General features: G+C 55.8%; 2 protein-coding genes across 3 annotated transcripts; both read left to right on the top strand.

Annotated features, from left to right (window-relative positions):
• The first annotated feature begins 14,869 nt into the window (after positions 1 to 14,869).
• On the top strand, positions 14,870 to 19,941 carry RPL38 (ribosomal protein L38). Its single transcript, XM_058703578.1, has 5 exons — positions 14,870 to 14,965; positions 15,164 to 15,202; positions 15,378 to 15,438; positions 18,821 to 18,943; positions 19,685 to 19,941. Exons 2-5 carry the CDS (start codon positions 15,200 to 15,202, stop codon positions 19,708 to 19,710), a joined length of 213 nt encoding a protein of 70 aa, XP_058559561.1. The 5' UTR covers positions 14,870 to 14,965; positions 15,164 to 15,199; the 3' UTR covers positions 19,711 to 19,941.
• Positions 19,942 to 25,163: 5,222 nt separating this feature from the next.
• TTYH2 (tweety family member 2) lies at positions 25,164 to 63,393 on the top strand. 2 transcript variants are annotated; one of them, XM_058702602.1, is made up of 15 exons: positions 25,192 to 25,323; positions 31,614 to 31,927; positions 32,200 to 32,372; positions 36,954 to 37,065; positions 41,941 to 42,161; positions 46,950 to 47,045; positions 47,615 to 47,687; positions 52,049 to 52,118; positions 52,374 to 52,429; positions 52,724 to 52,816; positions 53,109 to 53,201; positions 54,973 to 55,115; positions 55,799 to 55,984; positions 56,506 to 56,584; positions 61,441 to 63,393. In XM_058702602.1, the coding sequence occupies exons 2-15, from the start codon at positions 31,922 to 31,924 to the stop codon at positions 61,519 to 61,521; spliced, it is 1,482 nt and encodes a 493-aa protein (XP_058558585.1). In that variant the 5' UTR covers positions 25,192 to 25,323; positions 31,614 to 31,921; the 3' UTR covers positions 61,522 to 63,393. The 2 variants fall into 2 exon arrangements, with proteins under 2 accessions (XP_058558584.1, XP_058558585.1); XM_058702601.1 differs by lacking the exon at positions 31,614 to 31,927 and having other exon boundaries at positions 25,164 to 25,323.
• Positions 63,394 to 68,975: the final 5,582 nt, after the last annotated feature.

Raw genomic sequence — 68,975 nt, 5'->3', positions numbered from 1 at the left:
TTTTTCACCTTTGTACCACCGCGCCCAAGCTAGTGAGCACCTCGAGAGCTGGTCATATGCACGAAGGAAAGAAACGCTGAGGTCCTGCAACAGCCAGTTAGACGTTCTAGAAGCCAGAGATTCTTAGGCCTCTCGGGAGCTACAGAGGGTCAGTCAGTCAGCCTGGAAGTCATCTTTTCCTGCTGAAAACTGGAGAAAAGAGCAATGAAAAGCAAAAAACCATAAAGCCAGGGGCTCCCCGTGTTCCCAGGTTACAGAATGGCAGGGTCTCCCTGGGGCTGAGATTTGTGGTTCCTGGTTAAATGCCGGCGTTTAATGGGCTTGCTAGGGAAAAATATTTTTTAGTGAGCAGTAAATGTCTCCCTGGTGCCTGGTGGCAGTAATTACATCCATGGGACAATCTCTCCTTAACATGCTCTTAGCCGGCAGGTAGTGGGGGGGCTCTGGACTGAGGGACCGGGTCTGGAAGCCGTGCCAGAGGGCTCCTCCCTGAGGAAGTGGAGGGAGACCCAGGTCGGCCCACACAGGGACCAAGGGAGGATGGCGGTGGCCTGGGGAACCAGAGCTTGGGGCAGCCAGGGTGGGGGTGTGCTTAGGTGTGTGAATGCTTCCAGTTAGATTATTTAGTCATTCAACAAACCTTAACTAAGTAGCTGATAGCACAAGTTATGTGCCAGGCACAGTGCTAAGTAAACACTTTATAGGCATTATTTAATTTAATATGAAAAAATACTTTAGGGGCACCTGGGCGGCTCCGTCGGTTAAGCACCAACTTCGGCTCAGGTCACGATCTCATGGTTCATGAGTTCGAGCTCCGCGTCGGGCTCTGTGCTGACGGCTCAGAGCCTGGAGCCTGCTTCGGATTCTGTGTCTCCCTCTTTCTCTCAAAAATAAACATTAAAAATTTTTAAAAAAGATTTTTTTTTACATTGATTCATTTTTGAGAGAGAGAGAGGGACAGAACGTGAGCAGGGGAGGGGCAGAGAGAAAGACACAGAATCCGAAGCAGGCTCCAGGCTCCAAGCGGTCAGCACAGAGCCCGACGTGGGGCTCGAACCCACAAACTGCAAGATCATAACCTGAGCCAAAGTCGGACGCTCAACCAACTAAGCCACCCAGGCACCCAACATTAAAAATTTTTTTTTAAAGAAAAAATATTTTACAACTATATGCAGCAAATATCATTACTATCACCCCCTTACAAAGGAAGGAGCTGTCTCAGAGGAATTAAAGATTCCAGATGAAAGATACAGAAGACAGAGAGATAAGTAAGACAGTCTCTCCCTGGATGAGGTTAACATCGAGGGCAGGGTGGGCCAGACTGAACAGAAACCAGATTTTTCTACTCTTTTTATTGAATTACAAAGTACACGCATAAGACGCACAGATCCTAAGTGCAGAGCATGACACGTTTTCACCAAAGAGACAGCTCTATGAACCCACAGGAGCCCAGAAGCCCCCTCTTGACCTTTCTGTCACTACCTTCTCCAAAGGTCACCAGTGTCTGAACCTTTGTCATCATGTATTAGTATTCCCTGAACAATTAGATTTTGTAGGGGATGATGAATGGTGTGGAAACCATACATATATATATATATATACACACACACACACACACACACACACACACACACACACTCTGGAGGGACACAGCACACAGCGTATGGCACAGGGAAGATTCCAGAGGAGGTGATGTCTGAACCAAGTCTTGAAAAAGGGTGTGCGTGTGACCACCCACTCCTGTTGGCTCCAAATCTCTTACCTCCGGTTACTGATCTCCTTTCTGTTCCACAAAAAGAGAGGAGTTCGAAAAGGACTTGAGGGTGTCTCAACCCCCACACTACCTACTGACAATTTGAGCCAGATCCCTCGTGATGGGAGCTGTCCTGCGCGCTGTATGCTTGCTGCTTAGCACCATCCCTGGTTCTATCCTGGTTCTACTACACGCAAGTAGAAAGAAACCCTCCTCCCAAATCGGGATGCCCAGAATGTCTACAGTCCTTGCCCAGTGCTCCCGGAGGAAGGGGACAGAGCCAGCCACTCCTCGTTGAGAACACATGGGTGAGGACAGGGAGATCTGTCCAGTGGCCAGCAGGAGCTGGGAATAAGGGACCTAGTGTGAGCTCTCAGGATTGTGCCTGGATGGCTGCAAGGAGATAAAGAAGCTTAGCTTAGCTCAGGGGGTCCCAGCACTGGTCTGCATCTCCCAGCAACCACAGGGCACCCAGGAATTCGCAGGGGGTCAGCCCTGGAAGCAAATGTCCCAGAGCTGGCAGTGAGCCAAAGGCAGGATTTTCTCCCTGCTCCAGGGAGATAAGAAGAAGCCGGCCACTCCGAGCAGCCTTCCCGCTGCTGGGATCGGATTTCAATTACAGCGATTAGCACCGTTTATTTAGACTCCACATACAATCTACTGTGCATACAATCTACTGCACTTTACGGGGAGTTTAAAGACAGCAAGGAGGGGCATGGGGGGGAAGGGAGACTATTCAGCCCAAATTGAAAAAGTCCTTCTGTAATTACGAGATTGGAGAATATCCGTGGAGGAGATCAATAACGGGAACTCTAAGTGGCACTGTTTGCCGAGATTACGGTTTGTGAATCGCTCCTTCTTGGATTTTAATTTTCTCTCTCATTGTCACGTTGCCATGAGCAGTGATTCCAGCCTCGTCTCCCAGCTTGGGAGAGGCGGGCCATGGAGCTGAAGCAAAGCAGGGTCCATCCAGGCGTATCTGACCCTCTGTATGAATTTTTTATGGTTGTTTTACAAAATTACCACAAATTTAGTGGCTTAGAACAACACACAGGCATTATCTCACAGTTTCCGTGGGTCAGCAATCTGATCATTGTTTGGCTTGGGGGCTCACCAGGCTGCACTCGAGGTGTTGGCTGGGACTGGGGTCCCCTCTGAGGCTGAGTCCTCTATTCAGACACATGGAGTTCTTGGCACAATTCATTTCCTTACAGCTGTAGAAGCCTGTCAGCTTGCTTCCTCAAAAGTAGCAAGAAAAGTCTCTGATTTTCAGTCATCTGATTAGGTCAGGTCCACCCAGGATAATCTCCGTTTTCATAAACCTAAAGTTAGCTGTTTAGAGACCTTAATTACATCTGCAAAATACCTTGACCTTTGCCATATTCTATGGGTTAGAAGCAAGTTCTAGGTCCTAGCCACACTCTAGGAAAGAGGATTATACAACGGTGCAGGTCAATAGAGTCATTTTAGAATTCTGCCATCCACCCCACACCCCCCAGCAGAGCCAGGAGACAATTCCCAGAACAAGGCCATGGGACCACGTCCCGTCCTGAGCCAGCCTCACATCTACAGGCCACCCCCCCCTCCAGTCCCAGCCTGAAGGACTGCCCCACAAACAACCCAGCAGCCAGCTGTGACCGACTGAGAGCCTTCCCACATGGGAGAGGAAGTGGAGAAAACAACCAGCGATCTGACACAATCTGACTCCCTGTCCAGTGCTCTTTGCTCCAGACCAGAGTTATACTCACTGGTCTCTGGTCTTCTCCATGTCCCAAGCCCTGGCAAGGATTCTTGGCTGCCTTGACCCAGCTGGCCTTGGCCAGCTACTTCCTTCTTCCCAGGATGCTGAGCACAGGGTCGTGACACAAGCAGGTCTTCCAGGCTGGAGGAGGGGAGGAGCCCAGGATTCAGGAGCCCGGTCACCATTCTAACAATTACCATGCCATACTATTCCTCACATGCCTCCATCCTCCTTCAAGGTCTAGACTTAGATGTCACCCTGGATTCATGCTCAGTGCTAGCTTCCGTGGTCTGTGTTGTGCTGGTTTGCTCTTTATCTTTATGTTGGAATATCTTTTTCACAGTGGTGCACATATTACTTAGGATTAGATTCAGTCGATCGTTGAAACCTAAAATAACAGGAAAAAGGGTTGGAAGTTAATTTCTCTTTCCCATTGCAATCTGGAGGTTAGCAGCCCAGGGCTGGTCTAGAAGCTCTGTTCTGCACAGTCTTCAAAAGACTCGCCCTTCTTCTGACATGTTGCTCCAAGCTGGCTGGCTCCCGAGTCTAAGAAGGCTGCCCCAGCTCCAGCCATCACCTCCATAGTTCAACCAACAGGAAGGAGGAACAGAAGGAGAGAGGCAGGGAAAAAGCATGGCTCCTCCCTTTACACCACTTCTCCACATACCCCATTGGCTACGAGGTAGTCACATGGCCACAGATAACTACAAAGAGTGGTGCAATGTGTTGTTTTTATTCTGGATAGGCCTATATGATGGAAGAAGGGGATGTGGATGTGGGGATCTCTGGAAATCTCTGTTCTAATGTCTCTGTCTTGTGTATGTAACTTAAGGGATGGGATATTTCGTTTGCATCCAAATCCTTCCCCACCCTTTCAATAGCCTGGCCATGATTCTGTATCCATTGATCAATTCATCAAACACATTATTCATGCATTCTTTCCCTTGCTCCTCTATCTACTCCTGTATTCACTGTTCCATCCATTCGTTCATCTGTCAAGAAGCTCTCTCCACACGGCTTGCACGGTGCCGGGCACGTGGTCAATATTCAGGATATGGAGAGGATAACGCACACCGTTGCATTCAGGTTGCTTACAAACCAGCAGGGAAAGCAACCAAGAAAATGTAGCATTTTAGCATCTTGACATAGGTGCTATGAGAATGGGCAAAGGTTGCCATGCGGACACCGTGGGCCCTGACCCACACGGAACTGCGTGAAAGGTTTCCAGGGGGAGGTTAGGTGACCTCCCATCTGAGTCTCGGGAAAACAGGGGAAGCAAAGGAGCATGAAGGGTGTTCCAGAAGGCGGTAGCATAGAGCAAAGCTGGCCCCTGTCCAAGGTGCTGACCACAGGCCCAGCCGGGAACCCCGTTTGGAGGTGAGGTCAAGCCACAACTCCCCCACTCTGGACCAGCACTCCGGGTGGGCAGGTGGGAAGGCAGTGGGGAGGCACTTAGCTACACACTCATTTTCGTAATGACCTTCCCGTCTCCCCTCTCTGTCTCGCCTGTCAGTCTGTGACCATTAAATTCCTCATTAGCAAACGAGATTTGGATGGGCTCATTAAGATGAGGGATGGCCCCAAGGTGCGGCCGGCTGGGGGTGACTTAAAGCTCCTCTTTATTAGAAAATAATGCACCTCACATTCTGTGCACCCCTTCCCAGGCCTCATACCGGGCTCAGACTCCCTGGGGTTATTCGGGGGACCAGTTTAAAGAGAGGCACCCCATATAGCTGCTGATTCACACACACCCACGGTCACCCAATCAGGGCCTGGGCCTCTGCCACTTCATCCGGAAGTTCAGACTCCCGAATGTGGCATTCAGAACCCTTCCTGACTGTGTATCCATCCACCTCTCCTGTCCTCCCACATGTCCCCTGCATTTAGGCAATGGCACAGGACCTGACATGGCCCCTGCTGGAACCAGCTTGTGAAAGCAGCTTGCTGTATATTGAGACGTCGACATCACACAGACAGCTCAAAACTGGCCACGGCGGGAGTATTTACACCACAGGAATCGGCAAATGCTACAAATTAAGAGTGCTGTTGTCATCGTTAGAAAGCCAGGTTTTAAACATTTGCCAGCATACCCCTGTCAGAAAGTCGCTGGGCTTGTCTTGAGTCCCTCCCCATCTTTGCATGCCCTGTCCCCTCTGCTGGGGTCTCCTCCTCTCCCCAGGAAGCTTCCTGACTCTCTTCTTTGTCTGCTGAGATCCCAGGCACTTGCTGAGGCCCCCAGGAAGGCGGCCAGTCCTCTCTTCTCTGTTCCTGCAGTAAAGGCATCACATGTCCCCACCAGGACCTCTACCTTAAAGATCATTCAGTTTCCGGGGCTCTGGAGTAGCTCAGTCAGGTAAGCGGTCGACTTCAGTTCAGGTCACGATCTTGAGGTTCGTGAGTTCGAGCCCCGCGTGGGGCTCTGTGCTGACAGCTCGGAGCCTGGCGCCTGCTTCGGATTCTGTGTCTCCCTCGCTCTCTGCCCCTCCCCCACTCACACTCTGTCTCTCTCGCTTTCTCAAAAATAAACATTTAAAAGAAATTTTTTTTAAGGATCATTCAGTTGCCAAAAATGGAAACGTGGGGAGGAGACCTCACAGTTCACCGGGGAAGAAAGTTCTGCTGCTCTTATGGGCACCAGCACCCAACAGCCGCTCTTCCTCCTGGGGCCACCCCGTCTCTGACTTCTGCTCACACACATATGCACGGCTTCCCCCCAAAGAAGTGCCCTTTGCAGACTCATTTGCACGAAATCCCAGATCAATCCATCACCAACTAGAGCCTCTAGGTTCCTGTCCCAAAGCCAGAAGTGTCCCAGTTTAGCCCAATCATCTGAGGCCACGGGCACAGTCATGCGGTCATGGGGAGCAGGGCACAGCCACCCTCACCTCCTCAGCAGGAGCTGTAGGGCTTGCTCTGAGAAGGGCAAAGGGCAGAGAGGCCATCTCCCAGGCTGGGGGGCTAGGACCGTGAGGACAAAAAACACGTCTGTGCCTCTCTAGACCCCCAGTCCCAGTGCAGACGAGGTGCTCGGTAAATATTTGCAGGTTAAATGAATTGTCTCACAGTTTTGGCCTGTCTTCAGCCACCTGTGGCCCAGGTGGTCCCTGGACAGGGAGGCAAAAGGCTTTCAACGAGAGAACATTCCGTGCCCAAGAAATGAGGCAACCCCTGGCTCTCTAATTACCAACTATGTGACCTTGGGCAAGTAGCCTAACCTCTCTGTGCTTCATCAGTAAAAGGGAGGTTGGAATCCTGCCTCACTGAGCACTGTTGTAAGGATTCCAGGAGATGATCTTCATGGACCAGCTGGGATGGCACCTGACACACAGTGGGCAGTCAACACAGAGGTAACATCTGTCACCTGGTCTACTGAAGCCACGGTGAGTGTTCCTCACAGCTCTCCCACCAGGCTTCTTCTCCAGGTCTGATGTGACTCTAGTCAACCACACACACGCTGAGGCTCTTCCAATCCCACCCAGGCCTCTGCTCTTAGGAGACTAAATCCAAGAGTTGGACCACATCGACCACAGACTGTGGCCATTCCAACCCTTTCCTTGGAGGTCTGGGCTGAAGACTTCAACCGCTGTGATGAACAAACCAACTGCACCTGTCTTGCTCCATTAATAGATCAGCCTATCGGGCAGGGGCCGAGAAATTCTAAACAGGAAGGTAGGAGAGAAGTGGCCAGGGGCCGGGGCATGACCAGCCAGCATCCAGCCTGCCCTCCACCTCCACCCCACCTTCTGTTGCCTCCCGTCCCTCAGCCCCTGAGGCTGCCTCTTTCCAGAGGCCACAGGCTACATCTAAGGGGAGTAGTGACAGAAGGAAGGAACAGCCATGTCCCCTCCGCGGGTAAGCACCAGGTGAGGTGGGGGGAGAAGAGAGGAAGCAGTCATCACAGAAGGTATAGACTATGAACAGCAGCCACACCCCCTGTGGGAAGCCCCCTTCCTGGAGTCTCAGCCAGGCAGGAGGTTAGTCGGGGCCCCTTCTGCCTCTATCCTTCCTCCTCTAAAAATGCTGTAATCCAGGCCACAGGAAGTGGTGTGGCTGCAGGGAGCCTCTGGGGAGATGACCGTGGCAAAGGTCTCTCACCACGGGGACCCCTGCCAGTCCTCAGGCATGCCACTTGCCCGAGCCCTTGGGACCTTGGGATCGAGTATAGGTTTGTACAGATTGGTTTTCCCAGCTCACACACGGCAGAGAAGGATCCAGGAAGGAGACGGGAATAGTGATCCAGTTCCCACCCCAACTGTGGGGCTGCTGGCCTGCAGCAGTCCTCGCGTCCCCTTCCCCCAACTCTAGCTCCCTCTGGGGGACTCTCACGTGCTCAAAGGCAGGCACCTGCACACGTGCAGCTGGTGCTCAGACACGAGCTGCCCGCAGGCCCCTGGAGCCCCTGCTTCCAGCCGCGCTGCAGCCTTGAGCGTTCTCTGTAATCTTGGGAGGCATTGCAGCTCCCGTAATTGCTTTTGGAAACGCGGTCACCAGTTTAATTGGTAGTACTTGTCCTGGGTGATGTAACACCATGAAGCTTCGGGCCTGTCTCTCTGGAAGCGCAGGCGACTTGCGTGGCTGTGTGTGCGTGCTGGTGCACGCACGTGCAAGATGCGGGCGGGCGGGCTCACACGCACAGGATGATCGCCAGCCGGAGCCTGTCTGCGCCGGTCGACAGGCACATTATCCTGGAGACCTGGCCTGGCTTTGGGGGGTCAGGGAATGTAGGGGCTGTTTGGATGGTGAACAGGATAGAAGAGAGCCATCTGAGCCCTGGGGGACCTCTGCCTTGCGACCACAAAAGAGACAGACAGTGACAAGGCCACATGAGGTCATAAGGCCACCCCAGGGTGGAGCGGGGTCCTCTGTGGGAAGGAGTAGCGGGCGGAGTATCCTCCACTGTCTCTGAGTCCATACCTCCACCCTGCTCCGTGCCCCAAGGGAGACCGCCATGGACCTGTTGGGGTGCCCTGGTGGGAGACTGGAGACAGGGAGGCAAGGAGGGCCAGGGGGAGGACAGACGCTGAGCTCAAGAGACTGTCTCCAGCTCTCCCTGAGAGGTTGCTGTGGCTGAAGCTTCAGCTGGAGGGCTGAGCCTGTCAGTCATGCAGCCCCTCCCTCCGCACAGCCCCCTCCCTCCTGGCTCCCTCCCGGTTCCCTGCACCTGCCCACACCTTCGAAACCCGTTCTTTTACTAAAATTATCCTCCAATCGCCCGTTCTTGCTGTGCCTGTTCCCTGTCAGGACCTAGAAGGATGCAAGATGGAAGGATTGGAGGGTGAGGCCGAGGTTGGGCGTGGGGGGGACAGCAGTGGTGGGAAGCGAGTGGTTCTTTCCCAGAGCCAGCACCCTCCCCAGACTGGGGGCTGGCTCTGGCTTTCTTTTCCGTCAGCCCTCCCTGGAAAGGTGGGTCCTGGGGGGGGCGGGAGGACGTGCGGTGGGTGGCCGGGGACAGGCAAAGGCGGTGGGTGCTTGGCCCACTAGCTCATGTCCTTTCAGGAGCCTCCACAGCAGCTGGCCAGCTCCGGGAAGGACGTGGGGACATCCTCCGGCTCCCCCACAGGCTTGCCATCCAGGGGCTAGAAGGATGGGCTGAAGCAGGGACAGAGAAGGGAGGTGGACACAGGCGGGGGGTGCTAAGAGGAAGCCAGAGCTTCTTGGGAGGGAGCAGTTAAGGAGCAAAGAGCTGCCCCCTGCCCCTGCCCCTGCAGCTCCTGCCACGCCACCCCCAACGCACAGGACCCCCACGCGCACACACCCCGGGTTACGAGGGCATCACCGGGGTCATTCCGCCTCCCCCACCCCCCTCCCCCGTCCCTGTCTCCATTAATACCTCTAACCCAAGAGGCCTGCCCGCGATCCCTCCCGAGGGACTCCCACCTGGCAGAGGGGACCCCAGACCCAGGACCCCACTGCCGAGGGAAGGGTCTGCTGTCACTCTCACCCAGGATGCTCCCTGGGCCTCAGGATTTATGGACTTTCATTTTCCCAGATCCTCAGTCGCATCCCTTCCTTCCCTCTGGTCCGCCAGGGTGTTTATCTCCCACCCCTTCAGCCCCCTCTCCCCCTCCCCTGGTTTTTAATTTGGAGCATCCGTCTGGAGCATTCTGGGATGGGGACGTCTGCAGTGTGAGCACGCTGAACTGCTGACAGCTCTATCGATTTTCTCTCTCCCGCTGCATAATGCAAGATATATACAAGCTGATAGGCTGGCCCCTGTCCCTTACTTTGAAGGGACTGCGCCCTTTCTCTTTCTCACTCCAACGTCCCCTCACCCCTGCACACGTTGATATATAGGAGCGGTGCTTGTCTTTTACACTCTAGATGGATTCCCCTCCGCCCGATATTATTTTCCTCACTGGTGGACGACGTCCAATCCATCCTTTTTACGGTAGCAGATTGGACACCGTGCAAGCAGTTCACGGACTGAGAGGGGCCGGTGGAGGGAGGCAGGGGCGGTGAGGAGGTGTCATCGGCTGGTGCTCCCACCGGAGAAGCCCAGGCAGGTGCCCTCTGCCTGCCCGCCACCCACCCCCCCCAGCGCTGGGGAGGGAGGACCCCGCCACTCGGGCTGATCAGCTCTTCTCCAGGTTGTGGCTGTGCATATCCACCCACAATTCCCACCCTGGACTCGCATTCAATTAACAGTTACAGGGCCAGCTGCTGGGCTAAGCATTTTCCGCTCCTCGTTCGTCGTATCTTCTGGTTTCTCATAAGCAGGGCAACCGCAAGACGGTTGCACAGCCTACGCACAATTGGCACAGTGGCCCAGAAGCCTTGGAAGGAGCAAATAATATCCCTGTTTGATAGAGACAGGCTCAGAGATGCCACTGAGACTCAACGTCTCCCAGCCAGACATGGGCTCTGCCCTGAGATTGTCATTCTCCAGAAACAGTTTTCTTCCCATCCTATGTCACAGTGTCTCCTCCAGGAAGACCTCTCAGATTGCTGCCACCCAGTCTGACTGCTTTTTCCTTCCAGCCCCCCTGGAACACATTTGCCTTGAGGGTTTGCACATTCTGGCAGGCTGCTCCCAGGGTGCTGGGTGGGTTTTCTCCCTTGTGAATCGGGCATCATGGTTACTTCCTCCTGGAGGATTTTCCTTGGGCCCACCCGGCCTCCCCAGCCTGGATTAGTCCCCTGCGGTCCCCATCCGGTCCCACAGTGAGAGGCACTACTTACTGTACACACAGCCCTAATGCATCACTGACTCCCCTGCTAGTCTGGGAGTTCCTTGAGATGGGGACAGAGATTGAAAGGATCTGGTGTCTGTGTTGTCACAGCTGTGCGGGGTGGGGGCGCTGGCACAAAACCGGAGTGGCACAGACTTGTCCTGAAAGGTGTTGCTGGGGCAGAGAAAGCACCCGACGCGGTGCCTGGTTAACGGCGGCCTCTCTAAAAACGGCTGGAGTCCATTTACTCCATCAACGAGCTCTCTGGGCAGGTGGTTGTTCGCCCTCTTACAGGCCCTTGCAGGTGCAGTTGGGGGACGGGGGCTTTTCTCCCACCCCACCCTCCCCCACACCAGGGCTGCTGAGGGTCTGGCATCCGGCGGGTAAGGGGCGGGGGGCTGCTAATCACCCTACGACGTTCAGAGCGACTCCTGCCCTGGAAGCTCCTGCCCCAGTCCCAAAGGTCGGAGGTCGGTAGTGCCCAGTTGGAGAAACCCCATTCCAGCCTGACCAGTCATGCTTTGTGGCTTCTAACTCAGGGGCCCTGAGGTTCTCTCCAGCTGGGGAGGGCAGCCTGGAGGAGGGGAGTCACCCATATTCCTTTAGTCTCACCGTCCTGGGTCCCCCCCAAAAAGCACCGGCCCCAACACCGGCCCTGGACTCTTTCCCTCCCTCCCATCCTTTTTCCAGGGAACCCCGTTCAGCCAGAAACACGGCAGACTCTCCCCTCCTGAAAACACGCAGGGTTTATCTTATTTTTAATTTTTAAAATTTATTTTTCTTTTGAGAGAGACAGAGACAGCATGAGCGAGGAAGGAGCAGGGAGAGGGAGAAGGAGAGGTGGGGAGAGAGAGAGAGAAAGAGAGAGGGGGGGGGAGAGAGAGGGAATCCGCACTGTCAGGGCAGAGCCTGATGCAGGACTCGAACCCATGAACCCTGAGATCATGACCTGAGCTGAAAACCAAGAGTCGGATGCTTAACCGACTGCACCCCTGGGCGCCCCCTGCAGCGTTTAATAAACAACTTCCTTCCGAGGTGGCTTGAAGGCCAAAGGTGCAGGCCACACGCACAGGCCTCTCGGAGACTTAAATGAGATAGCACATCCGGAAGCACCTGTGCCTTCAGGGACAAATACCACACTTGTCCCTTCATACCCGTCCTGGGAGCCCAGATTTCAGAAGGCGGCAAGGGGCTGTTCCCTCATGTTCCATTTCCAGTCATGGCCTTGGCACGCCCACTGGCGGTTGTGACACTACACCCACGGGCAGGGGGTGGCTTCCAGACCTCCTGGAGTGAGTGGGGATAACAGGAATTCAGCTGTCATTTCAGTTATCCCAGGAAGCTTTGCAGCAGCCCCATGAGGAAAGAGAGAGGTAGGTGACCCCCCACACATCGCATTTGAAGCAAGTAAGTGAAGGAGGCAAGCCTGGAACTGGCCACAGGCCATTGTGCCCTGATGCCTACGGTGGGCAACCCCAGGGTGCCAGGCAGACCCACAGAGCAGCTTGGGGTGCCACTCCTCTACCCCTGCCCCCCTCATGTAGACCATGAGCTCCCCCATTGGAGGGGGCCCCGCAAAGGCCCGAGTGGAAGCCTGGTTGGCCATCTCACCACTTGGCATCACCCTTTGTTCTCTGGACGTGAACCCCACCAGCCTTTCCCTGCTGACACACTGACTTCCTGCCCCTTCCAGTGGGTCCAGATCACCCATTCCCTGCAGGTCTAAAAGGATCTGGAGCCCGAGGTGTGGCTTTCCAGAGGGAGAGGACGGAAGGCTGTCTGGCTCCCCAAGGGTGCAGGGGAGACTGAAATGAGACCACCGGAGGGCTTGCCTCCCCCCAGCACCCCCTCCAACCTCTTCTCCCCACCCCCACCCCCAGACAGTACCTGCCACACTGAACTATTTCCAGAAACCAAGCTACGCCGGACCATGGAAGCCTAGCTCTCACGTCTGGGGGTCTTTATCTCCTGCAGGGCCTGTGCTGTGTGGGTCTCAGCACCACCAGGGAGGATTCTGTCAAGTGTGGCACTGGCCCCCCACTCAGAGATGCAGACTTTGCTGTCCCACGACCATCTGGGGTCATCTGCCCGTGAAGCATGACGAACGTGCCTCTAGGCTCCTGGCCTCACCTTCCAGAAGCTGCTGTTTATTTTCCTAGTTGTGCCCGTTGGGGAGCTGGAGGGAACTTTGGGTACTTGAGCCAATCTGCCTTCGTGCTTTGTAACTACACCTCTATGTTCTCTTATTATACAGTTCACAAGGGCGAGCACCTGTCTCTCTGGGATCGCCGCCCAAAGGGAGGTGCAGCCCCTCCCCTGTCCCCTGTCCCCTGCCCCTGTCCTGTAGGTCCTGTAGTGGAGAGAAACACCAGGCATTCACACAAGAAATATCTTGTAGACCTACTATGCGCCGATTGCTGCTTTGTCCTAATTAATTCCTCCCTCCCTCCCTTCCTTCATTCGCACTCCATTTAGTGAGTGGTCTCGGATGACAGAATCCTCCCTGGTGGTGCCAACACCCATACAACACGGGAAATTCCACAAGGGGCCCAGGGCGGACCCAGCGGGAGGTGAAGCTCACAGTCGGAGACCCCTGTGAGGTCAGCAGGGGCCACCCACCGTGCACGTATATACTGAATCTTGAGACTTATCAAATGATGCCAAGCCCCACTCTGGTCTTCAAAGAAAAGACGGCGCAAATGTCTCGAAAGGTTAACGCTGTCACACAGTCTATCAGGAGTGTGTCTGCTGTGCCAGTGACAAGTGACAGGGGTCAGAGGTGAAGAGTCCTGCCGGGCAGTTGGTTGGGCTGAAAAACCGGTTGCTTGTGGCTGATCGCTGGGGGACAAAAGACCAGAAAGTCACCAGCCTGGGATGGAGGAGGGCTGGCAAAGTCAGGCTGAGGCATTCGGGGGTGTTTTTCTCAGGTCAGAGCTGAGGCTCCCATGATTCCCAGGCTGGACCCCAACCTTCAGACCATCTAAAATGAGGCTCCTGCCAATTAAGGTGTCCTACTATTAATACCCAGATGCCTCTGTATACACATAGTTTGGCTTCTTTTAAAATGCTCCCTAGCACAGTTGGAGCCCTTTGTGATTTCCCTGGGGCAAGGACTGTCGGTTTATCCTTCCCTGTGTTCCCTGGGAAGATGCTCAAGCTGGGCTTGTCTAACAGAAGGCAGGGAGGGAGGGACGGTCGGACGGATGGAGGAGAGTAAGTTCAAAGTACAGTTCACGGCGAAGTACTCCTTCGCTTCAGGTGGGTTGCTCTATAATAACGAGCACGCTGCAATCACATCCTGTCGTGCGGTTGTTAAATTGGGGGGAAACAAAATATAATCAAATGTAGACATTTGTAGAGAGGTTGAAAATAGACGACAAGCGGAGGATAAAAATAAAATCGATACCCTCAGGCTTCCCATAGCCTGCCTGAAAAGACGTTGTGTGAGAGCTGAGGGTAAAGGCCTGCGGAGAAAACGAGGTCAGGCATGGGCTGGAGGCTGGGAGGAACCAAAGGAGCAAAGGAAACGCTGCCTGCCCAGAGCTGCCCGCCCGTTTCAGGGGCACCGCCTCCGAAAGCAGCGGCCAGGAGTCTGGGCTTGGGATCTGACCACCGTGGGTTCGAGTCCTGGCTTCACCTCTCTCCAAAAGGACAAACCTTCATTCGCCCCGTGGGAAAAACTGGGGTAACGACGAGAGCCACCTGTCACAGGTGCGCCTGGGGATCAGAGGCTTAGCACAGGGGATGCCCCATGTTATGCTCCATCAATGTCAGCTACTGGAAGTATTAATTTACCCTTATTGCACACCAGTTCTTAAAGGAATTGGAAGCAGCATGACGGATTAGACGTCCACAGACAAGGCGATCAGACAGAAATGTGAGAAACCCCTAGAAAGTTCTAAAATGCACATTAAGAGGATCCCTTTATTTAAACAGGAAAATCTCTGAGTAGATGCCCAACGCACAGATCGAATGAAAGTAGTAGATAATAAGTGTTCGGTCTTTCAACCGGATCTAAAAGAAAGCCTAACAAAGCCTGGGTGGGGGACTGGGGATGGGGAAGGTAAAGAGAGTGAAGGGAGGAGGGAGGCGGCCCACTTTATTCCTCGATCTGCACTATTAATATAGGCCAGAAGGGGGCAGAGATGCTGCAACGGGAAGGACAAACGCCTAAGTAATTCTTGACCCTTTGCAGACACCGTACCCAGTTTCCTTCGGGGGAGGGTTTAACTGCCAGGAAACGGAAGTCTCGCTCTTTTCCGTCCTCCCTTCTTGCCGCTCGCCGCGAGTGTCTCTTGGGCGGTAAGTGGGGCTCTGGCGGGTAATCCGGGGTAATCCACGACCGGGGGAGAGCTGAGGAACCCGGGTGTGGATCGAGGGTGCGGGGGAGGAGGATGGAGTGCGACGGGGTCGGCATTTCGGGGTGGGGGTGGGGGAGAGGAGCGGGGGTCGTCGCGCCTCCCCGCGCCCCGTTGACGCTAACGCTTGTCTTCTCCGCAGCTGCCTGCCGCGCGCTCGCCTGCGCCCCTCGTAACCATGGTGAGTACGGCCCCTGCCGGGACCTTCCCGGGGAGGCGGCGGGGCCCCCGGGGCGGGAGGGCGGGCGGGGGCGCCTGAGCAGGGGTCTCCGATCCCCGCCAGGGACTGGTGGCGATGATTAAGTCACAGCCAGAAAAAGCGTGTCTGTGCAGCTCATTGCCCGTTTGTGTTGCAGCCTCGCAAGATTGAAGAAATCAAGGACTTTCTGCTCACGGCCAGGCGAAAGGATGCCAAGTGTAAGTGGTCTCCCTGACCGGGCGCGAGGAGCGAGCGGTGGCGGGCGGGCGCGCGGGGTGGCCCCTACCCCGAGCGCCGTCCCCCGGCGTGTCCCCGGGGAGGCTGTTCCCGCGAGTGCCCGGCCGCCGGGGAGCGGCGGTTCTGGCGTGCTTCCCGGAAGGAAGACCTCGTTGGGCAGCGCGTTCCCTGCTCTGCCTGATGGTGAACGCTTTCAGAGCCGTGCTTAGTTCAGAACAAGGTGTGCGTTCCGAGCAGAAGCCTTGCTGGGTGGAGGTCGGGAAAGGCGGGTCTCCGGACCCTGACTCCAGCGCAGCACTTTGGGCTGGGGGCCCGCGGCGGTCAGGGTCCTGGCCCCGCGTCCAGGGAACCGCACGAAGTCGTCGGACTTGGTTTCCCGGCGTGTAAATCAGGGAAAGGAAGCGGTGCGTCCGAAAGCTACAACAGCAAGCTTCGGATTGGTGAGGTCGCGGCCCCGGTGCCCAGTTCTCGGCGTTCGCACCACGCGTGGGAGGGAGTTCCGTTCTCGCTTTGTTGTCGCGGCGGGAGGTTTGGGGGCTTGTGCTTAACGCGGGGTAGATGTTGAGTTCGTACCTTGGAGGGAGGGTGCTTTATATTTAGAGCAAGCGAAGGAGAGAGAGAATCTTAAGCAGGCTCCACGCTGAGCACAGAGCCCAACCCGGGGCTCAATCTCATGACCCTGGGATCATGACTTGAGCCTTTGGTGGCCGCTCAGGAGCCCCCTTGGGGTTTTTTATTTTTGGGGGGGTTTATTTGTTTTTTAGCCCAGAGTCGTCCTCTTCCTGCTACATCAAATACTCCTTAAAGCTTCCTTTTCCACTCAGACGTGTCATTAAGAGAACATGAGATGCTCTGAACGTGGCCTGGCGTCCTGCTGACCTATTGACGTGGTTCAGGACCTGGTTGTCCTGTCTGGTGCTCTGTCCTTGGACGGATGAAAGTGCACGTGGGTTCACAGGGTTGGGGGAGGGGGGTCCCATCTGTGTCCTTGTTGCCTTTGCGCCTCTGGTACTTCTTGAGATGGTGGCCGTCTGTGGGAACAAGTAGCATCTGGTAGGGATGTCTGTCCGGTGGTTCTGGGGACCGCAGGTGACCGCGTGTGTGTTGTGTACTGTCGTGCTTAGAGAGGTTGTCTTGACAGTTTCGTTCGGACCAGGGGTGGTCGCACTGCCTGCCTGAGTCATATCCCAGCTCTGTCGGTAAGTGGCTGTCCTCAGCAGAGTAGACACAGCACCCCCCTTTCCTTCAGTTGAAGATGGGACAATAGCATCTGTCCCGCGGGATTGGTGCAAGGATCACATCAGAGGGTCCTTTAGAGACCTCAGTATGTTGAAGAAACGGCCCCAAATCCGTCAGATTGGTTTGCGTTTTAATTTGGGAGCGTGGTTTTCCTGTGGCCTGTGAGGTCGGGGTTGCACCCCTGCAGACATAATAGGGTGTTCAGTGTCGGTTCAGTAAATTTTTTAAAAACTGAATTTATAAATATGTGTAATATAAAGCCTTTTTTTACTTTTTAAAGGTTATTTAGTTACTTGGAGAGCAAGCTTACGCACGAGTGGGGGCGGGGCAGAGAGAGACAATCCCAAGCAGGCTCTGAGCTGTCTGTGCAGAGCCTGATGCAGGGCTCGATGTCAAGAACCGTGAGATCATGGCCTGAGCCCAAATCAAGAGTCAGACACTCAACCGAACGAGCCAGCCAGGCGCTCCCATAAAACCTGCTTTTAAGTGTGCAGTTCGCTGGCCCAGAGAACGTGCTCGCTGCATCTTCAGAACTCTTGATCTTGTAAGACTGAAACTACGCTCCTGAAACAGTAACTCCCCGTCCTCTCCCTCCAGTCGCCGGCAGCCACCATTCTGCCTGCTTCGTGGACTGTTCTAGATCCTTCCTGTAGGTGAAATCAGCGGTGCTTGTCCTCTTGTGACTGGCTTGCTTCGCGCAGCGTAGGGTCTTCGTGGCTCATCCACGTCGTCGCGTTTGTCAGAATTGCCTTTTTAAGGCTGAATACTCGTCGTATGGACGTGCCCCGTTTGGTTTCTTCGTCCGTCAGTGGGCATTCGGTGTCTCCTCTGGTTGTTTTGAATGCTGTTGCCTGGGACACTGGCATAAAGTCTCCTGTTTCTGCTCTTGGTCCTTCGGGGTGCAGGACCGTGCCCAGGACGGAACTGCCGCACGCTCTGACGATGTTGAGTAAACGTGTCTTCTTTAAGAGATCCACGGGTCTTCCCCGCAAACGTTGAGCCTGATGTGTAGACATAACAGCAGCTGCTAGGGGCAGTGCGGTGCCTTCGCTTTAACAGGAACGTTAAGGTAGCAAAATAGGTTGGTTTGAATGAATACCCAGTTTTCTGGATTTACTAAAACATAAGCTGAGGCGGCCCCTGCCTTGGGCGGGCTGAAGGGCTTCTTCCTGTGCCATGTCTGTCTTCTCCGGCAGTTACTGGCAGAGACGGAGTTGTGGGTTGTGAGTCCGAGTTAATCTTGCGCTGCTTCTGCGGGGGCTGAGTGCTTGTGTCGGGTCAGGTACGGGGCTGAGATGCCAGAGCCGTGTGCATTCCCCAGCCAGCGGATTCTTGATTGATACTGATCATCCGCTGATACGATAATAACGAAATCTGGGGAGAGTCTGGGCTGTTTCTAAAGTTACGGTGGGGAGTTTCGATGGGCACATGAAATGGCCGTAACATACGGGGGAGCGAGTGGCCTCCAGAGCAGACCACGCCATCCACAGACCACAAAACTTAGACCTTGCAGCGCTGAGTTTGAGTTACACCTGGGACTCTTTGTTGTCTGTGCTGTGGTCCTGGGAGAGAATTTGGCAGTAGGAAAGAGGCCGGAAAAGGAGTTTCATGAATTTAAGAAAAGCTTTAGCATATAACTCACTGTGTAGGTGATGGGATCCTGAAGCAAGCAGTTCCCATTGGCCCAGGGGATGTCCTCTCTGGAAGGGAACTGAAGGGAAATGTAGTGGTTTTTGTTTTGAGAGAGAAAGAGAGAGCGCTCCTGGGTACAAGAGGGAGGGACAGAATCCCAAGCAGCCTCCCCGCTTAGTGCAGAGCCCACAGGGTTCAATCTCGTGAACCTGAGATCATGAGAGCCAGAGTCAAGAGCTGGGACGCTTAACCGGCTGAGCCACCCAGGCGCCCCGGGAAATACAGGTTTCTGACAACTTTTTAAATACTGAAGTCTTAGAGGACCTCTTGTTTTCTCTTTCAGCAGAGGCACGGTACAGGGAAGAGAGCACAGCCCTGTCCGTGGTTGCAGTCCAGAGTGCCCCTTTCTGCATAAATACAAAGCAGGTGCGCTGCCTGACATCTCTTTTCTGTGACACAGTTTTTAATTGCTCATTCTGGTCTGTTTGGTAGCCGTCAAGATCAAGAAAAATAAGGATAATGTGAAGTTTAAAGTCCGATGCAGCAGGTACCTTTACACTTTGGTCATCACAGACAAAGAGAAGGCAGAGAAACTGAAGCAGTCCCTGCCCCCAGGTGAGTGAGTTTGGAATCGGTGGGGGGGTAAGACCAGAAATGTGGAAGCTGCACGTGTCTCCATCTTGTTCCTTGAGTTGTCCCCAGATTTAGGAAGGTGCACGTGTGGCTTGTCCTAAGTATCTGCTTTTGCTGTTGGTCGTGCAAGGAGTGAATAGTCGTGGTCCCCAGCGTCCATCCCATACCAGGAATCGTTTCCTTGGCCAGAGGGCAGTTTGTTTCGTTCCCGTTCGTGCTTTGCTAATGCAGTGTGGGGCACTCGTCCGTTCTCCCCACAGCCCTGCAAGGTGGCTACTTTACTGTACCAGCGGTGCAGGTTGGGAAACTAAATGCTATAGGCTGTGAGCATAGGTTGGACGGGGCCCTTCCTGCTGGTGGGAGGACCGAGGGCCATGGGGGACACGGCCCGGAGCACAGTGCTCCCAGAGTCTGCCTCTTGACCGTGAGAAGTTAACCGATAGGGCCTCCCTCCCTTTGTAAGCACCTCTTGAGACTTGTTCATGGAGGCTGTGAGAAGAGGAGTGTGTTTTGTTTATTATTACTATTACTATTATTATTATTATTATTATTATTACCATCGTCGTCAAACACTATTATTTTAAGCAAAACCACCTCAGTATGCTTAATTTCTGAGTTTTGTTAACCCTCTTTAGTTTTAAGTACAAAATCCAGACAAGCAAGAGTAACTCAAAATACAATGTATGTTTTGGGTGGCTCACTTCTGTATCTCTTTTCTCCTAGGTTTGGCAGTAAAGGAGCTGAAATGAACCCGGCACACTGATTGGAACTGTATTAAAGTTTTAAAAATTCCTAAAACGTCCTTTGTCTTTGAGGGCAGGAAGGGAAATACTTACTTGGTCACGGCTCTTGGTGGGAACAGGCGGGGGGGTCCCGGTTGCTACCTACTTGGTGTCCCTCATCTTTGGCCGTGATCCCAGTGGATGAATAGAACCATCCTCTTTTTAGCCTAAGTTTGAAAATGAATAGATGGAAATAGACGGAAGAGCCAGGTATTTGTGGAAGTAAGCCAGCGTGCCCTCGTGGGATTTAGAAGTCATTTAGGTAAAGTGAGCTTCCTGATAACGAAAATGGTAGTTACAAGGTGGAGTTGATTAGCCGTCTTAGAAGTGCGGAGCCGGCCCATCTTCCGAGCAGGGCTGCGTTCAGATCCACTGTGTGCTGTGGAAGGTCTCCCTCGACGCAGGGTAGGCATGAGGCTTTTCATCAGCCTGAAACACTTGTTTCCTAAGTGCTCCCGCTCAGGGTAAAGTGGAGCGGAAAGGAAGAACGTTGCGGGTGTAATGAGATCGTTGCCGCGAACAGAGGAATGTGAGTCTACGAAATGGGCCAAGCTTTCCAGGGAAGGGGGAACAGGAAACAAGATCCTGGGACTGAAAGACAGTCTGATAAACCCAGCTGACGGTTAGGGGGGAGGAGCCGGGGTTCCTGCCGCAGAGATCTGACCCTGGGCCTTACGGCATTGGGGTGCACATCAAGTTCACCGGGGTGGGGGGGTGTGAGTGGGGCCCACTGCTCAGACAGGCCCGTAAGGGTATTCCCAGCATGAGCAGTGCAGGCCCCAGCCAGCCTAGGCTCCTTGGGGATTAACTCCCAAGTTCTACCACTTGCCAATTAGCGCGATCTTGAGAAATCACCTCACTGAGCACCGTGGGCTGGTAACCAGTCCCGGGGAACTGCAAGCCTGTCTGCTCACTGCACCTTGATCTCACAGTCACCCTGGACAAGTCCAGCAGGGATAGGACCGTGCTTTCAGAGAAGAGACCGGGAGATGGCTTTGACAGGCGGTGGCGGTGTCCCGTGGTCAGCAGGTGTCTCCCTGTGCCGCTGCAGGGCAGTGAGCCTCCGAGGATCCCCTCCCCTCTCAGGCCAGTGGGGTTGGGCAGGTGCTGTAGGATGCACATATTTCAAGCAGAAAAAACATGGAGGCCGACCAGCAAAGTGCCTCCACACGAGGTCCCTGGTACGAGTTGTGTGGGCTCCCGTGTGCAAGGCCCATGCAGGGCTGGGTGGGGTTTGCCAGACCGCCTTTCCCAGCGTTGCCTGAGTTTCCATATCGTTAAGGCAAATAACTATTGACCCTTCCGTGGTTTATTGTAAGGGGAAAGGAGCGAATAGTAAAAGGTTTTGGAACCCTATCTGGCACCTGGCCATTTTGAGATGAATGAGGGCCATATCAGGATAGGCCACGAGGTGGCGACACGCTACAGCAAATGAGCGGTCTCCAGTGCCTAGTGTCTCGAGCTGGTTGACAAGATCAAATCCATTCCCAAGCAGCTAAGTGCCTGAATTCATTAGTTGATTTTTTTTTTCCTTTTCCCTATAGAAATTCTAAAGCCTTAAGGGAGTTATTGAGTCTAGTCGTGAGCGGCACGGGTTTCTTCCAGGAGGGGTCCACAGGCGCTCAGTGATCATTGACCAACCCAGAATGGAGCACCTTCCGTGGCTTCCAGTCTTCTCCATTCTTCGGGTGTTCGAGATTCCCAAGAAGAGGGCGGGCTTGCCACTTGGGCTCCCTTTGTCCCAGCACATTGTCCAGAGACCAGCCCCAGCTCCTAGGAGACAAGCCCCGTGGGCATTTGTCTGGCCTCGGAGTCTAGAGGCACCCTTTCCTGCCGTGGATCTCCTGCCGTGGATCACTGTCTTTTGCCTCAGAGCCATTTGGGGCACTTTTTCTAAATTCGCCATGATGGCCAAGGCCAACTGCAGAGATGATTATTTGGCTGGTTTGAGGCCTAGGTGTGTTCCAAGCCCTCGGGTGGCCAGGGTCACCTGCTGCATCGCTGAGGTCAGCTTGTAGGCTCGGGTGAGCCCATTCGTGTGGCACAGCAGGTGAACGGCCAGGTGCGGGCCACGGCTGCCGGTTTGGAATGGGCGCTGGGCACGGGGGCTGTTCTCAACGTCAACTCCATGAAGAGTTCCTGTTCCTGTTCTGCTGTTTTGCTTCACAGGCTGGCCTGCCTAGGTCAGCAGGCCACTGGAGAAAAAGCTAGAACGATGGCAGTTGATCACTGTCTAGCTGGGTGCAGACTGGCCCAGCAGGTTTGGGTGTTCCACGCTGCACCCAAGTGGCTGCAGGGATGGCCCTGAGGGCGAGCTTTTGTGGTTTGTCAGGTGTGTGCAGGCCCGCCCCTTGCCCCGCCCCCTCCCTCTCGGGGGCCCAAGCCTCTGCTCTGGCAGGACAGTCCTGTACCGGGTTCAAGGTCAATTCCCCCAAGGTAGGAGGGGCCACCTCCCAGAAGGCAGACCCCTCCCACCTGAGGTCTCTGGCTTCTCCCCTAAGGCATTTAGAGTTCGCTGCTGTGATCCAATCTTCTGGAGAAATGCCAAATCCTCAAGCCTCCGAGGTGTTCCCGAGGCAGGGTCAGCAGCTAGAGCCTTCTGTGCTATTGACCGAGAGGAATGGGAGGGCAACCATGCACGTGGCACGGGGTGGAGTGAGTTCCAAGGCCACATCCTCTTGTCTGCACCTGCCCTGGGCCCTGGGAAATCGCTCCAAGTACATTTTCCTCTGCAAGCAGCTGTGGCCACGTCAGAGACCAGAATCCATGTGTGAAATGGCCCTTGCGTATCTCTCCCCATCTTTTTTTTTTTTTTTTAAATAAAGGTATTTATTATTTTTTTTAATGTTTATTTTTGAGACAGAGACAGAGCATGAACGGGGGAGGGGCAGAGAGAGGGAGAAACAGAGACACAGAATCGGAAGCAGGCTCCAGGCTCTGAGCTGCCAGCACAGAGCCCGACGCGGGGCTCGAGCTCATGGACTGTGAGATCATGACCTGAGCTGAAGTCGGATGCTGCACCGACTGAGCCACCCAGGTGCCCCTAAAGGTATTTATTTTAAAGTAAAGCTTATTGAGGTGTAATTTACAGTGAAATTCACTTTTTTAGTGTACAAGTATGAATTTTGACAAACGTTTATAGTGGCATAACCATCACTGCAATCCATATTTCCATCACCTGGAAACGTTCCCTCTTACCCACTCTCCCGCCCTGGTGGGGCAATCAGCCCTGATCTGTTCTCTGTCCCTGCAGTTCCCCAGTCTCTCCTTGCCACCCGCCCGCCTCAGAGGACTCTGGGATTGTCCCCTTCCACACCCTTACACCGGATATTGGCTCAGAACCCTCCCCCAGAACACCCCAAGTTAACAAGTCCCCCCTTCCCAACACCAGACTCTTGAGAGCACTGATCACTGAGTGGGGTGAAGGCCACCTCTCCTCCCCTAGCAAACTCGAGACCCCATGCAGAGAGGAACACGGGTGTTTCATCCATCACCGTATCCGCTAGAACAGAGAAGGGGCTCAAAGTTTGTTAAATTCATGAAAACCCCTATGAGAAAGGTGTGGTCCGCGGCCTCCTGTGGCCCCCTGGGCGCGTCCTCTTTGGGCATGCGTAGATGAGATGGCCACAGCCAGGCTCCGGAGACCATCCCCTGACTACAGACCCGCATGCCCTCTCTGGCCCCTGGCCCTTTGATAGGGGTCATGGTAGGGACGTCGGTGGTCCACCAACCTCTAGCAGCCACGCTTTCAGGGCACCCAGCTCCCCAGCCAGAAACTCAGGAGTCTCTCGAGTCCCCTTCTTCACCCCTGTCTCTGGCCCCCTTACGACCACCCACAAGACCGTGTCCCAGCCCGACCCGTCCGTAACTCCTCCACTCCCACTGAAACCCCGGCGGCCCTCCACCCTGACCTCATCCTCGCCTCAAGCCTCACCTCTCCTCCCCCGCCCCTGGCGTCCTGCGGTCACACCACACTGTTTGCAGTTCCAGAACCGACCTTCTCACACCTGGCCCTCTGTGAGTGCTCAGCATTCTCAGGGCCAGGCGACCACGAGAGGCTTCACCGGATCTCCGACTACCACCAACCCCGTCTGTGTCTGCTGACTCTGCTCCCCTTTGCTTTCCCCCGCAGCCCCCTCTAAGACGGCGGTCTGCAGATTTCTGTGTGCGCCATTAGCAGCCACACCCTGGAGCGCAGTGCCCTCGGCCAAGGGTTTCCATCGGCCCTGTTCAGTGCCTGTGGTGCATGGCACATAGTAGGTGCTCAGTAAATACATGCTGTTGACGGTCTTGTGTCCTCCCGCCTCCCCCTCCCCCCCCCAGATGTCCAGCCCTTCCCTCCCTCCTGGTCAGCTCGAGGATCCCTTCCTCCAGGACCTCCTTCCGCCTGCCCCAAAGAATCAAGCTGCTCTTCCCAGGCCCCAGTGTTTCCAAAGCCGCATCAAGTCAGTTGTTTGGGCAGATGGCTGGGGGCTCCCAGGACAGAGCCACATCTCAGTCCGCGTGGTTTACGAAACCGATGCTCCATAAATGATGGGGAGTGAATTTAGAACTAGTGACCCAGGGGCAGACTGTTGTTACCCGAGGCCCCAGTCTGTCAGCTTACTTAACTCTCCTCTGGAAGCCCTAGGAATGGCTGTCTCGACTCTCGGGCCGGGACGCACTGCTCTCAGTACTCCCTGACGCTCCACATCCTGGTTTGATAATAAGTGATGAGAACCCAGGGACCTGGAGACTGCTGTTAAGAAACAGGAGCGGTGGGGCGCCTGGGTGGCTCAGGCGGTTAAGCGGCCGACTTCGGCTCAGGTCATGATCTGCGGTCCGTGAGTTCCAGCCCCGCGTCGGGCTCTGTGCTGACAGCTCGGAGCCTGGAGCCTGTTTCCGATTCTGTGTCTCCCTCTCTCTGACCCTCCCCCGTTCATGCTCTGTCTCTCTCTGTCTCAAAAATAAATAAATGTTAAAAAAAAATTAAAAATAATAATAATAAATAAATAAATAAATAAATAAATAAATAAATAAATAAAAAGAAACAGGAGCGGGGCGGCCGGGTGGCTCTGTCGGTTGAGCGTGGGACTCTTGATTTCAATTCAGGTCATGATTGTAGAGTGTGTGCTAGCAGCTTGGAGCCTGCTTGGGATTCTCTCTCTCCCCCTCTCTGTCTCCCCCCGCCCCCCTCCAAATAAATAAATTTAAAAAAACAACAGGAGTGCTTGGGTGATGTTTTCACTTCTCCTTCCACCTCTTTGGCGCTCAGGGCCAGGACAGAATCCACAGAAGGAAAAGGCTGCTGACTGCAGGGCCGACCCCCTGCAGCCCGAGGGCGCGCCCAGGGCGAGGGTCGAGCCCGGGAGGAGCTAGGCGGGGCGGGGCCTGCACTGGGGCGGGGCCGGGGCGGGGCGTCCCGGGCGGGGTAGCGGCGGCCGCAGCAGGCGGGCGCACTCTGGTCGAGCCATGCTGGCCGCGCGCGTGGAGTACGTCGCGCCCTGGTGGGTGGCGTGGCTGCACAGCGTCCCGCACCTGGGCCTGCGCCTGCAGCCGGTGGACAGCACATTCAACCCCCGCGATGAGAGTTACCGGGAGGTGAGTTCGCGCCGCCGGGTCACGGCCGGCGCCCCAAGCCCCCGCGGCACCCCTTCCCCCTCCCGGCCCGCCGCGCTCCATACGCCTCTCCGACCCGCCCCCACTCTCCCCCCGCAGCCTCGTCACCCCTCTCCCTTTCTCCCCCGGGACGCTTGGCCACGGCCTTCCCGTCTGGGAACCTCGTGGGCCGGGGAAACTGGAAAGATGGGAGTTATGCCCGGGATGGGATACGGGGAGGAAGGGCGCGGCGGCTGCGCGCGGGGGAAGGGGCCGAGCGCGGGGGAGCGGGTATTTGTGGCGGTACCCCGGCAGCTCCTGAGCGAGCTCGGGATGCCAGAGGCGCCTCGGGCTTTTCTTCCGTCTGCGGTTCCAAGACGGGCGCTCTCTTTCCGGGTGTGTGTGGCCTGGGAGAAGTTTGGGCAGAAACTGGTCTCCCCGAGTTCAGCTCCGCAGCGCCCTTCCCTCCCCAGCCCTGCCTGCGGGGCGGGAGTCGCTGCCGACACCTCTGCCTGGGCCCCTCTTGGACGTCTGCAGGGCTGGGGGAGGCGGCTGAGTGGGCAGCTGGGGGTGATTTCCCTCCAAGGCCCTGGATTTCTGGGGTCTTGGCTTCGTGGCCGGCCACTCCCCTCATCCTCTCATTCTGACCTTTCTCCGCTCGGCCGGCCCTCCCCTCTGCCGTTTCTGTACTGCCCTAGGGGGAGGGGCTCCCCAGACCTCCAGGCCCTGGCGGAGCTGCACATTTCTCCCAGCCTTCTGGGTCTGGCCAAGGCCGCCCCGGCCTCCCGTGGCCCAGCTGAGTCAATTCACTGTTGGGTCAAAGATTCCGGCTGAAAAGCCCAGGACGGGACCCGTCTTGGGACTTTGACCCCTGGTGGCCTTTGCCTGCAGAGTGTCAGGTTCTCAGGCGTGATCTGCCAGTGTGGGGCAGGTCGGGGCAGAGCGGGGCCTCTGCTGGGTCTAGAGAGGCTGAGCGGGAGGCTGAGCCTGGAGTCAGCTGTTCGCCTGTTCCCCCACCAGGCCTTTCTCCTGCAGGGCCCCGGGGATCCTGATCTGGCAGGGTGTGCAGTGCCCCAGTGGTGACAGGAGTCTAATAATAACCCCTAGTGTCCCTGTCGCCCTCAGGCCCCGGGCACCTGGGGCCTGCCCTTCCAGAAAGAGGAGGCTATCAGGACCCCTTCCTGCTAAGACAGTTGGGCGGGTTAGCCAGGCTCCCTCCTAATATGTGTTTGCCCCTCCCTCTCCCGGAGCCCAGCCTGTGGAAGTCAGCCTTCCCTGAGAATGTGGCCGCCTGGGGATAGCTCCAGGGAATCTTCCGCTCCCAATGAATGCATGAAAAGAGGCGGATATGATTCCTGAGACAGCTGTGTTGTTGTGTGTGTGTGTGTGTGTGTGTGTGTGTGTGTGTGTGTGTTCGTTGCTGTGTCCCAAATCCTGCGCCCAGATCCTGCACCCAGGGTCTCCAACCATAATTTTCTTCTCTCCACGGGAAGAAATCTAAACTGGCTGGGACAAGAAGCCCTGGGGGCAGGGGTAGGGTACTCTCCCTCCCCCTCCCCCGCTACAACCCCATAGACAGCGCCTGTCCAGCCAGCATCTGTGGCTGGCAGGGCCTGAACCTCCCCGACCCCACCGAGTCCCATGGGCAGGTGGCCGCTGAGCCAGCGGGACCCACTCACAGCCCCCTGCCCCTCTTGTCCCAGGGTTTAGACCCTGGCACACCGAACTGGGCATCAAATGACTCCCAGTGATGAGCGGCCCTCCTGGCCCTTCTCCTGAGGGCACCGAGTGCGATGTGGGTGTGAGGGGCCAGGATGGGAAGTGTGGCTTGGGGTGTTATTTTAGGTGGCTCATACTTGGCTGAGTTCCTCAGTTGTCTGACCATGGGTCTCTCCTGGAAGTCCCTTTCCTCCCAAGTGCCAGGTCAGTTAACACCACGGATCGGGCATCTTCTGCTGTCAGTCATCGGAGTGCTCCACAAACTAGATTGGGGCCAGGGCTGTGCTGGGCGCGGGGTCACGTGATTGCCAAGGCCGCCAGGGCTTCTGGGCCAGGGCTTCTGGGTGTCAGGCTACCGCAGCTGAGTAGGTGGGGCTGGGGCTCTGCCATCCAGCTGTCTGGGTTGGAATCCCAGTTTTATCACTTACCGTGTGTCATAGCAGGTGTCTGTCCGTCTCTGAGCCTCCCTTCCCTCATCTGCAAGTACCGAATGAGACGTTGCCTGAGACACACTTAGTACATAGAGGGACGTAGTGGGACCCAGCGATACAAATCATTAGATGGGCTGGGGGCTCAGTAACGTGTCCAAGGGCAATACTTCTCTCGGGCGACAGGGCACTGCATCCGGCTGTGTCTCTTTTCCAGAACAAGAAACTTGGGTTCCTTCCTTCAGCTGTGCCTTCACCATCCCACCCCCACCCCCCCAGTGCAGGGAGACCAGATGAATTGTCTTAGTAAAGTTCCAGATGCCATGCAAATGTTCGCGGTGGCCACGGTCAACATGCAAGAGCCACACGTGTGCTTCCTGTTCCACCTTTCCTTTCCCTGCTTCTGTAGACCGGGTGTCCTTTCCAGATGTGCATGGTGAGGTGGAGGAGAGGTTTTCAACTTTTTGCATTTAGATGGAGAGGTTTGCAACGTTTTGCATTTAGACGTGGATTTCCACGTGTTAATTTTGGATGGTGCTTCAGTTCCTAGGCTCCCCAGAGAGTCCCAAGTGTGTGACCTCAGGCCAGGGGTGGGGACAGCGTGGGGGCCGGACCCAGAACTACAGGGCTCCCCCCACCCCCTTCCTTGGGGGCAGCTCTCAGGAGGAAAGGCCCGGCTCCCGGGGAGCCAAAGTTGGAATGAGGAAGCCCCATTCATTCAGTCTGAACACTGAGTCATGGTCATGGGACGATCACGCTGCGCCCCCCTCCCCTGCTGGTGGTGGGGGGGCTTAACCCTTCCCTCCAGTGCTGCAGCTCCCCTCCCTCTGGCCTCACCCTCTGCCCCCGGGGCTCCCTCACTTTCTAGCTGTCTCCTGACCTCTTGGGGTGAGGGGGACCCAGGCTGTCGCCCCTTCCCCTGCCTAGTACAGAAGCCCCTCGTGGTCCGCGTTCCCAGAGTACAGATCAGTCAGTGCCGCCCCACCTTGGGTCCTGGGTTCGTGCTCTGGGTTTCTCATTACAGAGTGACAAACCAGAACTAATTGAAGTCACTTTGTTGGGGGGAGAGGCGGGAGCCCCGAGCCCTGATGTGGAGCTGCTGTGGGCTGGTGTTGGGCAGAGTGGGGAGGTGGGAGCTGCCGGGCACTGTGGAGGTGGGACTGATGTGGGAAACTACTTTCCAGGCTCTGTGAGAGCAGGGGACTTGTGAGCAGAGCTCCCAGGTCCCTTTGGAAGGGAGGTTTGCTCTCCCCCACCCCCACTGCCACCGCACATAGGGACTTGCAGTGTTAATTAGGGGCAGGAACATAATTGTCTATCCCAGGGTGGCAGGTGACACCCAGGCGGCTGTGGGGTTCTGCTGGTTAGGCCTCCGCTCCTTCCTCCAGCAACTCCTTCCTCCTCTTCTCCCTTCCCCAACTTCCTCCTTTCCTTCCCTGCCCTCCCCGCCGTCGCGCCCTATCCCCCCAGCACCCAGAGAGACGTCTGGAGGTGAACTGCTAACCAAAGGGCCCCCCTGCATTTGGGTTTCCCAGGCCTGGCCTCTCCCCAGGCTGGGCTGCATCACTGGGAACCCACTTGAGGCAGCTGCCCAGCTTGGGAGGCCCTGCCCCCGGAACTGGGCTCACAGGGGGCAGGGGGCTCTGAGAGCATGACCTAGGGGAGCCAGCACACAGACTAAGGGCAGCAGCTGGCTGTGGTTTGCAGAGACCGCTTAGAGGTCCTCCCTTGCTGGGTGGGGACGCATGGCAGAGTGGTGGCTTTGCCTGTGTAGGGAGAGGTTGGGAAGGGGGCCGGCCAGGAGGCCAGCTAGAAGTCAAGGGTAGCTGGGAGGAGGTCTGGATGTGAACCGCTCTCTGAGGTATACAAAAGGTCTGTCGGGGTTCAGGTTGCTTTTTTTTTTTTTTTTTTCCCGTTAGGAACAACTTAAAGGAAAGTGCACACTCTTAAGTGTGCACCTCAATACGTGTGTGTGATACCATCCTGAGAGAATATTCCCACCTCCCCAGGGCTCCCTCACACTCCTTCCCAGTCCATACCCTCCCAAAGGGAATTACTGTTCCCACCTGTCACTATAGATAGGTACGCTTCTCTAGGGCGCCTGGGTGGCTCAGTTGGTTGAGCATCTGACTCTTGATTCTGGCTCAGGTCAGGACCCCAGGGTCGCGGGATCGAGCCCCAGGCTGAGTGTGGAGCCTGCTTGAGATTCTCCCTCTCCTTCTCCCAGCCCCCGCCCTTCCCTCTCTCTCCCTCTGCCATTTCCCTGCTTGCTCACACACAGGCACATGCCCTTTTTCTCTCTCTAAAAAAAAAAAAAAAATAATAAAAGCACAGGTGGGTTTCTTTGACGTTGAACTTTATGTCTGCCGTTTTGCCTGGCCTGTCTCCCCCACCGCTGTGCCCGTGAGATCACCGTTCGGCCGTGTGTGTAGCTGCAGCTTTCTTCCCATGGCCGCGTAGTATTCCAGTGTATGACTATAGCACGTCGCACATGTATCTGTTTTCTTGTTGGTGGACGTTTGCATTGTTTCCACCCTTGGGCTGTTACCACTGCAGTGAACGTTCATGTCCGTATCCTGTGGGGACACAAGCCCTCCTTTCTGTAAAGCAAATATCCTGGAGCGGAATTGCTGGGTTGTGGGCATATGCTCGTTGTGCAGCGGTTTGCAGATTGGTCAGGGGATCCCTGGGTTTTAGCAGAGGGGCCTCGGGGGCCTGCGAGAGGGTGGCCAGGACAAAGCGTGGCTTTTCGGCCCACTCCTCAGTGAGAGGAGGCCCTGAATAGCGGGGCTCCGCTAAGCAAGCATGTTTGAAGCAAACGTTAAGCTGCTGGAAGAGGTTTGAGAAAAGTCTGTCGGCGCTCATCAGTGCTCCCAGACTTGAGCGGGATACAGATCTCCTGGGACCATCCCTGGATGCCGTTCTGACTCACTAGGGTGCAGAACGAGGCTTGAGACCCTGCATTTCTAACAAGATTCTGCATTCTAAGAGAGGCCCATGTTGAGCGGGTCAGTGAACTTCACTTTGAGTAGTGAGCCCCTAACATCCAGTCTTCCTTGGCCCCCTTCACCTTGGCCCGGGGCTGCAGGACCCTCCAGTGAGGACAAATGGGCTGGGGGCAGGAAGGGGGCCGCTCCTTTCTACTGTCTCACCTGGGTGGGGGCCTCCCGGATCAGTCACAGGACAGGCGGTGCCCGGCCACACCTTGAGGACTGCAGGGACCCTTCTGCAGGGGTGATGTGTTCAGAGCCACTGGGCCTTCCCAGCTGCCTGCAGGTGGGCTTACCGTCCACGCTGCTGAGGGAGGGAGGCGAGCGGAGAGGCGAGTTCCTGCAACAGCAGTGATGTATTTTTCCCAGGTGGAGGTGAAACCACACCACGCCCTCCACCATCCCCATTCCCAAATGAGCCATTGCCGCTGCCCGCTTCTGGACTGTCCCCACCACGCTGGCCGTTTGTCCCTAGGCTCAGAAGCCTGCAGGTGCAGGCGACGGGCTGAGCGGGTGGAGTCAGGGTCCCCGAGACCTCGCAGGGCCAAGCAGCCAAGCAGAGAAAGACAGGGCGGACCCAGCAGGTGCCTCACTTCTCTGAGCCCCCGCTCCCCTCCCCCCTCGCCCCGCCGAAAATGGCCCCCAGCCTGAGGACAGCAGAGCCCAGCCTCTGTGTTTCAGGGTTGTCTCCTATGGGTACATGGCCCTGCTCAAGTCTGGTCTCCCACCTTAGACCAGGAGGTCCTGGGCTCCCAGCCCAACAGTCCCAGCCCGGACTAGAGGGCAGGGGACTCCAGACCAGGAACCCCCCCACCCCCCGCCCCGGGGGCACGTGGGGAGCAGGGTGAGGCTGTCAGCTCAGGAGCCTGACTTACAGCCAGGTCTGGCCCTGGCTGGCGGCCACCAATCCTGGGGCCATCTGGTGTCCATCTGGCTGAAGCAAGAGACTGGAGGGCAAGGAAGGGAGTGCCTCCGGGCCGCCTGACAGACGGCAGCTCTCTTTGCAGGACCCCGAGGAGCTCGGCTGGCCTGAGACAGGCTTCAGAATCTTGGGCTTTCCTGCTGCCCTTGGCACCTGGCGGACATCTATCCCTTTACGGATTTAGTGAAAGGGACCCCCTGGGTGCATGTTCTGACCTCTCTCCTCCCCCTCCAGCACAGCCCTGGCTTCTGGTTTCTCTGGAGGGACCCCGGCATCTAGAACAAGGCTCAGAGGAAGCAGATGTACCAGGTGTCCCTTCCTGGCCCTGGCCCAGGTTCCGCTTGGCTTCTGAGACATCCTGCCCAAGCCCTGTGTCCTCCAGGAGACCACGGCCCTCGGACCCCCCGGGGGTGTCCCCCTCCTTGTCTGTCCCCCAGCCACGCAGCTCAGCACCCGCAGCCCCCACTGCCAGCTGGCGGTTCCTGCCTTGTCTCTTGGACATCTCAGGGCTGCTCATCAGGCAGGGCTTGGTCCCTATCTCCATGCAGGTGCATAAGCCACCAACCTCAGCCCAGCTCCTTCTCCCTCACATCCGCCCCCGCACCCCCCCGCCCAACCCCGGTGCCAGGCCCCGTGTGGACAGGGCGAGACCCTCAACTGTGGGAGGAGGGAGGAAGGGCAGAGGAGAGGATGGGTGACCAACCACGTGCAGTCACGGCTCCTACACTCACAGCCCGAGTGGGAGCTCAGGGCCCCGGGGCAGGGCGCCTTCCGGACCTGCCCTGGGACCAAGTGCTGACCCCAGGCATCTCCCCTATAGTCACTGATGTTCCTGGGGCTGGTGGCCGCCGTCTGCCTGGGCCTGAACCTCATCTTCCTCGCGGCGTACGTGGTCTGTGCATGCTGCTGCAGGCGGGACGAGGCCATACAGACCAAGCGGCGCAACTCCTGCTGTGTCACCTGGACGGCGGTGGTGGCCGGCCTCGTCTGCTGGTGAGTGTCCCTGTGCACTGGGTGCCGCCTTGCAGACCATGTACCCTCTCCCTCCACCACCAGCCCCTCACCAAACCCCAAGGGGTTCGTCCGCTGTCTGGCCACATCCTCCCGACCGAGTTCCAGGTACCTTGATGGCAGAGCCCTTCACAGGGTGAAGGCGTTTCTTGCGAAGCAGAGGGAATTGGATTCGTGGGGTGGTGATGGGGGTCTCCCTAGTGCGCCTCTGTCCTGGTGCAGTCCTGTGCGGCCTGGCCGGGCACGTGCCTGCCCCCATCGGCAGCTCCTGGAGCAGTTTGCCGGACGGCATTCCCGGACGGAGGGGGTGTCTGCTGTTTGCATCGCAGTACCCTCCCGGCTGGTCTGCGAGCTCAGAGAAAATTTGGCTGCAGTCTCCATCAATTCCATCTTCTCAAGAGATCAATAGCTCTTAGTGCCTTCAGACGGCGCATGAGGGTTTCTAACTCCGTGCCAGAGCCCGCACCCCCCGGGCGGTGTCCACACACATGCTGGGTCTGTTTTCGGGAGTTGCTTGTATGTTTCTTGTTTTCGTATCTACAGAGGTTTTTCCAAAAGCCTCGGATCCACCCTGAGATGCTCCTGGGGGTGGTCACCCTCGAGGCGTAGAGACGCTCATTGCCAAGTGTCCATTGTATCCAAGAACCCACAGTGGGACTTAGCTCTCTGCCTCAGCAGCAGGATGAGAGGCGGGCGGGACGCAGTGATCCTGGGCCGTTAGCCTCACTTCTCTACTGTGGTCTCTTCTCCATTAGAGCATGGTCACGTCCCGTCCCGCCTGCAGCGTAAGGGTCCTCTAAGCCCAGGAAGGAAGGAACTGGAAGCAGGGTAGCAATGATCCCAACATTCTGAGCACGAGGGCTGGTGGGGGGGCGGGGGGGAGAGCAGGGAACGTGCAGCCGGGTCCTAAATCATAAACTGCCTGAGTCAGGAGTTCAAAGACGAGTCTGACACCCAGCAGAGAGGAGCTCCCACAAAGTAACCAGAATAAAGGCCGCCTGCTGGAGGGGGGCAGGGGGCAGGAGACAGTGAAGGAAACTGTAGTGCTTACCACACAGCGAGCCCTCTCTGTGGGAACTCGGAGTAAAAAAAAAACAAAAAAACCTCTACAAATGACAGAAGAATACTTTGGAACAGTGAGAATGACTTTACGAGGGTCAATCCCAATAAGCAATAATTACCAGCTGTTTAAGGAAAACTCAGAACAGAAATGTGACGTGACTCATCCTTCAAAATTCTACATGCTATTTGCACCAGGCAAGAGCGAGCCGGTGGTGAGCACAGGCTCTAATTCTGCCTTCTGTGGCTCCTGGTCCACTGGGAGAGGCAGAGAATTACACACTTGTTTACAATTACAAACTAAATTACAAACTGAGAAGTAAGTTCGGAGGAAAGGAACAAGCGTCAAGTTGGATGGCCGACTCGAGTCGGGCATTACTGGGTGATGGATGCCAAGATCCATAGGGTGACCAGGCAAAAGTGGGGGGCAAGGTAGGAGGAGGTACTTCCAGCCAGAAGGAAGAGGAGTGCATGCAAAGGCCCTGTGGCAAGAGGGAGCACAGGACATTTAAGGAACTGGAAGAAGCCAGTGAGGCTAGAGCAGAGAGAGCAGATGACGGGGCTGGGGTGGGGGTGCTACGGGGATCTTGGGGAACAGCGGTAAGTAGAGTGGCTGACAGTCACCTTCACTGGGGTTGTGCTCAGATTGGAAGGAACGGAGGGGTAGAGTCAGGGGGGGTGGGGAGTAGAAAAAGTGGGAGTAGCGGGGTACAAGGTGAGGTTGGGGGGTTGGGGGGGAGATGTTGTGTTGAGCTCTGACAGTAAGGATCCTGGAGAAGAGAGGAGATTCAATCCATAGAAGAAAGTACCAGCAGCAGGTTCCCAAAACGTCAAAAGGGGTATGAGGAGAGCTCCTTGTGTTTTTCTGTTTGGGAGACAGTAAATTTATAGCTGGGAAAGATAGGCAGGGCCATCACTGCATTTATTCTGTCTCTTTCCTCGAGCAGAATGGTCCACGTGGCCCAGGCAGGACCCATGACACCCGGCGGGAGCTGGGAGGCCCTCATTGAACAGCCAGGGCCATTTCTGGTCTTGAAGACCAGGTGCCCTCCTGGGCCAGCTCCAATAAATCCGGACTAGGAGAAGGCGGAGAAGTAGAATACCTCCAGTCCCCAGAACAGAGCAAGAGATGGAAAGGTGTTGGCTTCAGGCCAAAGCCCCAGAAGACACTAGATCATGATGCAGGTGACTAAAGGAGAAAGTTAGAAACGCAAGGGGCAAACAAAAGGTGTTTTTCCAAGCATAATAAAAATTTAAAAAAAATTTTTTTTAATGTTTTTTTATTTTTTGAGAGATACAGACAGAGCCCAAGGGGAGGGGCAGAGAGAGAGAGAGGGAGACACAGAATCGGAAGCAGGCCCCAGGCTCTGAGCCATCAGCACAGAGCCCGATGCGGGGGCTTGAACTTACAAACCGTAAGATCATGACCTGAGCTGAAGTCGGACGCTGAACCGACTGAGCCCCCCAGGCGCCCCTAAGTGCAGTGAACTGGAATGAAAGCTGGTTGAACATGTGGTTGAATGAACGGAACACACAGCGGGACAGCAAACCATGGCCAGCGTGTGTGTGTGTGTGTGTGTGTGTGTGTGTGAGTGTGTGTGTGTGTGTGTGTGACTCAGAGGAAGCGGTAGGGACTTCGCTGTCAAATAAATGCACGTGCTCAGAGCACACTGACACGGTGGGCGCAGGGTGGGCGCCCCTTACCTGCACTTCTAACAGGCGCTCCAGGTGATTTTGTCCTGTGGTCCACGAGCCACTTTCTGAGAAACACTGAGCTTGTGGCTGAGCCCACCCTGGGAAGAGGTTTCTGTGAAGTCTCCCTAGATCCTTCCTCTTCAAGGAGAAAAGAAAACATGTAAGTGCGTGCCCATGTGCATTCATCTCCCGCCCCCCCAGAGGTAGTGTTTGTTCTGGGTGAGATCTCGGAGGCTGCACAGTGAACCCCCAGTGGCTCAGGTCGGACGAAGTCCGGCACATGATGTAGGCGAGATGTGAGATGATGTGTCCCGGCTGGAATGTTGGATCAAAACCAACTAGATGCGGTTTCACAAGGACAGATTGAAAGTTCTGCTTTTGCTTAAAACAAAACGAAAATCAGAGCAGCACTACAGGCAGGAGGGGAGAGCAGGCTTGATCCGGTGGGGGGGGGTCGTAGGCCGCGGGGTCGGCGGTGGGGAGAGGGGGGCTGCCGGGGCTTAGCCCCCCGGGTGCTCGGAACCGAACGGACACCTGGCCGTGGGTGCCTCACCCACAGGCCGTGGTTAGGAGCACCGGTGACCGGTTGGAGGGGTTGAACCTGGTGAACAGTGATGATGTGGGCCGGGGTCTGGAGGGCACGTGTCTGACCTGGAGAGCAGGAGGGAAGAGGTGACATGACACGGAGCCACATTCTGATGCCCGAGGGGCATCTTGCAGAATTGGAGGCTTTTTCCGGGCTGCCCCCCAGGACAGTTGAGAACCAGCGGGTGCACGGTGTGAGGATGTGGGCCGCAGCTCCATGTCAGAAGGAACTTTCTACCAGCTGGAAGGTTTCAGTATGGCAGGCGGCCCCATGGGTGCTGTGGGGAAGCAGGGGAAAAGGGTAGAGGATGGTGGGAGGGAGGCCCAGCTCCTGGAGGTTTCAGGAGAGACCTCAGGGGTCCCCCGAGCCTCCCTATGACAGTCACCTGGGGAACAGCAGAATCCCTAGGGCCAGGCCAGCAACCTTCCCCGCTTTGGAGCTGCCGGATTGAAGACAGCAGTAGTATTCTCTGCCTAAAGGAAATGTACTGTAGAGCTGGTCAGCCAGGCCAGGGACAAGGTGGCCGTGAACCTTCACCCCCACCTCCCTCACCTGCCAGAACTCCCTCCCCTCCCTCCCTGGGGAGGAAAGAGCTCCTTACTCAAAAAGGAGCGGCTGTTCACAGCAGCTGTGTTTGTAATCGCCAAAACTTGGATGCAGCCAAGGTACCCTTGCGTAGGTGAATGGGTAAATCCAGACACTGGACTGTCACTCAGCACTAAAAAGAAATGAGCTATCAAGCCATGAAAAGACGTGGAGAAACCTTAAATGCATAGCACTGCGTGAAAGGAGCCAGTCTGAAGCGGATGCAGACTGTTTGATTCCAACCATATGACATTCCGGGAAAGGCGAAGCTGTGGAGACAGCGAAAAGATCAGGGTGGCCGGGGAGGGAGGGCGGGATAGGTGGAGCACAGATTTTTAGGGCAGCAAAACCGGTCCGTAGGATACCGTCACGGTGGATACGTGTCATACGTTTGTCCAAACCCACAGAACGTTCCAGACCCAGAGTGGTCCCTAGGGTAAGCCGTGGACGCTGGGTGATAATGACGTGTCCGTGCAGGTGTTCCCGATGGCACGGGGGATGTGGGAAATCTCTGTACCTCTGCTCGACTTTGCTGTGACTCAAAAACCGCTCTTAAAAATACTGTGCTTGAAAAAACAAAACAAAAAACTTTCTCTTCTGGGTGTTACCTCTGACTCTGCTTGGGGTCTCGCCTCTAGTGCCGCGGTGGGCGTTGGTTTCTATGGAAACAGCGAGACCAATGACGGGGTGTACCAGCTGATCTACTCCCTGGACAACGCGAACCACACCTTCTCAGGGATAGATGCACTGGTAAGGCTCACGGGCAGCACTGGCCGGACCGGGCGCAGCCCGTGAGGTCAGCGTGCTCAGAACAAGGGCCCCAGTCACGGCCCGGCCAGCTTGGCTCGGGGGTTGGGGGTGGGGGGGTGGAGCGGACACCCCTTGGGGCTGCATTTGGTTCTGCTGGGAGTAAACAGGCAACTTCTGCTCTTCGGGCAGGGAGGGGTGGTGAGGACAAAAGGAGAAAGGCTGACCGGGTCCTGGGAGGACACGGAGATGGCCGTGGGCTCCAATCCTCTTCACTTCCGGAGGGCTGACCACTTCCCCGTTTGTCCAAGGGGAGCCTGAACGTCGACAATCAGCCCCATGGTGTTTGATGTTCAGTTCAAATGCTCCGTACGGGGCACCGTGAGGTCCAGAAGATGTCAAGGTGTGAAACGCTTCAAAACCAAGTGAAGCACCCCGAGGGGTGGGAAGACGAGGTGTCCTCCGGGCTCTGGCGTCCAGCTGGGGCTCAGGGTGGAGGATGGGGTGGGCTGCCAGAGGAGGGGTTGGAATTTTAGGGCCACAGCCATTCTGCTGGGCCCCTGGCCTGAGTGAGAGGCCGAGCCACAGGATCAGGGTTTTCTCAAACACTGGCCTTGGCCCCCTGGCCTCCAAGTGCTTGTCACCTCTGCTGTAAGCAGCAGGTAGATGTTTGGGCCGGTTTCCAGGGAGCCCCCGTGCCCCTAGGAGCCAGGCTCCGGTAGAAAACCAAAGGACAGTTTTCAGGGAAGCCAGTCCCTGGACATCCCCACTGCTCCCAGTCCCCTCTGGACCATGTCCCCTGCAGAGGGGTGACCTCAGCCAACAGCCAGGTCGTGTCTTTGGGCAGCCTCAGCCACAAAGTCCAGCCCCAGCCAGAGCATTTGGACATTGCCCTGGGACCCAATTCTGGAAGAGGGTTCGACCTCATTGCCCGCTCCTTCTCCCTAAGCTCCTCTAAGACCTTAATCCCTCAGCAGCCCTTGGCAGGGGGTGGGTGGTGTCCTTAAAGAGACAGCACCCAGGAAGGCTGCTGGCGTGGCTCTGGCCTCAGAGAGAGCCCTTCTGGGGAGCTGAGGGTCACACACCAGACCAGGACCCACCTGTCCTGCAGCGCCTGTCCGTCTACCCCTTGCATCCACCAGAACCCATCCCTGGAAGACTGAGTCGTCCAGACATGGGGCAGAGGCAGCTCTGTGGGGCGAGGGTGGGCAGCTGGGATGTGGGGCTGAGGGCAGCCTTGAGGCCGCACACAGCTTGGCCAGCCCAGAGGCATGGGAGGGGTCCTCACTTTCTGGGCCCCCCCACCCCACCTCTACCCTAGCGGGAAAGGGCCTCCGTGGTTACTGCCTCTAGGCTCTGCCTCCCCCTCTCTCTCCACCCACAGCACCAGTTCCCCCTAGAGGAGGAACCCAGCCCCAAAAGGAGAGTCCCTTGCCCGGGGAAGCCCCAGAGAAATGACCTGCACTAGGTGACCAGTGCCCATCATAAGGAATGGCCCCTGTCTCCCCCCGCCGGGGACTGAGATCGAGAATCCCAGGGCCATCCTGATGGGAAAGGTTGAGTTCTTCCTGTCCTGTAAGGTGAGAATATACACACGAAAGGAACTGGGAACAAGCCCCTAGGCTGGCCTATCTGCCCCGAGGGCTGAGTCTCCAGGCCAGATTTGGACATTCCACAGCGAGCCCCACGTCTCCAAACTCCCCCATGTTCCCAAAGGGAAGGGTTCTGTGTGTCTCTGGACGTCAGCCCCTCTTCTATGCACCATGTCTAAAAGTTGAGGTCAGGAGCCCCAGGGTTTTGTGATGGTCCAGCCAGCTGGGAGCTGCCTCTATCCTGCACAGGACCACTGCCTGCCTCCTCTGGGTGAGCCCACGGGGGGCCCTGTGGAAAGGCAGGGCTCTGGGCCCTTGCCAGGGCCTGTGAGGCTGGTTTGGGCCTCAAGGCAGGCACCCCACATACTGGGTCCCAAGGGTTGCAAGGGAAGCAGCAGCTTTTGGAGGGCTCCCCAGATGCAAGGGGTGAAGGCCTACATCAGGGAAATGGTGTTCAATAAGATAATGTTGATGAAAGTGCCCGGTAATCTACAAAGTCCCCCCAGATGGGGTGACTATGATAATGAGTGCCATTATTATAATTACTGTAATTATATATGTTCCTGTAATCACTGTGAAGGAGAGAGGAGGCTTTGGTGAGTGGGAGTAGGGAGGGCAGGACTCCGAGGACAGGTCAGGCAGCCAGAACTGGGCCAGAGCAAGATGAACCCTTCAGGGCTTTCCTGGATCAGAAGTCCCACCCCTGCACCCTTCCACTCTGAGGACCCCAGTGGGTAGGGGCCGCAGCTCAAGGCTCAGGCAGGCCTGGCAGGGTTCTGGGTCAGCCGCACATTTTGATTTGGGGGGTGGTCAGAAAGGGTCATTTGGGAGTGCCGGTCAGGGGTTTCCTCTCTCTCGTCCAGTGCCCCTCATCTACCTTCTCTCCTCCAGTGAAGGGAGCCTGAGCTACAGCGACTCACCCAGGGGACCAGGCACACCTCTGACCCCTCAGAGTCTCAGCTTAAAATAAGGGCCCCATGAGCCTGGCCGATTCAGACTTAAGCCACCCGTTCCAGTGGCCAGTGTGGCCGCTCTGGGCTGTCTCCTTAGAGCCCCAGCAAGCCCATGGCAGCCGCTGGGTGAGGAATCCGGGGCACAGGGTTTGAAGCTAGTGTGTTTGGAACCAGAACCTGCACCCAGGTGTTCTGGTCTTAGCCCTTCCCTTCAGGATCTGAGACGGGGGGGTGGGGGGGTGGGGGGTGGGGGGGGCCTCGTGGCCACCTGCAGAGGCTGTACCCCTCTGCCCCCTGATGCGGCTGCCCTTCTAGAAAACCTCATTAAGCAGAGAAGCTTCCTCCCCTCTGGAGGTTTTCAAACTTGAGTGCCTGATAAACACAGAGTGCTGGGCCCTTCCCCAGAGTTTCTGATTTTGTAGGCCTGGCACAAGGCTGAGAATTTGCATCTGATCACCCAGCCGGTGCTTGGGCCAGGGACGACTGTTCTGTCATCTGGGGGTATACCTTCTTGCTTGCCCCAACCCCAGCCCAGCCCAGGGAGCTGAGCCATCCATCCCCTGTTGTTCACAGAGCTCGTCACCGAGGTGGGGGAGAACTCTGTCCCAACTCTGAGACGTCCCTGGTCCCTGTCCCTTGGGAGCTCTCGTGTCACCCTCTGAGGCCGGGGGATGGAGGAGGAATGGAATGGAGTGGGGAATGGGGAGGGGGCAGGGCTGTAAGCACATCAACGTTGTGGTTTTAATTTTTTTATTGTTGTTATCTTCGGGAGGACATCAGGAGGGAAGCGAGGGGCCTGGCAGATGTTTTCCCGGCTTTTGTCTTTTGCCAAGAAGAGATTTAAGAAATCAAGAAGTTAAAGCTACGGAGCTATGGAAGGAGAAAAAAAATCATCTTACAGAAAAAGTTTACAGATCATTTTTAGCAGCCCTTTGCTCTAAAGCCGGTTTTCTATCATGTAGGAATATAAAACATATCCTAATCTTGGCACTTAGTAATAGTGCCTTTTGGACAAAACACTTACACGCGGATCTTACTGAATTGAAACGGAAAGTTTATTAGGGTGATAGTTAGAGACTCTGCTTGTATGTCTTTTTTTTCTTCCGTGTGAAGCTATAAGCTGCCCAATCTAGACTACCTCTGCTGTCTGGTACCTCTTAGTCCTTACCCAACTTGTAAGAACGGAGAGCAAGCCGGAAAATGGAACAAGCCGCTGACGTTGAAAAACAAAACAAAGGGGAACAAAGAGGGCCATTCTCTTTTCTGGAACCCGGAGCTCATGGAGCAGCGCAGATGCGAAAAGCCACAAAGTTGCCCCACCGCTGGTGGCCAGGAGTGTTACCTAATGGGCCTTCCCTCTGGGAAGCTTCTGCCCCCTCTGCTGGCATTTTATCTTCCTTCCAGACTTGGGGGAGCTGAGGCGGCCCCAGGAGGATTTTAGTACACACTCCGCCCTCCAGCCGGTTCTGCTTGTTGGTTTGGCCAGCCAGTTTCCACAAGAGAGTTTTCCCCCTGACACTGGCACGCGGGCTCAGAGCAGGCTTGCGGGGGCGAGCTCGGGGTCCCCAGGCTGCGTCCCTGGGTCCAGCGGGAACCCTGAGTCTGGGCTGTTTGAGCCAGACCCTATTTGTGCTTCTTGTTTGAAAGCCAAGGACAGTCAGTGCCATCGCCCTTCCCTCTGTGCCTTTGGAAAGAAAGCTGTTCCTGCAGGGTCCATTCAGCTCCCGGCCCTCGCGGCCCAGCTGAGAGAGGGAACCTGTCCATCCACCTGGCTGGACGGCCGCAGCAGGGGTGGGTGTGCGAGCCCTCAGAGCGGGCCCCGATTTCCCCCTGTCACTTGGCCAGGCTCTTCGGAGGCAGGATCGGTCCGTCTGTGTCATTTCAAAGTGCTATTGTTCTGCCTTCATGCGGGCCCGGGACACCCGGGGAGCTGTTGCTGGGTCCCACGACAAAGCCTTCCTCTTGTGAGGCGTTCAGAGATCCAACCGTAGGAACAAGAAGTCAGGTAGCAACAGAGGAATTTTTCAGTGAAATATTCTATTCCTCAGTCTAAAAAAAAAAGAATTGATCCTCCAAGATGTTCAAAGATTTAAGAGAATCTGCAAGGAAGCAAAACAGGTTCTCCTGTTTGTTTCCCCATCTGGGAGCCTGGGGCCTGGTTAAGGCCAGGTTGGACCTCCCCTCCCCCGGCAGATGGAGGGACGTGAGGGCTGGCTGGGGGGGTGGGGGGGATCGGGGCCTCTGCCCTCCTGCTCGTGTCAGGATAGTTGTTACCTCTCCAGCTTCCTCCCACCCGAGGAGGCCAGACTTTAACAACCCCGGCCCCTCCCCAGGTATCCGGAACCACCCAGAAGATGGAGGCAGACCTAGAGCAGCACCTAGCTCGGCTCAGTGAGATCTTGGCTGCCCGGGGTGATTATATCCAGACGCTGAAGTTCATGCAGCAGATGGCGGGCAACATCATTGTCCAGCTGTCGGGGCTGCCGGCGTGGAGGGAGGTCACCGCAGAGCTGACCGAGCTGGCCGACGAGACCGGCTACGTGGAGTACTACAGGTGAGGGGCCAGAGGGGGGGGCAGCGGGGGCCGTGCGTCTTCCTTCAGCCCAGGCTGCATTTGGGAGCCAGGCAGGGACTCCCCACCCGAAGGCCTCAAGAAGCCATGCCTGAAATCGGAGGGGTGTTGGTGCTCAGTGGTGATCATGTAAAGCAGCCTCCTTATGTGGGCAGGTCCAGAGGCCCAGAAAGGGGCAAAGGGGCCGTGAAGTGCCAGGATCCAGCGCTGGAGGCTGGGCCTGGCCTCCAGGGACTCCTCCGGGACCAGCATTCTCCATGGCTGGTGCTGGGTAAGACGTAAGGGCTTTATAGGTTCCTCGCCAGCCAGGGTTTCCGGAGCAGGCTTCCCTACACCTGCAGACTCAGCCACAGGGGTGCAGGGGGTCAGGGAGACGGTGGCCTGTCCGCCTGCATAGAGCTTCCCCTCATGGCAACTTCTCCTTTTTTATTTTTTTCAACGTTTTTTTTTTTATTTTTGGGACAGAGAGAGACAGAGCATGAACGGGGGAGGGGCAGAGAGAGAGGGAGACACAGAATCGGAAACCGGCTCCAGGCTCCGAGCCATCAGCCCAGAGCCCGACGCGGGGCTCGAACTCACAGACCGCGAGATCGTGACCTGGCTGAAGTTGGATGCTTAACCGACTGCGCCACCCAGGCGCCCCTTTTTTTTTTTTTTTCAACTTTTTTTAAATTTTTTTTTATTTTTGGGACAGAGAGAGACAGAGCAGCAACTTCTCTTTTTTAAAAAAAAACTTTTTTAACATTCATTTATTATTGAGAGACAGATACAGAGCGTGAGCAGGGGAGGGGTAGAGAGAGGGGGAGACACAGAATCCGAAGCAGGCTCCAGGCTCTGAGCTGTCAGAGCACAGAGCCTGACGCAGGGCTCGAACTCACGAACTGTGAGATCATTGACTTGAGCCGAAGTCGGCCGCCTAAGCGACTGAGCCACCCAGGCGCCCCCCCTCATGGCAACTTCTTAGCAAAGGCAGAGATGCCCTAGCTTCACTAATGCAGAGCCCGAGGGATGGGGGACTGAGGGGCAGCACCCCACCTTGGCCACACCCAGCTGTACAAATTCATACCTACGTCATCTAACCTTGGGGTGTCCGTCTGTGTCTCCCCTGCCTCCCAGACCCCATCCCGAGTTAAGGCACTGGACACAGGCCAGCTGACCAGGGACCAGCTGTCTCCCTCTACGTGCAGCATCTAGTGAAGGTCACTCTGGGGAGAGCCAAGGAAGGAGGCGGCAGTCTTGGCGTTGGGTAGCTCCCCGCCCAAGTCTTCCACTCACAAAGTGCGCCTCGCCGTACCGCCAGGGCCCAGCACCTTGCACGGAGGGAGCCCCTGGGTCGAAATGAATAAATGAGTCCTGAAGAGCAAACAGCAGCTCTTGGGATCCACCCCCGTCCCCAAATGTGTCGGTTCCCCCTCAAGGCATTAGGTCAGAGCCTTTACCCGCCGCCCCGTTGCACAATTTACACTGGTTTTCTGGATTCATTTCTCCTTTATGAGAAAGTCCCACCCCGGACTGACTAACAAGAACACAGAGGATATGCTTCTGGCGGGACCTCCAGTCCAGGGCTCTCCCTTCCCCTGGGGTAGGATAAAGCCAGACCTTGTCAACAGAAACGCATGAAGTCCCCAGCCCCCACTGGCGCTCCCCACTCATCCCTGCAGCCCATCCAGCCCCTGCATCCCCAGGATATCACGGATCCAGCTTCCCACCAATTTTTTTTTTCCTCACATCCCAAACTGCCATTCTCCCAAGCCACAGAAACTTCCCGACTCTTAAGGACTTGGCTGTGACCCGTGACCTAAAACAGCGGCATCCGATTAGTCCCGTGACCTGAGGGCCATTCATTGTCCGAACGTTTGGAACCTTGGTCAGGGGGGCTCGGGGGCAGGTGGAAAGCCAGAGTCCACTTTGACCCTGCCGTTCTCTGTGAGTGGATACGGAACAGGACCTTGTACACCCAAGGGCCTCGTGTGGGCATCCGGTAACGACAAAGATGAAATAAGTCAGAGTTTACGTATCGAAAGGGGCTTCTTTTTAAGACGATTTCATTAAAAAGGGAGGAAAGATCATGATGAAGCTTATCACCTGTTTCAGTGTGGGTGACCGAAGGGTCCCCTCTGACCCCCGATCCCCAGCCCCCTTGCTCAGGCTGAGGTGGAAACGGCCTAGTCCAAGGTTAGCACCCATGCATGGCCCCTGGAAACCATCGTGTTCTGTCCCTTCCTTCACCTGCTCTTTGCCCATTTCTTCCCTTGCCTCAACTTCCCTGGAACAGAGGACGTATTCCTCGACCTAACCAGCTTTCTCCTCTGAACAGACTCCCCATCTTCTCTTTCCAGATGGTTCTAAAGCACAGCCATCCAGCTAAGCAAATATTTTTTAGCACTTGTAGCCACGGCCTGGCCAAGTATTGGAGACCATAAAAAGCCAAGCCTCTTCGAGAGGCTTATAAGGGGTGTGACCAAGGCATCGGCGGAGGCCGGGTCCGGGAGAGCTCTGGGAGTAAAGGCCTGGGTAGCTCCTTCCAGAGCCAAGTTCTTGGTTAGAAACACATCCCGGATCACCGCTGGGCCCCTCTGGGAAAACACATCCGCCCCACAGAGCTATTTCCAGGAATTCCTTACTACACGAGGTGCAGATACAGAGAAAACACATTGAAACACGATCATGGAGGGTGACAGAAGCAATCCTAACCTGATTTCCGCTGATGTGCAGAGCAGGGAGAGAGGTAATAAGAAACCTTTAGGACTGAAACATGAAACCAGGATGTTGAGAGGTGCCTGGCCATGTCTCTTGCGGGGAGACTCACAGATGTGGAGAGTCCAGAATTTCTGGGCCAGGCTCTCCTCCCGCGGGCCTCTGTCTGCTTTCCAATCTGCAGAATGGGGTCCTCACATGTGACGTTCCTGAGATTCCTTCCTGTCCTGACTCTCAGGAAACTGGCTCGTTGGTGGAGGGAGGGCCCTGCACTTGCTCCAAAACCCCAGCTCCAGTCCTGGGAGACCCGAGGCTGCTGTACGTCTCTGTGCAGAGAGTCAGGGGTCTTGATTAGCCCCCTTTCTCGGCACTCAGCCTCCACTCCCAGAGGCAGGAAGAAGCGCTCTTGGCTGCCTGGTGGCCTCAACATGCTCTCTCCTCCCTCTGGAAGCCACTGTCGCTTTCTTCCAGCTCCGTCCGCTCCCACCTACGCTTCACACGGGTTCTCAGCCTCCTGATGGTGCTGGTGAAGCAGCAAATCATTGCTGGAGAGGAGGGGGTCCATGAGTTTATCTGCCTGTTGCATCAAGAGAAATAATCATGATCAAAAGTGTTCCCGCTGCGGGGGCTTGGAGAAGCCCCTTCTGTCTGTCCCTCAGCTGCTAGGTGAGGCTGGAGCTCGGTTGTAAGGACCCCCTTGGGATCCTGTTTGGAAGCGAAAGGAACTAGGGGGCTCTGCTTAGGATTGGATCAGTGCCTTTGGACTTTAGACGCTCTGGATTCCTCAGCCCATGCTTTGGAGAAGCAGGAAAGCGGGGACTTTGAAATCCCTCAATGAATGCCTTATTAACCTTTGCATTTAGTGAGCATTTAAATTTTTTTAAATGTTTTATTTATTTTTGAGAGAGAGAGAGAGAGACAGTGTGAGCAGGGGAGGGGCAGAGAGAGAGGGAGACACAGAATCTGAAACAGGCTCCAGGCTCTGAGCCATCAGCACAGAGCCCGAGGCGGGGCTTGAACCCACGAACCGTGAGATCATGACCTGAGCCGAAGTTGGACGCTCAACCGACTGAGCCCCCTAGGCGCCCCTAGTGAGCATTTAATTTTTCATCCAGCCCTGAGAGACAAAGGTTCCAGCAGTAAAGGTTTGGAAACTGAGTCTTAAAGGAGGGAGGCAGCTTGTCAGGGTCTCCCAAATGGTGTGTGACTGCCTGTCCCCATCAGTGCAGCCTGGGTGGGAGCAAAAGGCCTGAGGAGTGAGGGGTGCCCTGGGATGACCCGGTCTGGGGCTCCCTTGCCCCCTGCTAAGCTCCCTGGTGGTCTAGAAACGAGCCCCCCGCCTCAGGCACCCCTGGCAGTAAACCCAGGGTATGGCACAAATATTGCTTACATGAACCTAACTGTGCTAAGTGGTGCATCCCAGGCCGCCAGGACAATGGGAAGCCAGGCTGAGCCCTCATCACAGAAGCGGCATCTTAGCGGCTTTCTTAGATCTGTGGACATAAATGTTAGCTGTGATCTGACACTGGTGAGAGTTCTCGAAGCAGCAGGAACCGGGGTCCAAAGACGCGCCTGCTGGGGGGCTGCAGGGAGACCATGGCGACCTGCCTTGTCCAGCGAGGTGTCTCTCGCTGGGATATAATTTAATCAAAAGCAGCTAAGGTTAGAAATGAGTCTCCTCTGCTGCCCAAACCATATCTCGAGTTCCCCGGAGGCACGCGTGGGCAGGGGCAGATACAGTGGGCAGTGCAGAGATTGAACGTGTCCATCACTGCAGAAAGTTCTAGCAGTCAGTGCTGGTTTAGACCCTCGGCCTGGGCGGGGGAGGGTGGCCCTTTTGTCCAGGAAGAATTGGGGGGTGCAGCCCCGGGAGCCCCTGAAGAGCCCATCTGCTGCACACACTGGTGCTTCCTATCCAGGGTAGGGGGCACAGCCTCGTGCTCTGCTGCTGGCCCGAGGCAATTTGTCAGGGGGGGCCTCGGGGTTGCCGTGCAGGCTTCTCCATTAGGCACCAGGTGGGGTGACCCTGGTGGGGTGGTACCTCCCCCTGACCGTCCCAACCTGTCCACTCAGATGGCTTTCCTACCTCCTCCTCTTCATCCTGGACCTGCTCATCTGCCTCGTCGCCTGCCTGGGACTGGCCAGGCGCTCCAGGGGTCTCTTGGCCTCGTGAGTATCCCCGTCTGTGGGCCAGAGAGCCGGGCAAGCATCGGGGGTGACGGTGCCACCGTCTGAGAGAGATGGGGGCCTGGCCGGCCTCGGAAGGTGTGGTGGGGGGCAAGAACCTGAAGCCACCTTCCGACCCCTCCTCAGCCCCCAGTCGAGGGAGACAGCAGCCACTGACTTACCATCTGGACATGGAGTGAGGACTGGGCTTTCCTCCCTGGGCCCCCTCCATCCCTGGGTCTGTCTGCTGAACAGCTGAAGGAATGTGGCCCAAGCCTTAGAGCCTCTGCCGTCTCTAACCAACACCTCCTCGTAGCTTGTGTCCTCATGGCTCGTACTCTGCTGCTGGCCAGGGGCAATTTGTCGGGGGCGGGGGGGCTTAGGGGTCCCCTGTTCGGCCCAGGGGTCCGGCCTCCATGCCTCTCTTCCAACAGTCAGCAGGCTGGTATTAGAGGCCACTGCAAGAGTTTCAGGGCCGACAGGATGGTGGTGAGGAGGAAGGGCACTGGAGGTTGGTGGGGTGACAGCCCTCAGTGTTCCCGCCTGCCAGCCTGTGCCTGTGCCTCTCCCAGGATGCTGTGCTGCGGGGTGCTGGCTCTGCTCCTCAGCTGGACGTCCTTGGCAGCCGACACAGCTGCAGCAGTGGTGAGTTCGGGGTTGGGGGGAGGTGGGTGGTCCGACCAGGACTGTCTGTCTGGTGGCATGTCGATGTGTCGTGCCCAGAGCCCCCAGGGCAGGGCCAGCTTCTGGTCTCTGTCCCTGACCTAGAATCCCTGAACTGAGTGAGCTTGGATCGTCCTCACCGGCCCCCTTGCCCTTCCCGGGGGGACGGAGGCCCAGAGAAAGGAAGAGGCTCACCCAAGGTCATGAGGTATTTAGGGGCAGAACCAAGATAAGATGCCTGATCCCTTTCCCGCCCCACTGGCCCATTCCAGCATCCCAGCCACTGCTAGTAAGGCCAAGCTGGGATGGCCAGGCGACCTCTCTGGGTGTGAAGAACTAACCGGGTCTGGTGGGGATGGGTGGGATCTCAACCTCAGGCTGGAGAAGCCTCCGGCCTCAGAAGCACACTGCTTGGCCAGCTTCCCTGGGCATCGGGAATGTGGAATGTGGCATTTAGCTTGCCTTCCGGCCCGTTGCCTTGAACTCGCACACACAGCCTAAAACACAATGGTGTATGTTTCTGGATGTGGTGCCTGAAAATGTCTAAAAAGAAACACACAAGGTAGGGGAAGCTTCCTATGTAGGTATGTTTGGTCTTTAAACACCTAACGCTCAATTTAAGCTGTGCGCATGAATCATTCATTCACCGACCTTCTGGCTCTGTGGCATCTCGTGCCAGGTGCCCAGGGATGCAGAGACCAGGAGGACATGATGTTTGCTCTTGACATGGTCTCAGCCTGCAGAAGAAAGACTTGTAGGCAGATCACTGTGACCTCGTGTGAACGGATGCCATGGAGGTGCATTGCTGTGTGTGTGTGTGTGTGTGTGTGTGTGTAAGCATGAGAGTTGGGGGGGGCAGGCAGGATTGACGGGGGGATTTCAGGGAGTCCCTGCCTGATTCAGGGGCCACAAACTAAGACCCTGACATGCGTCTGTACTGCCCTAGCTACCTGGGGATAAAAGAATGGTCAAGGGCACCTTCTGGAAGCCCTCTCCCCAAACTCATGCCTTGCCCAGGGACTTGGGAGCCAGCTAGTCGTTCTGGCTTTGGGCATTTCGCCGCCGTGATGCCCACAGTATGAATGGCCCCTGGTGCTGCTTAGCTCATAGCAACTTCTGGCAGAGCTTGTCCAGAAGGGAGAGGAGGTGCGTGTCTCCTGTTTTGTTCCCTGCCCCCACCATGCAGTGTCCACTTTGGGCATGAGAGAGAAAAAGCAGATGGGAGCCTATGTCCCGAGGGCCGGGTCCCCTCCAGATGCAGGCAAGGGCAGGATAGGAGGGCCCAGGTCCTGCTCCAGAGCATTCTGATGTCCTCAGGAGCTGAGCGGGTACATAGTCCAGAGGAGTGGCTGTTGGCCCGAGCCACATGCACAGCTGCCTGGCCGACAGCCTCTCCTCCAGGGACAACTGTAAGCACAGGGAGACTGCAGAAGGCAGGCTTTCCGGGGGCCCATCCTGCCCCTTGGGCAGCCTCTGCCTTCTGGAAGCAGCGGAAGCTTCCATCTTGCCGCCATGAGCTGCCCTTTGGGGGACAGCTCCCTCCCAGCGGGGGCTTCTCCCTGGCACTGGGCTTCAGTGTTCGGGGAGACCAGAAGCGGTTTAATCCCCCAGCTGGGCGCCCTGGGCTGCCAGTTCTGGCGAGAAAGGCCATTTCCCCAATTGTTGAGTCAGGCCTGTGTGAGGGAGTGCTGTGAGGGAGCTGAATGCGCCTTTGAGCGGGCTGTGGGCCCTGCTGCATGGTAATGGGAAGCAGGGTGATGCGCGGGAGGCAGGCTGTTGTGGGAGCCTTTGTGTGGTCCTGCTGCCCTGCCCCGGGAGGCCGCCTTTCTCTGAGCCAGTGGGGCTGAAGACAGACCCCGCCGAGCTCCTCCCTCCCCATCCCTTCCCTGTCCCCGAGAGAGGACCTCCCTCAGGAAGGAGCTCTGCCCACCCCCACCCCCCAAGAACCTGCTCAGAGTAGAATTTGGGGGAACTGAGCTCTGGGCTTTGGGTGACGCCAGCGGGCAGCTGAGCAGAACACTCCCTGCAAATCCCACCACCCCAGGGGAGGCCGGCCCCCCCCTCACCCCTTCCCAACAGGACCCCTGGGAAAGTTACTGAAGCTCCCCAGACCTCAGCTTCCTCGAGTGTGGAATGGGGAGAAGGGATAGCACTTGCTCCAGAGGAGGAGAAGGGCTCGTTAACCCCCGGGGCGGGGGGGGGGGGGGGGGGCGTACAGGAAATGTTCAGTAAGCAGTAGCCACCGTTGCTTTGCTGTGCATTTGTGTCATCAGGCGAGGGGCACCGGGGGACTCCTTCAGACCGTCACCTGTGCTCTCCAGAGCTGCCTCAATGGGGCTGGATACTGGGCTTCTCCGGTGCTCAGTCCCCACCCGTGCCCAGTGCCCCCTGCCTCCCCCCACCCCATCCCCACTGTGTGAATAACGCACGTGTGGGCCTTTGTCTCCTTGGACAGGAAAGTTGAATCCTCACTCGGGTCTGAAGAGCAGGCAGGCCTGAGTGGGCTGGGAGGGGGCCTCCTGTCCCCCTTTGGATCCCATATTTTTGCACGGGGCAGAGGTGACCCAGGCCAAGATGGCAACCTCACTCTATCTTTCCCAAGGCCTCCCATCCCCCACTCAGGTCTGGCTCCTCCCTCTTTGCCACTCCAGTGACCGGGTAGGGGTGCCCCCTGGTCTGCTGGTGCTGTGGCTCTGATGGGTAGTAACAAATCAGTCTGATTGATACGTATTAGTGATCTGCATATAGAGTAATTCTCCCAGGGTCCTGAGCACGTGGCTGTGTGTGGGCACATGAGCACGTGGGCATGTACAGATGTGTCCCTGTGGAAGCTCCGTATCTAAAGGGGCATCTAGGGGCGCCTGGGGGGCTTAGTCAGTTGAACGTCTGACTTTGGCTCACGTCATGATCTTACGGTTCGTGGGTTCGAGCCCGGCATCGGGCTCTCTGCTGACAGCTCAGAGTCTGGAGCCTGCTTCCGATCCTGTGTCTCCGTCTCTCTCTCTTTCCCCTGCTTGCACTCTGTCTCTCTCAAAAATGAATAAACATTAAGAAAAAAAAATGTAAAGGGGCATCTTATTCCCCAACCCTACCCAAAGCCTGTAAATACCACGATGCAGTTGGCCACTATACTCATGCCTAGTGTTAACAGCACAGGGCATCTGATAGGTGCTTTATAAGTAGTTATCGACTCTGTGAATGAATGAACGAAGCCCCAGCTTGGAGCTGCTCCTGAAGGAGGGCAGGGCACCAGCAGTGCGGGGGCTGTGGGGATGGGTCCCTGCTCGGGGTGCACTCCCTGGAGCAGGGGAGCCCCTAGGAACAGGTTGGAGGACCAGAGCTTACTCTGAGGCCTCCTTTACCCAATGCTCCACCGTACCCCCAGGCTGGACCTGGGAAAGGCCTGGCTCAGAGGATGCCATCCTGGCTGCTCCCTCTCCCAGGGCCCCCGGCCTGCCCCAAACAGTCCGTGGGCCCTTAGCGGTCACCTCTCCGGGCCATGCTGGGGGGCCCAGGCCCTCAGGTTCGTCAGTGGCAGAGCCTGGAGCCCCGTAGTCTAACTCTCCGTCCCCCCCCTTCACATCTTATCCTGAGCAGAACCCGCACCCAAAGGCTCAGAGATGGATCCGATGCCAACAGAATCCTTTAGGAAGAGAGTCCGGGGGACGCTTCATAGATTGACACCCCAAAAGCATGTGGGGCTTAGTAACAGCAAGACAAAACTACAACAGAGGTCAGCAATGGCCGTGGTGCAGGAAGTCCCCATCACACGTCTTGCAGGTTCACGGACCCCTCAGGTCCATCCCAGGCACTGAGAAATAAAGAACAGTAACAATGGCAAGTGCTGGCTGTCTGCCAGTCACTTTTCTGGGTGTTGGATTGATTGATCGATTTTAATTTTTTGAGAGAGAGGGTGCAAGTGGATGAGGGGCAGAGAGAGCAAGAGGGAGGGAGAGAGAAGTGGGGCTCACCCGAAGTGGGGCTCGAACTCACGAACTGTGACGTCGTGACCCGGGCCAAAGTCAGACGCTTAATGACCAAGCCAGGGTCATTAAACACCCGGGGTGTTTTACATAGATTAATTCTTAAGGTGGATAGCGTTTTTCTCTCCGAGTTATTGACGAGGCAGCTGAGACACAGAAAGAGTAAGTCACTTGTCCAGACTTACCGAGCTAGGAAGGGGCAGAGCCAGGATTCAGGCCCAGGGAAGTTGGCTCCTGCCTGTTGCTTTCCACCCAGGACTGAATGGAGGGGTCCGAGCGGCTGGGGCCGAGGGTGCCTGACTCCAGCCGGGACCCCGGTGTCGTGACTTTCCTCCATCCTCCCGTCTCTCTCTGGCTCAGGGCACCAGTGACTTCTGTTCAGCTCCCGACACCTTCATCCTGAACATCACAGAGGACCACATCCGCACAGGTAACCCCCCCCTCGGGCCCTGTGTTGTCAAGAGCGGCTCTAAATACTCAGACCAGGCCTACGGCGAACCGTACCTTTCGGCCCTGTAGTCCCCTACCCTTCCCCACCCCCCAACCTCAGGTCCAGCTGGACCTCTGGGCCATTTCATAGAAGCGCCCTCCTTTGGGAGTTTGGGGGTTGGCTTGGCCACTGAGGATGGATGACGGTCCGGTCACCTGTGAGCTCCTGCCTGATGCCGACGCCTTTGCCTTGCAGAGGTGACCCATTACTACCTATATTGCAGTCAGAGCGTAAGCAGCCCCTTCCAGCAGGTATGCCCACCCTGCCCCGTCCTCGCCCTGCCTACCGCCCCCCCTTGACCCCAAGCCCCAACACCGACCAGTAAGGTGTAGGTGGCTGTGTGCTTTTGGCTTCATTGCGAGGCCGATGCCGCTTATCCGAGGACCACACCTTGAGTAGCGGGAAGCCAAGGGACCGTGCTGCTCCCACGAAACCTGAGGGATGAGGGGAAGGGCCGGAATCAGGGACGCCAGGGGGCAGGACTGCCGGGGAACAGCGCCTGGGAAGGGGAGTCTCACGGCAGGGCTGCGGTCTCTCCTGGCCAGGCACTGACCATCTTCCAGCGCTCGCTCACCACCATGCAGATCCAGGTGGCCGGTCTGCTACAGTTTGCCGTGCCCCTCTTCCCCACTGCGGAGGTAAGGCGGCTGCCTCCCCTGGGATCCGTGCCAGAACAGGGGGAGCCCCAGCTGGACCCCAACAACCCTTCTCCCCTCCTCCCCACTCTACCTCACCCCTCCTGGACCCCATGGCTTGCAGATCCAGGCTGTGAAGAGCACTCCCTTCCCCAGGGGTCTAGTCCCCCTCCTCCCTCTGGCTTTAAAGGCCTCTTTGCACACGCTGCTCTCTGAGGTTTTATCCACAAGCCCTCCCCCACCGCTCATTCTCTGTGTCTCTGCCTGTCCGTGTGTTTGCCTCTTCCTGCTTCAGAAAGACCTGCTCGGAATCCAGCTCCTATTGAACTCGTCGGAGTCCGGCCTTCACCAGCTGACAGCCATGCTGGATTGCCGAGGGCTGCACAAGGTGCTGGGGGGGCGGGGGGGGGCCCTGGGTGGCAAGCAGGACGGGGGCACCCCCGCCAGCCATGTTCTCCCAGAGAGCAGCCTCTCTCCATCGGCCAGACTCCCTGGCCATCTGGTCAACTGTCCATCTCCCCGGCTGCAAGTGAACATTCCTTGCTCATTTCCAGGGTTGCTTCTCCAAGAACTTGGCATATCACACAGCCCCGAATGCAGGGAACACTCTGGGGCGGGGGGGGGGGGTGGGGGGTGTGAGCTCCCCTCCCCCCAAGCACTAAGCCAGGGTGTGTGGACACTTCTCACATTCCATATGGTTTTAGCACGGAGAGTCCTATAACGATCACAGCTCCATGTAGTGAGCCCTTGATTCTGCGCACCCTTGTTCCGTACAGTCTGTACCCATAAGCCATTCAGTTGTCACAGTTAATATTGTCAAATACGGGGGCGCCTGGGTGGCTCAGTCAGTTAAGCGGCCGACTTCGGCTCAGGTCATGATCTCGCGGTCCGTGAGTTCGAGCCCCGCGTCGGGCTCTGTGCTGACAGCTCAGAGCCTGGAGCCTGTTTCAGATTCTGTGTCTCCCTCTCTCTGACCCTCCCCCGTTCATGCTCTGTCTCTCTCTGTCTCAAAAAAAAAAAAAAAAAAAAATTGTCAAATACATGTTATTTCGTGGGCAGTTTTATAGAAAAGGAAACTGCATGTGAGGACAGATAGATATTTATATATGGATATCTTTTTTAAAATTGTTTATGTACTTTTGAGAGAGCCAGGGGGACAGAGTGCGAGCAGGGAGGGGCAGAGAGAGAGGGAGACACAGAATCCGAAGCGGGCTCCAGGCTCCAAGCCGTCAGCACAGAGCGCGACATGGGACCAGAACCCACGAACTGTGAGATCATGACCTGAGCCGAAGTCGGACGCTTAACTGACTGAGCCCCCCAGGTGCCCCTATATGCGTGTGTATTTGTAAAGTGGCTCACTGAAGGTTCCAGGCTGTTAGGTCAAGGGCTTGGGTTTGGACGTTGGCACGTACCCTCTCTCCCTCTGCACCACCCACATCCAATCCCTCAGCAAATCCTGGCATCTAGACTCTCAAGTATGCATTTGCACCCGTCCACTTCTCTCTCCCTCCCCGCTTCTGCCACGACCCAAGCACCGCCCTGCTCCCCTGGGTGATGGCCGTGGCCTCCTAACTGGTCTCCAGCCTTTTCTCGCCCCCTGACCTTCCATGACCTTTCACACACAGCAACCACAGTGGTCTTTGTAAAAGCCAGTTGGGTCGCATCCCTTCTCTCGCATCTCGTCACCTACTGATAAAAAGCAAACTCCTCACTTGCCTGCAAGGCCTAGCGGGAACTGGCGCCCCCCCCCCATCCCGTCTCCTTCTGGCCCTTTTTCCTCTTTCCCGAACATGTCACCCGTGCCCCCTTCCCCCATCTGCTCAAGGCACAATCCACTCCTTCTGGCCATGCTGGTCTTAGCGTAAATGTCTCCTGTCTTCTGGCTCTCCCGCCCTGCAGCCGTGTCTGTCTTGCTCGGAGCCGACCCCGACCCTCGCGTGCCTAGCACACAGTAGGCGGTCAGCAGACGCTTATGGAGTGAACCCCAAAAGCCCTTCTGTCGGGCTCCAGAGTGTGGACCCTTAATGGCTGTACAAAAAGCGCTCGGGATAGAGACGATCCCCGGCTGAGGCTTGGGGAGAGGGGCCACCAGAAGTGAGCTCAGACCCCAGGCGTGCCCTGACCCGCCTTCCAGCAACGTGTCCCTCCTCCTCCTCCAGGACTACCTGGACGCCCTTGCTGGCATCTGCTACGACGGCATCGAGGGCTTGCTCTACCTTGGCCTCTTCTCCTTCCTGGCCGCCCTGGCCTTTTCCACCATGATCTGCGCGGGGCCGCGGGCCTGGAAGCACTTTACCACCAGGTGGGCTGCCAGGGGACTTCCTGGGGAGCACGCAGGAGGCTCTGCTCTGTGACTGCGCCCAGAGCCGATAACCTGGGCCGAACGATGGCCGCAGGGGCTCCAGGCAATCAGCCCCAACAGGCTGGCTGGATTTCTGCAGAAGCTTCCCTGAGAGTCCAGACAGACCCCCAAAAGGAGGTTCCAAGGGCCCGGGGCAGGAGCGGAGCTGAGAGCATGGTGACAGTGTCATACCCCGACCTGGCGCCCCTTCCTCATCCTCTCTTCCTCTGAAGGGCTTTGTGACGCGAGATCATGAGGGCTCTGGATGCTGGAGGGGCGCTTCCAAAATACCCAGAAGGGTAGATTATAGCCCCGGTAGTGGGGCACCTACATTTTCACGAAGCAGATAGAGATGAGGTGTTTCAGTGCCTGTGGGCAGATCGAACAAAAGGAAGCAGGGCAGGGAGGGTCAGTGTGATGGGGTTAGCATGGCAGGCTGCCTGGAGGAGGTGGATGTGAAGCTGGGAACAGGTGGAGTGATCTATGTGAGGCAGGCCTGAAGACCATGTGTTTCAGGAACCTGAGGGAGACACACGCGTGTGGCGAGAGAGGGTCCTCGGAGCAAAGCCTGGGAAGCCGGCCGGGACACCGCTGCCTCCAAGTCCAGGCCCTCACAGCCGGCCGTGTCCTGTATGTCGTTCTAGGGACAGAGACTATGATGACATCGACGGTGACGACCCTTTCAACCCCCAGGCCCGACGCATCGCCGCTCACAACCCCCCTCGGGGGCAGCTTCGAAGCTTCTGCAGCTACAGCAGCGGCCTGGGCAGCCAGACCAGCCTGCAGCCCCCAGCACAGACCATCTCCAACGCCCCAGTCTCGGAATACATGTACAGCAGGGCTCCCCGGGCCTCCCCCTGTACATGTCTCGACACATCGCGGCTGGGGCAGCACCGCCACCCCTCCCCCCGCCCCAGCCCTAGGGGAGCTAGATCTGGAGCACATTTGGGTACCAGAGAACCGGGTTGGGAGGAAGGCATCCAAGGCCAGCCGTGGTCTCCCGGCTGCAGCCAGAAGGTGCCTGGTGGGAAGGCCCCCGGGGACCATCTAGCCACCCCAGTACATGTGCATCCCTGTAGATGCCAAGCCTTGCCCTCAGGGCAGATCGCAGGGCCCAGAAGCTGCCTTTCTCTGGGCCACGCTGCTCCTGGCCCCTGGTGCCCCACCCGCGGCTTCTCCCGTGGGCCTCTCTGAGGGCTCTTTCCCTTATATTCCTGCCCACAGTTCCCCCAGGTCCATTTCCACCCCGTGCTTGCACATGTGCACCCGCGGGCCCCTCCTGGAGAAATCCGAGCGCCCCCCCACCCCCACCCCCGCGCCTCCCCGTCCTGAGCTGTCCTCTCGCCCGCAGGAACCAGGCCATGCTTTTCGGCGGTAACCCACGCTACGAGAACGTTCCGCTCATCGGAAGAGGCTCCCCTCCTCCCACGGTAACCTGGGCTCCCGGGCAAAGTCAGAGCTAGGCCCTTGTTGGGGAAGTGATGACAGATAAGACCTCCCCTCAACCTGGTGAATCCCCTCCCTGAAGGTAGAAAAAGTGAAACAATTTTGTCACTAAGTAAGCATTAAACCCGGACTGCCAAGCACATCGCTGGCAATCTGCTAAAGACATTGCAAAGACGGAAAGCTCACCCCCATGTAGCCAGACAGCCTCACCCCCGTGCACGCTTGTCCCCAGGCAAGAGGACCGCACAGCGCCTCTGTCACACTAGTCCATCCCGAATGGATGCCAGTTAGGGTGGCCCTCAGCGTCGCTCATTGCCACGGAGATGGGGGCAGTCCTTGATGGTTACCTTCCAAAGAGGTGGCTCCCAGGCCCTTAAGAAAACATTCCTGGATTGCAAAGCTGGCAAGAGCCTGGTTTTTGTGAGTTCGAGCCCCGCGTCGGGCTCTTAAGAAAACATTCCTGGATTGCAAAGCTGGCAAGAGCCTGGTTTAGCCCTTAAAAAGGTTTATATGCATCTCAAAGGGACAGAGAAATAATTTGCAGTGATAAGTTTGCTGAACGAAATAATGTAAGTAAGAGAGAGCGTCCCTTTTTGCTCCAAGGAAATTGTTTTGCTCTCCAATGGTGTTTAGCCTTTCACCGTGGGCTGCGGGGTGGAGCCTCGCGGTGCCATGTCTAGGACACCAGCCTTCCTTAACCCCGCTCAGCTGGTACCTGAGTGGGGCCTGTGCCTCTGGCCCACGCCCGCTTCCAGCCAGGGGACCGAGACTCAGCATCGGGAAAGGAGCCTGTGGCGCGAGGGGGTGCATATTGGAAAGAAAAGGCTCTGTCCTCTCCCAGAGAAGTGTGGGGGCCGCAGGAATCCTGGCTGAGACAGATAGATCGCTTCGAGTAGAGCCAGTAGACCGTGGAATCCAAGGACACAGACTCCTGTGCCAGATGCCCGGGTTCACACCAGCTCACTGCTTCTGACCTCTGTGACCTTAGACAGGCACTTCGCCTCTATGTGCCTCAGTTTCCCCACCCGTAGAATGGGCATAATAGCACACACCCCACGGTGGTGGCGGGCGTTGGAGGACTCAGTCACTGTAAACGCGTGTCTGTGTGGTGCGTAGATGCTCTAAGAGGGCACCGCTCACTCCACCCCTACTCTCCACCGTCCCGCCCGCTCCCTCCCGCCGCCACCTTCTCCACAAGCTGCGGCATCTGTAAGAGATGGGGGGGCAGGGTGGCGAGTGGAAAGCAAGGCCGGAAGTCTGTGATGGGTGGGGTTGCAGCACAGTTCTTGAGCCCGGTGTCCGTTAAAGTGCCCCTTGCCTCCACTTGGCTGGAGAGGGCATTTACTGATTGTTTTAATGTTTAATTTTTGAGAGAGAGAGAGAAAACGTGTGCAAGGCGGAGGAGGGGCAGACAGAGTGGGGGACAGACGATCCCCCAAGCAGGCTCCGCGCTGACAGCAGAGAGCCCGACCCGGGGCTCGAACTCACAAACCGTGAGATCATGACCCGAGCCGAGGTCGGATGCTCAACTGACGGAGCCACCCAGGCGCCCCTGGACAAGGCATTTTAATTCAGGGGGTTTGGAAGGGGCCATCCAGCCGGTAAACTAGAGCGGCTGCTGCTGGGGACCCAAGGACACGGGGCCAATGACACATGCCCGGGCCCTGGTGCTCACACACACGCATATCCAGCGCGTCAGCACCAAAAACACAGGTGGTGCTTGCGGGGGAAACCACAGTGCTGTTCGGGGGGGGGGGGGGGGGGGGCGGCGGGGGAGAGGTGGGGACCCAGCCGGGTCTTCAGGAAGTGCATAACCTGCAGCGGGAAGGGCTCAAAAACGCGGCTCTTGTAATAAGTGCTTTGGGACCTGGAGGTGGGACCTGTCCCTGCTGCTGTGTGGGATCCGAGGGAGTCCTGTGCAGCAGGTGGCACTTGAACCATAGCTTTGAGCGGCTCACCCTGGGGCAGTTCTGCCCCCAGGGGACATCTGGCCTGTCAGGAGGCATTTGGGGTTGTCACAACTTGGGGGTGGTGGGGGAGGGGAGCAGGTGCTACCGCCACCTAGTGGGCAAAGGCCAGGGATGCTGCTCAGCCCAACAGAGAATGATCCGGCCCCAAATGTCCACTTCTGGGACATTGAGAAACCCCGCCCCGCCCACGGCCCCACCTTGCTATTTTTGCCCAGAGCACCTCACCTGCCGTCCTTTTACGCACAGCCCTAGACGCAGGCCTAGCTCTCGCTGGGGTCCTCAGGGAGGGACCGCGGGCTAGTGGAAGCCAGCATTCAGAGTAGGCACCGTTTAAATCTCAACCTGGCTTTCTCTACCCAGAAGCCTCCTGGGTTCCTTTTCCTCCTACCAGCTGCTGTAGACCCAGGAATGCAGATTGATCTTAATTGTAATCTCAGTGAAACATAATTAGGGGCGATCTGCTGCTGGGAATGAGGAATTAGTCCGTGCGCTGTGACGCCAAATAAAAATGATTTGGGGATTACCTTCTGTTTTGAAAGAGCCGGGCCACTCTCCCTGCCATTAGCAGAGATAATCAAGGGCTGACTTTATTTGCAAGGCTCAAGGACAGAATTCACCTTCCTCCCTAGAATTAAGACCTGCTTAGGGCCTCTTAGAGCTTTGGCCGAGTTGGCTACCCAGCCCACCCAGCTCGACCCCCACCTCCTGCCGTGCAAGTGGCAAGAGGCACGAGGAGGCATCTACAGATGCTGCCGACCTAGGAACCCCCAGCGTGTGTGGACGTGCACCCCCATAGACCTCGCACCTGCCACTCCCTGCCCTCCCCCTGTGCCTGCTCTAAATATTCATCAGCACTCCGCTAATGGCGAGTTTGATGTATAGATGCACCCCTCCCTCTGCCAGCGCCAGCTCTGGGACAGATGGGGATTTCACTGCCCGGGGTGATAGCAAGTAAGACAGGCCGAAGGTACAGCCTGTTCCGTTGGCTGGAAATGTGCCTTTCCCCAGGCTCCACCTTCCGGGAATCCCTGCTTCCCTCTCAGGCACCATGTCCTAGATTTGACGGACACAAATGATCCAGGCAATTGTGACAAATACCGATCCCAGGACTTCAGTGCAGACTCACTGACGCAGACTGTCCAGGGAAGGCACCTGGGAAGTTCTAAGTGCATCGAGCAGCCAGGTGATCCTTATCATCAAGGAAGTTCGGGAAACAGTGCTTCGAGGGGGAGATGCTCAGACTCGAGTGTGCATCAGAATCTCCCGGGGGACATGTTGCAACACAGGGTCCTGGGCCCGGCCTGTTTTTTGTTTTGTTTTTGTTTTTAATGTTTATTTTTGAGAGAGAGAGAGCAGGAGAGCGGGGAAGAGAGAGGGGGACAGAGGATCCAAAGCAGGCTCTGCGCCGACAGCAGAGAACCCGACACAGGGTTCGAACTCAGGAACCGTGAGATCATGACCCAAGCTAAAGTCAGACACCTAACCTTCTGAGCCACCCAGGCGCCCTGATCCTGGGCCCAGCCCGTTTCTGATTCGGAATATCTGCGTTTCTAATGGGTTCACGGGGAAAGCTGGGGCTGCAGGTTGGAGAAGCCCCCACAGTCTGAAGCAGGCTTCCTCCCCCACTCTACTGACGGGCTGGGTCCTTCTGTGGGGGGCGGCTGTCCTGGGCGCTGTAGGATGTTTACCTGCATCCCTGGCCTCTGCCCACTCTCCCTACCCCCCAGGTGTGATGACCAGAAATGTCTTAGATGTTGCGAAATGGTTAAGAACCGCTGGGTTAAAGAGCCCCAGCACCCATCCCCGCCGCCCCCCCCAGCTGGAGGCCTGTGCTCCCCGAGCAGTCGCTAACGGACGTCCGTTGAGCACACTTTGTGTTAGGTCAGTGCTTCTCCGGCTTGGCTGCATTTGGAAGAGCTTTTTGAGAACATGCTGAAGGCGGGGCCCCTGGGTGACTCAGTGGGTTAAGCGTCCGACTTCGGCTCAGGTCGTGATCTCACAGTTTGTGGGTTCGAGCCCCGCGTGGGGCTCCGTGCTGACAGCTCAGAGCCTGGAGCCTGCCTCCGATTCTGTGTCTCCCTCTCTCTCTCTCTGCTCCTCCCCCACTTGTGGTCTCTCTCACTCTTTCTCTGTCTCTCTCTCTCAACACTAAATAAACTTTAAAAAAAAGTGCTGGTGGCACTTGAAGGTGGTTAATTTTGTTATGTGGGTTTTACCTCAAAAACAAAACAAAACAAAACTGCTGGGCGTGGCCCGAGCATCAGGAACTGTTAGGCTCCCAGGTGTTTGTAACGTTGGGCCAAGTGTGTGAGATGCGCTGTGTGAGGTGTCTTGCCTGTTTCCTAGCATCTCGTTCTTGCACGGCTACCGCCTGGTGCTCTTAGGTCCCTGATTGCAGATGTGGAAACTGAAGCTCGCAGAGGTTGGAAAGCCTCAGCCAAGGTCACGGGATGAGTAAAATGCATAACTGGGATTTGAACCCGGGTCTCTGAATCTCTGGGCCTGTGCCCTCAGCTACTCAGGAGGCAGGTTCCCCAGTGCCTTGGTGCACCCCGACGCTGTCCCCAGTGGCAGTGGTGTGGCCTGGAGTGGACGTGGCAGCCATAGCAGAGGGAGGGTGGCTGGTCTGTGTGTACATCTCACATCTGATGCTGGAAGCCAGACGTCCTGATGGCCCCGGAAGCATGATGGAAGCATGGCTAGCAGTGAAGCCTGCCCAAGCCACTCTGGTCCAGTCCCCACGATGCCTGTGATAAAGACTGGCCCGGCCCCCGCTCCCTGAGAAGCCCCGGCCCCTTTGCTAGTACGGTCTGATTTCACTGTAACAGGTGACCCTGTTCTGACTCGTCCCCTCCCCCTCTCTCCCACAGTATTCTCCCAGCATGAGGGCCACCTACCTGTCCGTGGCGGATGAGCACCTGAGGCACTACGGGAATGAGTTTCCAGCCTAACACGCGTTCCGCAGAGGTTCCTGCCTCCTTGATCTGTTTTGGTTTTTAATTAATGCCAACGCACGCATTTCTTCAATAGAAACCAAAGGCGTCTGGAGACTGGACGCAGGACCACGGGATTGGCAGGCTCCTGGGGCTGCAGAGAAGCAGGGAGAGTCAGCCCGGGCTTGGCTGAGATTCCTGACTAAAGGCCCAGGCGGACAGAAGACCCGTGACTCGGGCCAGCCTCTCCCCCTTCTGCCCTCCTGTCCACACCGGAAATGCCCGCAGGTGCTTCGCCACGCCAAAGCGGGGAGCCTCGTTCTGCTCACCCCCACATCCTACCCTCGCCAGTTGGGGAGCGGCAGTGAGGAGGGTCGGGCGTCACCACCTGAGAGCTGTATGGTTCTCATTGCCAGGACCGTGCCTCTTGCTAACATGGCCGGAAGTCCGGGTGACCACCCTCCCTGAGTCCCTCTCTCCTCTCGGCTGCCCACTGATGGGCGGCATTTTCCCGGGGATAAAAGCGGAAGAGCTGATCAGGAGATGCCTTTAAGGGAGGTGATGTCCCTGATGAGACGAGACACTGTCCAAATCAGTGCCCCGGAGCCACCAGACGGACTCTCCCTGGACCACAGAGGGAAGGTGTTGGAGAGGCTGTGTGGTGGGTGGTCCCAGGGCTGGGGGACCACAGCTTCGTCCCTCGTAGGCTCCTCGTAGGTGAGAGCCGGGGGGCAGTGTGGGTAACAGCAGCCACTCTCTGCTCATCCTTTGCGCCCTTCCCCGCCTCTCTTCCATTCCAGAATCGATGCTGTGAGTTCGTTCGCCGCAGGTAGGGACAGTCTCAGGTATTAATAGACACTTTGAAAGCGACTTTAACTTTTTTTTCCTCCCAGTGTTTTGAATACTTTGATTATCCAAAGAATTGAAACTCACAGCACATCCAGTTTTTACAGTAGACTTGGGGCTCACTCCTTACCCCCGGCTGCAGATTTGTCTGGCATCGGCCAGGTCTTTAAGCATCTGCAGGGAGGGAGGGTTTTGAAACGAAGTACAAGATCAGTGAGACACGCTGTCCCAAGCTGCTGCTCGATGGGGATGTGGGTTCATCCCAGTCGGAGAGGAGGCCCTTTAAAACAGGAAGGAAGCAAAGAGGGACAGCTGACCAGAGTCCCCTGTTCCGGGGAATGCCCATGTGAATTTGCCCCTCCCTTTTGTCTTTGAGCAAGTTTGCGGTAAAAGGTTTTAGCAAAACGAGACGACTGTGTCTTGACCTGAGACAGGCCTCTTTAATCCCCCCAACCCCGGACCCATCCCGTTGTCCTGGGATGTACCTGCTTGCTGAGAAGGAGCTTGTTGGCCAGGAGGAAATAATGACCCACCGTCCTGCCTGCTGAGGATCCAGGGTTAGGGTCTCTGGTGCTTCTAATCTCCTGTCAACTCAGAGTGAGAGACATGGAACCCCCACAGCCTTGCCCACCCGAAGCCAGGGGCGTGGGGAGGCGTGGCTTGGAACCAGGGCTCCATTTCCGTTTGGGGAGAGCCACTTTGCCATCAAAACACTCACAGCACAGTGGCTGTCCACGCCCAGCCCCGGCCCCAGGACAGAACAGAGCCACGGGGCATCCAGGACTCCTGTCTTACCTGCGTTAACCTCGACATCCCGTGTACCGTAAATATATCTGTGTGGGGCCACGTCGCACGCAGATAGGAACTCCGCGGTGTCAGGATGTTGCTTCTTAACATTTTGTGGTTGGCAACTGTAGAGTTGTTTTTAATGCATGTAAACTAAACTAGAATCCTTCAGGTGGTTCCCGAAGGAGCCAGGTGGGCACACTTCTGCTTGGTACATGTGCGCCCTCACCTGGGGAGAAATAAACCACTTGTACTAAAGCGTGCACTCCGTCTAACTGCCTCCGCTGCGGGAGTGACAGGGGCACCGAGCACTCCCTTCCAGCTGGGTTTTGGTGGGGAGGGCTTCTCGGCAGATTTCAGTGACTTCGGTGCAAGGATTGAAAGATGGGATGATTTTTTTCTTGAACGTTATTTTTTAACTTGTTTTTAATGTTTATTTTTGAGAGACAGAGCATGAGTGGGGGAGGGGCAGAGAGAGAGGGAGACGCAGAATGCGAAGCAGGCTCCAGGCTCTGAGCTGTCAGCACAGGGCCCGACGCGGGGCTCAAACTCACGAACTGTGAGATCATGACCTGAGCCGAGGTCGGACACTCAACCGGCTGAGCCACCCAGGCGCCCCAAGACAGGACTATTGAAGGAATGTCACAGGACCTCTCGTGTGGCCTCCAGCTACTCTTCAGGACCAAGGACAGGCCTTGTTTCCCCCTCCCCAGTCTTTCTCCCAAGTTCCCCCTGAAGGTCAGTGCTCTTAATGTTGCTAGTAATAAGTAGTGGCATTTATTGAGCACCTGCAGTGTACTGAGGACTGTCCCAGATAGTTATGTGAATTGTTAGTTAAACTTCACAATCCCTCTGGGCTGGGGCACTGAGATGCTCTGTACCCTTCATAGGGCAGGCTCCAGCTCTCTGCCCGTGGCCCTGTGCCACTGTTGACTCTTGTGTTCAGCAGCTAGGCTCCCAGAAGTGACTGCCTTGCAAGGAACTTCCTGAAGGGAGTAGATTATGCATCCTTTGGGAGCACTTGAGGTGTGATACAGAGGGCTGTGTACCACAGAACATGCCAGGCTCAGAACTCTGCATCCCTCAAAACTGAGCATCAGGACTAGGGCGTTTCTCAAATAGGAATGTTTCCCCCACCCCATGTAGAGTCACCTTTCTCCCTCGTCTCAGGAAACCAAGAGCACCGGGGAAAAGGCTTGAAGCATTGGAGAAACCAATCTGATTTCTTTTAAATGTTTCTTTAGTTTTGAGAGAGAGAGAAGCACACAAGAGTGAGCACGGGAGGGGCAGAGAAAGGGGGAGACAGAGGATCCCAAGTAGCCTCTGTGCTGCCTGCGCAGAGCCCAATGTGGGGCTCGATCCCACAGACCTTGAGATCCTGACCTGAGCTGAAATGAAGAGTCAGACGCTCAACCGACTGAGCCACCCAGGCGCCCCCGCCCCCCATCTGATTTTTTTCTTTAAAGGTAACTGCAGTTCAATGCTCAGATGAGATTCACTTTGGGGGCTTTCATTGTCTCTGGGAGCTGCAGAGAGACCCACGCTGCAGGCAGGCCCTGCGTGAAGTGGGAAGGAGGTCACGTGGGGATGCACAGCTGAGGGTGGTTTGGGTCCCCACGTGTGTCGCCCGCTCACCCCCGCATTCCTGCCTTGGCCTGCACCAATCTCTCACCAAGGGAAAGGGGTGGGGTGAGAGGGCCTCGGTGCCCAGCACACCCATGTTCTGCCTGCCTGGCCCACCAGCACAGCCTTTGGCGTTTCTAAACACCTCTGAACAGCACTGACCCCAGACCCAGGAACCTGCTCCCCGACAGGAAGTAATGAACATCCGGCCCTCTGTAAGGGGAGCCTCTGCCGGGAACAGGTGTGCGTTTGAGTCTGTCGTTCAGGGCCAACTCCCCCGTGTGGAGCGGCGACCGGGTGGTCCTTTCTCCAAAGCTGACTCCTCTCCAGGAGCCCTGAACTGTGCTGTGCCGTGCTTTCGCCCCCTCTAACGTTTCGGGGTCTCGTGTTTCAAAGAACTGGGGGCAATATCACTGCCTCTGGGCTCTACAGTGTTGGTGGAGCCGTCAGCATTCAAGAGGCCTCGTGTGCCCCCTGACAGATGTACCCAGGTCAGGAGAATTTACTTTCCTTTCTTCTCCCTTTCAAATTTCAATTTCCCTCCTTCAAAAATGCATTGATTGCTTATCACAGGAGCCAGCAAACTACCTCCCGTGAGCTTAGTCTGACCTGTTGCCATGTATGGCCTGTGAGCGCAGTTTTTGTATTTTTTAATGGTTTTTTTAAAAATCAAATACTTGCAACTGATTTTGACAGTAGAGAATACTAATCCTGAGTCTCAGTGAAGCAAGGTGTTGTCCCCCCTCCAGAGAATTTCATTCTCATCAACAGTCCTGTCCTACCAAAAAAAGTATACTCAGCGTAATATTTTGAATTTCGCTAACCAACAATGGGGATGTTTTTCTCTTGTCGTATAAGTATCTGCGAAATGTCTTTGATTTTTCTCCTTAACCTGCAGCCTAAAATATTTACTCTCTCTTAAAGTAGTTTGCAGGTTGCTTGCCCCTGGCCTAAGCACATCACCTTCTCTAAATCCTGGGACTACAGAAGTCTCTAAGGCAATTGTGGCCTTGACTTCATAGAGTTTACAAATAGACAAGGCTTCCTGACTCATAGGTGGTGCCTCTTCTCTGTTCTCACATGTAGAAAGGGCTAGGGAGTTCCGTGGGGTCTCTTTTATAAGGGCAGGAATCCCATTTACAACAGTTCCACCTTCCTCATGACTAATCACTTCCCAGAGGCCTCACCTCTGAATACCATCACACTGAGCATTAGGACGTCAACATATAAATTCAGGGAGGACATAACCATTCCAACCATAGCAGGGGTGTATGGGAACTCTTTGCACCGTCTTTACAACTTTTCTGTAAATCAAAACTGACAGTGGACAATCTGAAAAGGAAATTTAAAAAATAATTATGTTTACAATAGTACCCCCCCCCAAAGCCCTTAATTAGCCAAAGAAATGAAAGTCTTGTATAATGAAATCTATAATAAACATTGCTGAAAAAAATTAAAGAAATAAATAAATGGAGAGATATGCCATGTTCACAGATTGGAAAACTTAATATTGTTGAGACGTCAATCCTACCCAAAGTGATCTACAGACTCAACAAAACCCCTATTGAAAAATGACATTTTTTTTTTTTGCAGAAATAGAAAAACCCATCCTAAAAATCCATATGGAATCTCCTCAAGCCCCAAATAGGCAAAAGATCTTGAAAAAGAAGAACACAGCTGAAGGACTCACACTTCTGATTTCAAAACTTACTTCAAAACCACAATAATTAAAAGAGAGAGTAGGGGTGCCTGGGTGGCTCAGTCGGTTGAGCGCCCGACTTCAGCTCAGGTCACGATCTCGCAGTCCGTGAGTTCCAGCCCCGCGTCGGGCTCTGGGCTGATGGCTCAGAGCCTGGAACCTGCTTCCGATTCTGTGTCTCCCTCTCTCTCTGCCCCTCCCCCGTTCATGCTCTGTCTCTCTCTGTCTCAAAAATAAATAAAAACGTTAAAAAAAAATTAAAAAAAAAAAAAAGAGTAATGCTAGCATGATGTCAGACATAGAGACCAACAGAGTAAAACAGAGTCCAGAAATTAACTCTCACATGTGTGGTCAAATGATTTTCAATAAGGTCAAGGTCAAGGTAATTCATTGGGGGAAAGGACAATCTTTTCAACAAAAGGTGCTGGAAAAACTGGATATCCAGGTCACCTGGGTCGTTCAGTTGGTTGAGCAACCAACTCTTGATTTCGGCTCAGGTCATGATCTCACAGTTTACGAGATCAAGCCCCGCATTGGGCTCTGTGCACTGAGGGCACACAGCCTATTTGGGATTCTCTCTCTTTCTCTCTCTGTCCCTTCCCCTGTCCTCTCTCTCTCTTTCAAAATAAATAAATAAACTTAAAAAGAAAAGACTGGATATCTACATGGAAAAGAATTAGGTTGGTCTCTTAACCAAAAAGCAAATACAGCAAAAATTAGCTAAAAATGGATCAAAGACTTCAAAATAAGACCTAAAGCTATAAAACTCTTAGAAGAAAGCATAAGGTAAAAACTTCACAACGTCAGATTTGGCAGTGATTTCTGGAGCATGACCCTAAAGGCACGGACAAATGAAAGAAAAAATAGACAAGTTGGATTCATGAAAAAAAAATTTTAATTTTTTTTGTAATGTTCATTTATTTTTGAGAGAGAGAGTGCAAGCAGGGGAGGGGCAGAGAGAAGAGGGAGACACAGAACCTGAAGCAGGCTCCAGGCTCTGAGCTGTCAGCACAGACCCGGATGAGGGGTTGAAGTCACAAACCGTAACATCATGACCTGAGCTGAAGTCAGACATTTAAGCGACTGAGCCACCCAGGTGCCCCTAATTCATGAAAAAGTTTTAATTGGAGGCATCAGAAGACACTATCAACAGAGCAAAAAGGCAACCCATAAAATGGGGGAAAATATTTGCAGATCGTGTACCTGATAAGGGACTAATATCCAGAATATATAAAGAGCTCCTACAATAACAAAATAAAACCTGATTCAAAACTGGACAAAGGACTTGTGTAGACATTTCTCCAAAGAAGACACACAAACAGCCAAGAAGCACATGAACACATGTTCCCCATCACTAATCGCTGGGGAAATGCAAAGCAAAGCTATGGTAAAGTCCTGCCTCCCATCCATTAGGATGGCGACTATCAATATCAAGAGACAGGAAAGAACAACTGTTGGAAAGGACGTGGAGAAACCGGAACCCTTGTGCTCTATCAATGGGAATGCAAAATGGCACAGCTGTTGTAGAAAACAGTATGGTGGCTCTTGGAAAAATTAATAAATTCTATTAAGCAGATAAAGTTGCCATAGAATCCAGCAATTCTCCTTCCCAAAGATTTGAAATCACCGTTTCTTTTTAAGATTTTATTTTATTTTTTAATATTTATTTATCTTTGAGAGACAGAGCATGAGCAGGAGAGGGGCATTAAGATTTTATTTTTAAGTAATCTCTACACCTCACGTGGGGCTCAAACTTACAACCCCGAGACCAAGCGTCACAAGCTCCACCGACTGAGCCAGTCAGGCACCCCAAAGCACACTTTTGAAGAGAGGTTTGTGTATCCACGTTCACAACACCATTATTCAGAGTAGTAAAAAGCGGAACCAATCCTAGTGTCCATCTGTGGATATAAACAAAATGCAATGTATACATGCAATGGAATATTATTCAGTCTTTAAAAAGGAAGAAAATTCTTTAAAAAAATTTTTTTTAATGTTTATTTTCGAGACAGAGAGAGACAGAGCATGAATGGGGGAGGGTCAGAGAGAGGGAGACACAGAATCTGAAACAGGCTCCAGGCTCTGAGCTGTCAGCACAGAGCCCGATGCGGGGCTCGAACTCACGGACCGCGAGATCATGACCTGAGCCGAAGTCGGCCGCTTAACTGACTGAGCCACCCAGGTGCCCCTAAAAAATTTTTTTTTAATGTTTACTTATTTTTGAGAGACAGAGTGTGAGCGAGGGAGGAGCAGAGAGAGAGGGAGACATAGAATCCGAAGCAGGCGCCAGGCTCTGAGCTGTCAGCACAGAGCCCGACGCGGGGCTCGAACTCCCGAACCTGAGATCATGACCTGAGTTGAAGTCGGATGCTTACCGACTGAGCCGCCCAGGCACCCCGAAAATTCTTTTTTTTTTTTAAGTTTATGTATTTATTTTGAGAGAGAGCACGAGTGAGGGAGAGCTAGAGAGAGAGAAAGAGAGAATTCCAAGCAGGCTCTGCACTGTCAGCCCGATGCG

This window comes from Neofelis nebulosa, chromosome 16 (genome assembly GCF_028018385.1).
Source record: "Neofelis nebulosa isolate mNeoNeb1 chromosome 16, mNeoNeb1.pri, whole genome shotgun sequence".
In the NCBI taxonomy this organism is placed as follows: Eukaryota; Metazoa; Chordata; class Mammalia; order Carnivora; family Felidae; genus Neofelis; species Neofelis nebulosa.
The sequence above is the reverse complement of the archived record's forward strand: the minus strand, read 5'-3'. Positions and strand labels throughout refer to the sequence as shown.

Bases quoted from the DNA above. Each gene is read 5' to 3' on its own strand.
- RPL38 (XM_058703578.1), top strand. The intron at 15,439-18,820 runs GTAAGTGGTCTC...TCTGTTTGGTAG, and splicing joins CAGGCGAAAGGATGCCAAGT to CCGTCAAGATCAAGAAAAAT. The intron at 18,944-19,684 runs GTGAGTGAGTTT...CTTTTCTCCTAG, and splicing joins GAAGCAGTCCCTGCCCCCAG to GTTTGGCAGTAAAGGAGCTG.
- TTYH2 (XM_058702601.1), top strand. From the start codon at position 25,195: ATGCTGGCCGCGCGCGTGGAGTACGTCGCGCCCTGGTGGGTGGCGTGG. The intron at 52,817-53,108 runs GTAAGGCGGCTG...TTCCTGCTTCAG, and splicing joins CCCTCTTCCCCACTGCGGAG to AAAGACCTGCTCGGAATCCA. The intron at 55,116-55,798 runs GTGGGCTGCCAG...ATGTCGTTCTAG, and splicing joins TGGAAGCACTTTACCACCAG to GGACAGAGACTATGATGACA.